We start from the raw sequence: 60,948 nt of genomic DNA on the forward strand, positions 1-60,948 counted from the left end.
ACATTTCAATATGAAATTTGGAGGGGACAAATAATTAAACCATATCATTCTGCCCCCAGTCCCCCAAATCTCATGTCCTTCTCATATTGGAAAATACAATCATCTCTTCCAAACAGACCCCCAAAGTCTTAACTCATTCCAGCATCAAATCCAAAGTCCTAAGTTTCATCTGAGACTCATCTCCTTCCACCTATGAACCGGTAAAATCAAAACAAGTTATTTACTTCCAAGTTACAATAATGATACAGGCATTAGTAAACATTCCTGTTCCAAAAGGGGAGACATTGTCCAAAAGAAAGGAATAATAGACCCCACAGAAGTCTGAAACCCAGCAGAGCAGGCATTAAATTCTAAAGTTCCAACATAATCCTTGACTCCATATCCCACACCCTGGTGTGAAGAGTGGGCTCCCAAGGCCTTGGGCAGCCCCACCCCTGTGGCTTTGCAGGGTGCAGCCCATGTAGCTACTCTTACAAGTTGGAATTGAGTCCTTGAAGCCTTTCCAGGCTTCAGATGAAAGCTACCAATGGCTCTACTGTTCTGGGGTCTGGAGGGCAGTGGCCTTCTTCCCATTGCTCCACTAGGTAGTGCCCCGATGGGGACTCAATGTGGGAGATCCAGCCCACATTTTCCATTAGCATTGCTCTAGCTGAGTTTCTCTGTGGGGCCTCTACCCCTGTGGTAGTCTTCTGCTTAGGCAACAGGCTTTTTCTTTCTTTTCTTTTTCTTTTTCTTTCTTTCTTTCTTTCTTTCTTTCTTTCTTTCTTTCTTTCTTTCTTTCTTTCTTTCTCTTTCTTTCTTTCTTTCCTTTTCTTTCTTTCTCTCTTTCTCTCTCTCTCTCTTTCTCTCTCTCTCTTTCCTTCCCTCCCTCCCTTCCTTCCTTTCTTCCTTCCTTCCTTCCCTCCCTCCCTCCCTCTCTCTCTCTCTTTCTTTCTTTAGTTCTTTCTTTCTGACAGAGTCTTGCTCTGTCACCTAGGCTGGAGTTGCAATGCTGCAATCTTGGCTCACTGCAACCTCCACCTCCCGGGTCCAAGCCACTCTTCTGCCTCAGCCTCCAAAGTATCTGGGACTACAGACAAGCACCATCACATCCCGCTAAATTTTGTGTGTGTATGTGTGTTTTTAGTAGAGACAGGGTTTCACCGTGTTGGTCAGGCTGGTACCAAACTCCTGATCACAAATGATCCACCCACCTCAGCCTCCCAGAGTACTGGGATTACAGGCATGAGCCTCTGTGCCCAGCCCAGGCTTTCTGATACATTCTCTGAAATCTAGGTGGAAGCCACCAAGCCTTCATCACTCCTAAATTATGTGGGCCCACAGGCTTACAACCACATGTAAGCCACCAAGGCTTATAACATTTGTGCCCTCTGAAGCAATATCCCAAGCTGTATCTGGGGACCTTTGATCTGAGGCTGGGGTTGGAGCAGCCTGAATACAGGGAGCACTGTCCTGAGGCTGCACAGGGTGGCAGAACCCTAGGAAACCAGGGTTCCTAAGAAATTATTCTTTCCTCTTAGGCCTATTGGCCTCTGATGAAAAAAGCTACCTCATTGGTCTCTGAAAAGTCTTCCAGGCTTTTTTCCAATTGTCTTGGCCATCAGCATCTGGCTCCCTTTTAGTCATGCTAATCTCTCTAGCAGGTGAATACTCCACAACTCACTTGGATTGTTCCCCAGAAAATGGGCTTTTCTTTTCTATCACATAACTAGGCTTCAAATTTTCCAAACTTTTATGCTCTGCTTCCCTTTTAAATGTAAGTTCCAATTTTAAGTCATTTCTTTGCTCCCACATATGAATATAGCATTTTAGAAGCAGCCAGTCCAAACCTTGAATGCCTTTGAATGCTTTGCTGCTTAGAAATTTCTTCAACCATATGTCCTAAGTTATCACTGTTAAGTTCAAACTTCTAAAGATCCCTAGGATATAAACACAATGCAGCCAAGTTCTTTGCTAAGGCCTAACACAGGTGATCTTTACTATAGTTCCCAGTAAGTTTCCAATTTTTATCTGAGATCTCATCAGCCTGGCCTTCACTGTTCATATCCCTATCAGCATGTTGGTCACAACTACTTAACAAGTCTCTAAAAAGTTCCAAACTTTCTCTCATCCTCCTGTCTTCTTCTGAGCCCTCCAAACTCTATGAACCTCTGTCCATTACCCAGTTCCACAGCTGCTTCCACATTTTCAGGTATCTGCAATGCAATGTCCCACTCCTCAATACCAGTTTTCTGTATTAGGCCATTGACTTTACTATAAAGGAATACCTGAGACTGGGTAATTTATAAAGAAGAGAAGTGTAGTTAGCTCACAGTTTTGCAGGGTGTACAGTAAGCATGGTGCCAGCATCTGTTTCTACTGAGGGCCTGAGGAAGCTTACAATCATGTCAGAAGGCAAAGGAAGAAGAGGTGCATCACATAGTAAGACCTGGAGAAAGAGAGAGGGAGGGAGGAGGTGCCACACACTTTTTAATCAGATCTCACATGAACTAACTGAGCAAGAACTAGCTTATCACCAAGGGATGGGAATTCATTAGGGATCTGCCTCAATGATCCAATTACCTCCCACGAGGCTCCATTTCTAACACTGAGAATTACATTTTAACATGAGAATTAGAGGGGACAAATATCCAAACCATATCAGTGAGTTTGGCAAAGTTGCAAGATACAAGATCAATATACAAATATTTATTTCTATACATTTGCAGTGAACAAACAAAATAAAATTAAACTCTATTTGCAATATCATCAAAAGAAATAGAGTACTTGTGAATAAATGTAACAAAGTAATTGCAAAACTTTAGATCGAAACAACAAAATATTGTCTGAAGAAATTAAAGAGGACCTAAATAACTCGGGGAAAAACCTCATAATCATGGATTGAAAGACTTAACATTCTTAAAATGGCAATACTTCCCGAGCTTATCTATATATTCAATTCAATTCCTATCAAAATTCCAGGTTTCTTTTGTACAGAAATGGATGAGCTAATCCTAAATACTGTATGAAATCATAGGGTAATACAAATAACTAAAATAATCTTTAAAAATAAGAATAAAGTTGGAGGGGCTGGGCGCGGTTGCTCACACCTGTAATCCCAGAACTTTGGGAGGCCGAGGCGGGTGGATCACGAGGTCAGGAGATCGAGACTATCCTGGCTGACACGACGAAACCCCATCTCTACTAAAATTATAAAAAATTAGCCGGGTGTGGTGATATGCGTCTGTAGTCCCAGCTACTTGGGAGGCTGAGGCAGGAGAGTCACTTGAACCCAGGAGGTGGAAGTTGCAGTGAGCCAAGATCATGCCACTGCACTCCAGCTTAGGCAACAGAGCGAGAATCCATCTCAAAAAAAAAAAAAAAAAAGAATAAAGTTGGAGGACTCAAACTTCCTGGCTTCAAAACTTACTAGAAAGATACAGTAAATGAAAATGTGTTACTGGCATAAATATAAATATATGTATCAATGGGATAAAATTCAGAATCCAGAAATAAACCCATATATCATTTGATTTTCCAACAAGGATACAAAAGTCATTTCATGAGGAAAGGCTGTTGTTTTCTTTTTTTTTTTTTTTTTTTTTTTTTTTGAGACGGAGTCTCGCTCTGTCACCCAGGCTGGAGTGCAGTGGCGCGATCTCGGCTCACTGCAAGCTCCGCCTCCCGGGTTCACGCCATTCTCCGGCCTCAGCCTCCGAGTAGCTGGGACTACAGGCGCCCGCCACTGCGCCCGGCTAATTTTTTTCTATTTTTAGTAGAGACGGGGTTTCACCATGGTCTCGATCTCCTGACCTTGTGATCCGCCCGCCTCGGCCTTCCAAAGTGCTGGGATTACAGGCGTGAGCCACCGCGCCCGGCCGGCTGTTGTTTTCAACAATGGTTCTAGGACAGCTAAATATCCACATGCAAAAGAATGAATTTGAGCCCCTACCTCAACATCATATAAAAAAATTAACTAAAATGAATCAAAGACCTCAATGTAAGTGATAAAACTCTTGGAAGGAAAAATAGATGCAAATCTTTATGACCTTGGATTAGGCCATGGTTTCTTAACTACAAAACCAAAGCACAAGCAATAACAAAGAAAAGAGATAAATTTGACTCATTAAAACTAAAATGTCTTGTGCATCAAAGAACACTACTAAGAGGTCTAAAGACAATCCACATAATGGGAGAAAATATTTGCAAACCATGTATCTCATAAGGGTCTAGTAACCAGAATATATAAAGAACTCTTACAAAAAGACAAACAACTTCATTAAGACATGAGCATGGGACTTGAATAAACATTTGTCCCAAGAAAATATACAAATGAGCAACAAGCACATGAAAAGATGCTGAACATTGTTAGTCAGTAGGGAAATGCAAATCAAAGTCACAATGAAATGCCTCTTACATCCACTAGAATGGCTATAAGACAAAATAATAAGTATTGGAAAGGATCTGGGGAAACTGGAACCCTTATACATTGCTGAAGAGGGTGTAAAATAGTATAGTCACTAGAAAATGTTCTGGCAGCTTCTCAAAAAGTTAAACATAGTATTATCATATGACTCAGCAATTTCACTCCTATGTATATATCCAAGAGAAGTGAAAACATGTCTACATAAAAATTGTACATAAATGTTTACATAGGTATTACTCATAATAGCCAAAAAGTAGAAACAGCCAATGCCCAGTAACTTATCAATGGATAAACAAAATGTGTCATATCCATACAATGGAATATTATAAAGCCATAAGAAGAAATGAAGTACTAATATATACTAAAACATAAACTTTAAAATATTATGCTAAGTTAAAAAAAAGTCAGGCTAAGAAGGTCACATGTTATATAATTCCATTATCAGAAAATGTACAGAATACGCAAATCCATAGAGACATAAAGTATACTAAGTTTACCAGAGGCTAAGGGAAAGGTAGAATGGGGAGTTTCTATTTGATGGGCACAGCGTTTTCTTTTGGGTGATATTCTTTGGAATTAGATGTTAGCAATGATTGAAAAATATTACGAATTTTAAGAGTATAACCATTGAGCTATACTCTTAAAATGGTTAAAATGGTGAATTTTCAGTTATAAGAATTTTATTCCTAATTTCAATTAGAAAAAGAGAGAGTAAAAATGAATATAACATAGAGGAGAAACAGTTAGAAGACCATCAGTGTCTGTTAAGAATAAAAATTTCTTAAGTCCCAAATTCCAAATTTCAGATTTTTCAGGAAATAACATAAAAGAATTTAAACTTTGAGCCACAGTTGTCTCAAAATATGATTGTTATGATAGTGAGCTTCCAGCCAGATTATCCAAAGTCAAATCCTAGTTTGACGTTGTTGTTAAGTTACTTAACCTCTCTATGCCTCAATACTCTCATCTGTAAAATGGGAATAATAAAATTGCTCATCTCATCAGATCAATTTGAGATTCAATGAAGCAAGGCAGTACTGACACTTAGCAAGTATGCTGTGTTTTTAATTATGATTTTAAAAGGATTAAAAATGAATCCATTATTTTCACATGACAAAAACAATAGAACCCCATTCAACTAATTAGCTTTTTCCAACTCCTTATTGAAAAGGAACCACCCTTGGGCCAGACATGGTGTCTCACGCCTCTAATTCCAGGACTTTGGGAGGCCGAGATGGGCAGATCACAAGGTCAGGAGATCGAGACCATCCTGGCTAATATGGTGAAACCCCATCTCTAGTAAAAATATAAAAAATCAGCTGGGTGTGGTAGCGGGCGCCTGTAGTCCCAGCTACTTGGGAGGCTGAGGCAGGAGAAAGGTATGAACCCAGGAGGTGGAGCTTGCAGTGAATGGAGATCACGCCACTGCACTCCAGCCTGGGTGATAGAGCAAGACTCCATCTCAAAAAAAAAAAAAAAAAAGAAAAGAAAGAAAGAAAAGGAACCACTTTTGAGATGGAAATTTCTGAGCAATCCAAACTAGGAACACAGAGTGAATATCATCTTTTGATATTTAAGTCTTGGTTCATGTCTTGTGGCCCTGTCTGCAACATTTTCAAAACATATTCCACCTTTAAAAAAATAACTTTTCTTTCCCCAAACTTGTTTCCAAGATTAAAATCTATCCAATGACAGTTTCATTTTCAGTGTAGGGATCCTAAGCTGAGATTCTTGATGGATTTAATACAGACACAAAATAAGCCTTCTTGAAATTAAGCTGAGTGAGTGTGCCTCTGTGCCTATGGACAAGGTAAGCATTTCATGAAAAGCAAGAAACCATCTTTATTTTCTCTTTGGCTTGTCTCTTCTCACATTACGCAGACATTACAAACCACACAAACATTAGAGCAAGCAGAGTCAAGCAAGAGGCTCCTAATTACATGACCGATTAGCAAGTCCCTGAGGTGCCACATGGCCCTATCATCACGTGCTCCTCATCCCTAACCTTGGGCCCTCCACCTGTATCTGTTTCTGGAGGAACTGCATGAAGTTCAAGTCTTCAGAAAGTTACTTCACCAACAATGAGTTGTCAAATTGTCTTCTCAACAATAGCAGCACGGTTGCAATTAAGGCATTCTTCTGATTTGATTCGAGAGCCCAGGTTCTTGCCTTGGTCTCCAAATCATTCACACTTTGGTGCACCTAGGCTCAAGTGTGGGAATTAACCATTTTTATTTATCACGAAGTGCTTAGATATTTTATTAAGAGTATATATAACATTATTTTTATGATTTAACATTATGCTATGGTTTAGATGTGGCTTGTCCCCAACAAAACTCATGTTGAAATTTGATTCCAATGTGGCTGTGTTGGAAGGTGGGACCTAGTGGGAGGTGGATCCCTCATGAATACAGTAATGCCCTCCTGCAAGGGTAAGTGAGTTCTAGTTCTCATAAGAATGAATTAGATCCTGAAAGAGCAGATTGTTAAAAAGGGTCTGGCTTCCTTGGTTTGTCTCTCTTGCTTCCCGTCTCACTGTGTGATCTCTTTGCACATGCCCACTCTCCTTCCACTTTCTTCCATGAGGGGAAGCAGCCTGAGGCCCTCAGCAGATGCAGCTGCCCAATCTTGAACTTCCCAGTCTACAGAATCATAAACTAAATAAATCTCTTATCTTTATAAATTACCCAAGCTTAAGTATTCTATTGCAGTAACACAAAGCAGACTATTACAATCTATCAGGCACTTTTCCCATTACTTTACATATGTTTCCTTACTTAGCACCCACAACAAGATTACTATTATCATCATTATGTGCATATGTGTGTGTGTATATGTATATATATATATAGAAATATATATATAACAAATATATATATATAACAAATGAAGAAACTGAGACACAGCAAGATTAAGCTGCCATCCAAAGATTGTACAGCTGACAAGTGGCTGAGCCAGGATTTGAACCCTAGAAGTCTGGCTCTAGGGTTCTGAAGTTCAAAATCTTAACTGCTACACTAAGCAAGTTGAGACAACAGGCCATATTCTAGCACTGTTGACTAAGGGGAACAAAAGATTCATCACAATTTATAGAGTAGCAGCACAGGGAAGCAGAAGAGCGTTTCATGGTGACATCTGGCTGCAAGAAAAGCTGGGAAACGTAATTGTGTTAGTTGGGGTTTCCTCAAAAGTAGACCCTGAAATAAGAACTTGGGCACAAGTACTTTACCTAGGAGGTGCTTCCAGAATATAGAAGTGGCTGAGTAATAAAAGTGAGTCAAGGGAAGAAGAAAAGCCAGTAGACGGAGTGTCACTGAGCTTCTTGCTGCTCTGGGTATCTGGGGTTCAATCCCACAGGAAGCCTTTGGGGAACCTTGTAGAGCACAGCTCAGAATTAGTCCATCCAAGGAAGGGGAGGTGGCAGCCTCCATCACCCACTTCCATCCCTCATTGACTGAGGGCAGTTGTCCCTGCAGGTCCAGATCGTGCCCATACTTGTCCTTTCACAGCTTCAGAGAAGAAAGAATAGAAAGACTCCATGTGTACTTGATGCCTGAACCTGTCGTCCAGGGCTGCCATGAGGTTACCTGGACTGCAGGGCAGCAGCATGAAGCATCACAAGCACCTGAAATAGGAATCTTGATTCTGAGTGGTCTGTGCACTGCTAAAATTCAGGAACTTACTACTACTAAAGGAAGAAGGAGAAAATGAATTTGGGAATTCAATTGGTAGTCTCTGTCAAATACCCTTTGACTTTTATCTTTAATTTTTTTCTCAAAAAAAGTCACGCACAGGGACCTTAAAACCAGTACCATTTAAAGATTGGGGCCAGAACTGCCTTTATATTTCTGCCAATCATCTCCACAAGGAAAGATCTCATGCCAGATCTAGAAAGAGGCTTTATTAAGCCAGAACTTTGCCTTTAATATTTGTTGGAGCAGCTAATGTTCCTGATACACTGTATGTCTCTCCAGGTTCTTTCTCTGTCTTAAGTGATATCTGAGCAACTCTCATAAGCATTACACTCAGATATAGGGAAGAGGAGTTAGCTGTTGCTGCATGAAAAACCACTCCTAAACTAAGTTTAAGTGGTTTAAAGCATGTATTTTCCCTATGAATCTGAAAAAGGAGTTTTTCAATGGGGACAGCTCATCCCAGCTCCACGTGGCATGCTCAAAGAATGGGGCAGGAATCTCCTTAAGTCTCACTCACATGGCTGCTGCAGATGATACAGATGATGAGTGGCCAATGTGGGCTGTCATCTAGGACCTCAGATAAGGCCTATAGCCAGAACAGCCTACAATGGCCTTTCCATGTGGTTGGGGGCAGGATCCAAGGTCAAGAGTTCCAAGAGGGCCACTGAAAGTTGTATGACTCCTGGGACTTATCCTTAGAAGTCACACAGCATCCTGTTCACCTAGTCACAGGCCCACCCAGTGCCAAGAAAAGGAACATGGGGGATGGGGCATGCTGATGGGGCCATATCTGGAAAATTCAATGTGTCACAGAAGGCATGAGATTTCGACAGGCTATTCCTACCAACTACCTGTGTGTGTGCGCGTGCATGAGCGTTTTAACTGTGTGTCTCCTTTAATCCACTTATACCCATGCCTAACATCTGACCTTGGAAAAGCCCTTTCTCTCTCCATATCGCAGGCTGTGGGACACCTTGGGAGGTGTCAGGCTTTATTTAATACTCTTTAATAAAATCTGCAGAGCTCTGAGTGTTATAAATCATGTGCCAAGAAGTTTCAGCTTTGAGCTTAATGGCAAAGCTAAAACAAAATGACTTCCTCTTGAGTTTCAGTAATTTATTAACCTAGAACTATTACCATTCAGCAGTTTCCAAACCTTTCTCTCTAATAACCGTTTTATCCTGTTAGTATACTTTATGAATCTCTTCGCCTTTTGCTTCTGAATGAAGAAATCCAAATTCTCTTTCTCTGATTACCCTAAGTATTTACTTTGTTCTGGAGTCTGCTTGTTATAGTTCTCTTCTCTGATCAAGGCAGCTTGCCCAGTCTCCTTCCTTTAGACCACACACCCAAGTATAGCAGAGATCCACATCAACATAGCATAGATCCACACCTAGCACAGTCCTGGCCGTAACAAGCTTATCAGTTAAGAATTCATTTGGCTGCAAGTAATCAAACTCTTAACCCAAGGGACACATCTGTTTCACATAATACACTGATGGTTCCTGCTACTAGTGGTGATAGACTGGCTTATGACTTACCAACTCTCTCACTAAGAGAAAACAGAAAAGCTGCACCAAATATATGAATATGTTTGTGCTTTCAGAGAGCTACCAAACCAGTGAGGTCTTAAAGAACCAGATCCCAGAGAGAAGGAAGTACAGTCTCACTGAATTAGTACAACAGAGAGAGAGCAGGCACCAGCCCATCAGAATGGAGCAGAGTCCTGGAGGACAGACGGTCTTCCGGACGTTCACCCTGTAACTGTTTGAGGTACTGGTGATACCAGGGAAGGGGCTTATAAGGCAGGTGTGGCAGTGAAGGAACACTCTTGGGGGCTTCAGAGAAATAACTGTGTACCAACTAGTAAAGAAGTGTTTCCAACTATATGGGTACAACTGGAACCCATGTATCTAGACGAACTGATCTACCTTCCATACATCTCACAGAGGCAACAACACCTATCAAATCCAGGTATTCAAAGTGCCGCTTCTACACAATATAACAAGTCCAAAGAAGTTCCTGAGAAGGTTTGATTAAATCAGATTTGGATGAGAAAATTCGCTGGAATTTAGAGAGCGTGGTTAAGAGCTTGGGAAAAAAAAAAAAAAGAGCATCCCCAAGTCTTCATCTGGCCATGAAACAAGTATGTATTGCCTGGTGCTTGCTCGAATTCTTGGTGGCCTCCTACATGTGTGTCTCCCAGAAAATTGAGAAGCTTCTCAGACCTGGGTGTTGTACCCAGCTCCCTGCCAGCCCCACAATTCCTCCCTATGGCAGAAAGGCACTGGGCTAGCTGCACCTGTGAAGTGTAATGTTTCTGACCCCAGAACAAGTTCAAGAGTTGCTGCTGCATTTCCCAACCCAGATGTGCCCTTGGGAAATGGGATCTGATGGAAACGGTGAAATGGCAGCAAGCAGGACACAGTCTGGCAATCTGGAACATGGAGCTGCCTGGAGAAGCCAGGTGCTGCAAAGGAGCTGGTTAGGTCTTGCTGGGAAAGAGGGCGGCTGGCGTCTCCAAATGCTTGAGAACTTGCCTCCTGTTTAAATTGAAGGCTGCGCTGAGGGCCAATGTACTGGCACTGCTTCAATTATACATTTGTTTTTGAGAATAATTGTGTTTTAAAACTGACCTATGAATTTTTGAAACTTTGAAAGAAGAAGCAGCAGCAAATCTCCTCTTAGAACCACCAGTCTCCCTTAAAAAAAAAAAAAAAAAAAAACTATTTTAAACTATTTTTCTTTCCCATTATATTTTGGCTTGACCTTTAAGTAAAGACCTTTCTCAACCTAGCAGCCATTTTATTCAGCTGCCTGACTTGAGAAAATGTTCCCTCTTTGTCGAGTTCTAAGGCATTAAGCAAATGTTTGCCTAACCTTTGCTTCGAGCACAATCTTACCTTTTAATAAAATGCACCCAAAAGGTTGTACGACAAGGTTTTCATAGCTCTGAGTCATGTTCCTACCAGAAAGTGGAGGAATTAAAGAACTGTCTTGTTTGAATAGTCAGTCCTAGCTTGATGAATTTGAAAGTGACAGGTGGCTGGGAATGGTAAAAAGCTTTGAATATGAAATAGAGACAAATAGTATTTCTTCTTCCTGCAGGGATGTGAGCTTTCAGAGAGTTCTGACCGAGGGCGGCTTGAAACGTCTGCTACTCTGAAGCGGAAGTAGTCTGGGATAAACCTGAACTATAGTGAGGAGAAATATTTGTTTCAGCTTTGTTCTTTTATTTGGAGTGTGGAGTGTGAAATGGGAACCTGAAAATAAATTTTTCAATTATTTTGCTACTGTGCTTTCCACTGTCACTTCCCCAGTGAAGAAAGAATTGGAAACCGAGTTGGTCAGAATCTGAGAAACTCATGGGCCACGTTCTACTAGTGGGTAGTGTCTCACTTGTTTACTGTTCCTATATAGGAATACTTGAGGCTAGGTTATAAAGAAAAAGGGTTTGTTTGGCTCACGATTCTGATGACTAGAAAGTTCAAGGTTGGGCGTCTGCATCTGGTGAGAGCCTCAGGCTGCTTCCACTTATGGCAGAAGGTGAAGGGGAGTCACTACGTGCAGAGAAATCACATGGTGAGAGAGAAAGAAAGAGGAAGAGGGGAGGTGCCAGGCTCTTTTCATCAACCAGTTCTTTCAGAAACTCATAGAATAAAACCTCACTTCCTCCCCCAGCCAAAGGAGGGGATTAGTCTATTCAAGTACGACCCGCCCCCATGACCAAAACACCTCCCTTTAAGCCCCACCTCCAACACTGGGGATCAAATTTCAACTTGAGGTTTTGTGAGAACATCTAAAACATAGCAGGTGGACACTACAGGGCCAAGAGGGCATGCAGCTATGTCGACACCTTTTCTTTCACCTTCTGTGCTTTTGAGTGCCAGATGTTCTTCCCAGGTCCTTCCCATGCTCCATGCTTTCAGCAGCTTTGGACAGGATCTGCCTATTAAGGACAGAATCAGTCATACATTTGGTCTTAGTACTGGCTTCCCCAAGAAGCAGATGCTGAACTAAGGATCTGAGTACAAATAATTTATTTGGGAGATGATTCCAAGAAACATCAGTAAGAGAGTGGCAAAGTGAGGCAGGGAAGAAACAAAAGCCACAAAGGGTGGGTGTGTTATCAGCAAAGCCATTTCTGTGGGTCCCCGAAGCTCATTCACTCCAGACCTCTGGGAGACAGTGGAGACTGCACACCTAAGAGGTATGCCCTCACAGGGTGGAGCGTACTGATATATTATTATCCATCAACCCCTATCAGTTGTGCTTAACGGCCCTCCCAGGGGGGCTGTTCATTACCTGCACTTCCAAACTGCCATGAAAGTATAGAGCAAACTCCGGTGACCATAAATGCCATCCGACAAAGAGATGTGGGAGGTGTGGACCAGGTGTCAGTAGCACCTAATCTTCTTCCTCTCTATTGCTTTAGTTTCTCCATCTGTAGTTGACAGCATCAGCCATTGTTCTAAATGGCTAGGTGAATCCTGTTTTACAGACCAGGTGACTTAGATTCAAGGAAGCAGGAAGTAGAAAATCCCATGTTACTTCCCAGGCTGAGCCCCATCATCGAGTCCACCCTATGCCACAGAAGCCCTTTTTTGGGAGATGCTGGCATCTTTGGGTGCTTATCTAATGGTTAATTAAGGTGACAGTTTGCAGCCCACTGGGTTCTTTCACCTTGTGGGTGCCCCTCCCTGGGCAGGTCTCAGGAGCAGAGAAGGCACAGAGTGCAGGGTTTGGGGTGATCAAACCGACCTCCAATCCCCAGTATGTATTTTAGCCATCTTTTACTTTCTTAGTTCAGATCGTCTATTTTGAAAAATGCAGGGCAGGAGGTTTTTGGGAGAAGAGTGGGGAATGTTTTATTTATTGTAAACTTAAATTTGATAGCAACATCAAAAAAGGTCATGCAAGCCCTATTCAAACTCAAAAGCAATAACGGGCTGGCCTAGAACTGGGATTAAGTTTAGGATTCATTCAAAAGCTATGTTCACAGATGCTTGGAATATGAGATAAAGTAACACGTTTCAAATGAGGCTTTGGGTCTCCAATTACACATATATTTCAAACAAACTCACAATTCTAATAGATGAGAACTGCATGATCTCTTTCTCCCTGTCTTAAAATTGATGCACTGAAAAGTACTTCGCGCATCTAGTTATTAATGTTCAAATAAATTTTTCTCTACAAAATGAATAGTGTCAACATTAGACTAAATGTGCAGTGTTTAAATTTTAATTGTATCCACAGATGCATAGAGACTCTATAAATATAATTTTGTGCCGAGGAAGCTCTTCTGAGAAAGGTTAAACAGGATGACAATAGCAAAGGAGGGAAAATAAAGGAAAAAAGAGATCCATGTTGGGAAGACACAGCTGGTGCTATTGAAACCGACACTGCACACATTACAGAGGGGTAAGGAAGCACCATTTTTACTTGAAAAATGATAAGATGCTGTAATCATCTTTGGGAAGAAGCTGTAAAGCTAGGAGGACATGATAGCTGTTTGAAAAGCAATTAAGCAATCTCCTAGAGGAGACGGAAAACAGACCCAAGAAGAAATGCAAATAAGCCTTCAGACCCCATCATGTGTCAACCCTTCACACCGGGAGGCTTGCTGGAGCACATGAAGGGCATTTGGTGAAATGCTAAATCAGGAGCCAGGATGTGCACAACTCGAGCATGAAGCAAAAGGAACGTGCTTACAATCATGGAGAAGGGGAATCGCCAGTGCTCATTTGCAACAAGCAGAATGAAGGTTCTGTCTTGACAGCTCTGGCCAATGTGATGAGATGTGTGCCAGGATTAGCCTGCACAAATCTATTTTTCAGGTACCCAATGGCTTGTTACTGAGCAAATGTGCCCCAGAATGAACTTAGAAAACAAATGTACACCCAGATAATTGCTTAGGCCTTTCAGCATTTATCATTCTTTCAAAATTCACTGATTGATTAATATCATCTCTTAGAGTAGGGTTTCTTAACCTTGGCACATTGTCATTTGGGTCCTGATTATTCTTTGTGAGGAGCTGTATTGTGCTTGTAGGATGTTTAGCAGCATCCCTGGCCTTTACCCACTAGATACTCCCTTCAGTTGGAACAAGCAAAAATGTCTTTGGACATCACCAAATGTCCCTGGGGGAAGGGGAAGAGGGGAGGAATGAGAGGTCGAAATAGCCCTGAGTTGAGAATCACCCTGTTAGATGACGTAGAAATCCAGATTTACGTTTGTTTAATCATATTCTGGCAGGGTGTTGTGGACAGCTTGTGGGTCTTGCAGCCAGGTGATCTGGCTTCAAATCCCTGCTTCCAGAGTGAATGACTTGAGACACCAGGTTCTGTGCCTTCCAACCACCCACTGGTGCCCCTGGAGGGAACTACAGGTTGTGTTCATTGTTTTCTAGGAAGTTTCTACTCTTTGAGCTCAAGGTGCTATTGCTGCTTTTCTATAAATGGAATAAATCAACTAAAACTATCTAAGAACTCGGCAGGGCTCCATATCAAAACAAACATACAAATAGGTTTGAAAGTGAAATATCAGCTTTCCCCTAATATGTGAATTTTCAAAATCAATCAAATTTACTATAAGGTTAGCAAGCAAGGCATGTTAATACCCATATCTATGCCATGTGTCAAGCAGATTTTAAATTCATGTGTGCTAAGAGCGAGGGGAAGTCTGGAGAGTGCCTGAGAAGGCAGCCCTGACAGTGAGAATTCCAAATGCTGCTGAGAACCGCTCACACCCTGGGTTGTTGATTCTGGTCCAGAAATGTCTCTCTGGATGCCAGATCTCAAACTAACCACTGGAGGTCATCCTTGTCCCAACAAAGCTTCTCACTTAAGGCTGACGTGCACAGCAGAAAGTTTCAGCAGAAGCAAACCAAGGAGGAAATGTGAGGCTGTATTAGCGACTCGACCCACAGAGGATGTGGCAGGGACTAGATTGTGAAAGGATGAAATGAAATGAAAAGCCACCTTGGGCGGAGCCAGTAAAGTCAATGCAACACCCAAATGCCCTTGAATGCCATTGTAGTGTGTTTTCACACACCTCCTGGCTTCGGTGGTTTTTATTGCCAATGCCAGAACTTCCAGCTGCCTTGAGGCCTCTTTATCTATATGCAAAACTGCCTAAAAATTTTGCTTTCTCACCAAAACCCTGAATCCATAACTGACAGGCCACAAGAAAGCTCAGCTTCCTCTCCTTAGGTCCAGGCAACTCTGAGATGTAACTTTCCAGCTCCCAGAGGTCCCTGTGGGATCAGGCACAAACCAGCCACTATAGGATCCTGCCTGAGATTGCAGCTTGTCTGAGATTCCTCCCCTTCTGTGTCCTGCAGTCCCTCTCTGCCTTACCTATTTTCCCTGGGAGTCATTATTTGATAAATCATTGTATATAAATCCTCATTCCAGGGTCTACTTCTGGGGAATCTGACCCAAGACCCTGGTTTAAAACTTGATGCTCAAAACTTTTGATTTCTTCCCCCATGATTGTCTACCTGGCTGCTTCAGGTAACCGTGGGATTTGGGAACACATATTACCTAGAGTAGGCTCTGTACCCCTTGGCCTTTTCCTGCAGGACAGACCAGCATTGCAAGTCTATTCCCGGGCCTCAGCAGGCTCCGTTGACCTCTCCGTGTCTACTGTCCATCACAGCATTGGCTAAAGTGGTTCCCAGAAACCAATGTGTCTGCTTGCGGTTCCTGGGAATTCAGGCTTGAACTTTGTCTGCTAATCCATTTGTGGCAGCACTAAAAGTAGTAATTTGAAGCCCAGGGAAAGATCTAAGAGCAGATAAAAAAGATCCTTAAGTTAGTTCAGAGTCATGAGGGGCAAGGCAGGTGAAGGAGCTGGAAGAGATCTGACAAGCCATGAATGGATCCAGTGAGAGGGGAGGGTGCACACCTGGGTGGGTGTTTCAACTGCGTAAAAACCTGGCTGTGACTCGGGATTTCTGCCTTTGGTTTGTAGAAACCTAAACACCAGCATTGCCTTTTTTTTTTTTTTTTTCCCCAGTTCAACATAGCATTGCTCAAACAAATCAGTGTTCTCGTCTCAACTGATTCACTTGGCCAGAATAAATTCACAAGCTGAAGTGAATAGAGAAAAGGGAGGGAGAGCTGGAAGGGATGGAAGGAGGCAGAAGTGGTGAGATATTAGCAGCACCACCTATTTTATTACCCCCACAACATGCTGACTTTAGCATAGCGTGCACTTGAGAAAAATGATTAAAACAATTGCTCACGTGTGACAGAAAAGTAATTTCCATTTAGAAAAATATTTAAATCAAAAGATGGGGAGCATTCTCTTTGTTAATGATGGGCTAGTTTACACAGAGGGTAGATTATACAAAGTATGTGGATCAATATATCATTCTTCTGATTAAGTTACTGATATACTATGATATTTGCAGGGGATGCAGCCGAGAAGATCTTTACGTGGTGAAATTGTGTTTCAATGGTATAACAAGGAATATTATTAGCTTTTTTCTTATTGTTTTCACCATTTTCAGATAGATGAGGATGAGTGTTGAAGAAATGAGATTTTTTTTTCCTAGTGCATTTGATCTTATTTCTTCTCTTCACTCATAGCAGAAATACCCACCTCCTCCAGAGATTAGTTTAAATACTACATGAATAAGCTGAATATTTCCCTGTACTAAACCTGATCCCTGAGGATATTCACATCCCCTCAGCCAATAAACATGAGAAGCAGTGATGGGCCCCGTTTATCTGAGGTCAGAAGTGGGTGATGCTAGAGAGAATGACACTCTCATCTTCTAAGCTTAGGAAATATACCATGGTTTTCTAAAACTTTACTGCACAAAAACTGCTGCTGAATTTAGTCACAATGTTCATTGTGAACAAAGAACTAAGTCATCTGTGACTCAGATATTTTTCACACAGACTATGTCTTCACAAAAGCAATTCAGGAGTGGGAAGGAGGGATTGTAGGGCGATGGCGACTACAATAACCCACATGTTTCTTCTGGTAAAACTCTACTGACAATTCCGACAATTACTTCAGTTATTCCATTTCACTTTGCCATTTCACATAGCAATTCTGAAAAAAAGCCCTTGCTAGGCCTGCTTCAGAAAGGGTCTTATGAATTCCTGGCCGGGCATTTAAAGGACTGATTTCTAATCTTAACATCTGATGGGAATTCTGATTCCCGGCTTACCTCTTACAGTTTTGCAGAAAGCAAAAGTAGCAGTTTCAACCACATGCTCCTTGAAAAAGAGGCATAACTTTTAACAAAAGGAGTCTATTACAACAGCAATATGCCACCTAGTCTTCAGGGAGGAGCTTATGGTGCTTTCAGCAGATAATTGAAGCCCTGCGTTAAATTGCTCTTTCTTGCCATTTCCTGAATGTTTGTTCCCATGAAGTAGCCAAGAAAAGGAACTCAAAAGCCCATCCACTGAAAATGAGGTGTCCTGCAGATGTAAAAACCCATTAACTAGGTCATTATTAATAGTTGCTACAGCACTATAAATGTTTTATTCAAAAGGATCACTAGCTGCTTATGTATTAGTCATCCCAAGGAGAAGAGCTCACAGAATTGGCTACAGTTGAGTGAAGTCACCATTGGCTGAGTGTCGGACAGCAGGGAGAGTAGAATGGCCTCCTGCCATTTGCAACGTTATTCATTCCAGGATCCAAGAGACTGAGGGAGAGAAGGACTGAAGGTAGGAACATGGGAATGTATAAGAGAACAAGACCTTCCTGGTTTGTTCTCTTTTCCTAGTACCCATCCAGACATTAAGAATAACGTTTCTCAAGAGACAGAGAGAGAGAGAAAGAGAGTTTTCATCATTATGCAAAGTATTAATAACATGCCTTGCAGACCATTTGAGAAAAAACTGTGGAGAAAAACAAGAGTGTTCTAGAAAGAAAACATGCTCAAGATACACTTTTAATTCGCTAGAAAGTAGTCTAGTTCTTCAAACGTTTCAAAATGTTTTAAAACCCTCTCATTTTAAAATTTAATTTTACTACCATTTATTACATAAAACCGTGTACTGCGTACACGGTTATTTTACATGCAGTATCTAACTTAATCCTCACAATTATCCCAAAGTTGGTTACCCCCCAAAGGCATTACCCACTTTTTAGATAAGTGAATTGGGAAGTAAGTGGTTAGATGAACACGGTCCCACAAACAAAAGAAGCCTGAGCCATCATTCCTCACAATGTGGAATAATTCCTGAGGTTCTGAGACCTATAATGAACCCCACTTCATGTCTTCCACTGACATTTGCATAATATGAGGAAACCAGTCAAACATAGCCTATTCAAATCACTCGTATTTATTATAGGATTACTTTAAAAAGTTATATTCAAAATAAAATCATGCAATCTCATAATCTATCCAGAATAAACTTCTCATTGGCATGCATCCCACACCCATGTATACATTTTTGGAGGATGATATGGTTCGGCTGTGTCCCCACCCAAAATCTCACCTTGAATTGTAATAATCCCCATGTATCAAGGGCGGGACTAGGTGGAGATAATTGAATCACGGAGGCAGTTTCCCTCATATTGTTCTTGTGATAGTAAGTTCTCACTATCTCACTAGATCTGATGGTTTTAAAATAAGGCTTTTAGAAGGGACTTCCCCCTTTGTTTGGCTCTCATTCTCTCTCCTGCTGCCATGTGAAAAAGGATGTGTTCGCTTCCCCTTCCATCATGATTGTAGATTTCCTGAGGCCTTCCCAGTCATGTGAAACTGTGAGTCAATTAAACTTCTTTTCTTTATATATTACCCAGCCTCAGGTATGCCTTTATTAACAGCGTGAGAACAGACTAATACAAAGGAGTAAAAGCCACAGTACCTCAGTCTCCAGATGGGCACCTGTTGTGGTCTATGGAGGCATTCTCTCTTCATTTTGCTTTGGATCTTGCACAAGACTCTTTTCAGAGTGAGGTTCAAAATTTCTAACCAGAGACTTGGACTTCTAGCATCAAGAAAACAGAGGGACAGAATACACGTCTATCCTCATAGCAAGTGTCATCAAGCTATGGAAACTCAAGGTGCTTACACTGTAGTGAGAAACTCTCTTTTTGAGATTGGTTCCCCCAGAAGTGTTGTTACATGAGCTATGGAGAAGACAAACATCCAAACCATATCACCATCCTTGCTAAGATGGTGATCCTTGCTAAGATGGTGATCCTTGCTAAGATGGTGATCCTTGCTAAGATGGTGATCCTTGCTAGGATGGTGATCCTTGCTAAGATGGTGATCCTTGCTAGGATGGTGATCCTTGCTAAGATGGTGATCCTTGCTAAGATGGTGATCCTTGCTAAGATGGTGTTATGGTTTGGATGTTTGCCCCCTCCAAATCTCATATTTAAATGTAATCCACAATGTTGGAGGTGGGGCCTGGTGGGAAGTGTTTGGGTCATGGGGGTGGATTATTCACGAATGGTTTGGTGCCCTCCCCAAGGTAATGAGTGAGTTCTGGCTCTATTCGTTTGTGTGAGAGCTGGTTGTTTTAGAAAGCCTGGCACCTCCTCCCCTCTCTTGCTCCCTCTCTGGCTGTATGACATGCTTGCCCTCCTTCACTTTCCACCTGAGTACCAGCTTCTTGAGGCCTCACCAGAAGCCAAGCAGATGCCAATGCTCTGCTTCCTATACAGTCTGCAGAGCCAGGAGCCAAATAAACCTCTTGTCTTTATACATTATCCAGTCCCAGATATTTCTTTATAGCAATGCAAAATGGACTAACACAGAAAATTGGTACCAAGGAGTCTGGCATTGCTATAAAGACACCTGAAAATGTGGAAGTGGCTTTGGAACTGGGTAACAGGCAGAGGTTGGTAGAGTTTGGAGGGCTCAGATAAAGACAGGAAGATGAGAGAAAGTTTAGAACTTCTTAGCTACTGTTTAAATAGTTGTGACCAAAATGCAGATAGAAATATGGATGGAGAAGGCCAAACTGACAAGGTCTTAGATGGAAATTAGGAACTTAGTGGGAACTGGAGCAAAGGTCATCTCTGTTACATCCCAGCAAAGAGGTTGGCTGCATTGTCTCCATGTCCTAGGGATTTGTGGAAGACTAAACTTAAAAATGATGACCTAGGGTATACCTGGCAGAAGACATTTCTAAGCAGCAAAGCATTCAAAATATGGTATGGCTGCCATAACTACCAACCTACAATCAGGGATGGAAGCAAAATAATTACTTAAAATTGGAACTTATAATTAAAAGGAAAGTAGAACATAGAAATTTGGAAAAATTTGCAGCCTGGCCATGTCTTAAAGAAGGAACAAGCATTTTCAGGAAAGGAATCCAAGCAGGCTGGGAAGCAACACTTGCTAGAGTGAATTGCATGACTAAAACGAAGTCAAATGCTAATAGTCAAGACAATGGGCAAAAAGACTTGAAGGCATTTCAGGAACCTTTGAGGCAGCCCTTCCCATCACAGGCCCAGAGGCCTAGGAGGAAAAAAGAATGGTTTCAGAGGCCAGGCCCAGGGCACTGCTGCCTTGTGCCACCTCAGGATGCTACTGCCTGCACCTTGGCAACTCCAGTTCCAGCTGCAGCTCAGAAGGCTCCAGACCACAGCTTGGGCTGTTGCTCCAGAAGGCAAAAGCTGTAAGCCATGGTGGCTTCTATGTGGTGTTAAGCTTACAGGTTCACAGAGCAAAAGAGTGAAGGAAGCTTGGCAGCTTCTACCTGGATTTTAAAGGATTTACTAGAAAGCCTGGGTGGTCACGTAGAAGCCTGCTGCAGGAGTACCAGAGCCCCACAGAGAAACTCTACTAGGGCAGTGCTAATGGGAAATATGGGGTTGGAGCTCCCACACAGAGTCCTCACTGGAGCACTGCCTAGTGGAGCTGTGGGAATAAAGCCACCACCCTCCAGACCCCAGAGTGATACAGCCAACAGCAGCTTGCACCCTGAGCCTGAAAAACCACAGGCACTCAACTTCATCCATGAAAGCATCCATGGGGGCTCACCTACAAAACCACAGGGGTGGAGCTGCCAAGGCCCTGAGAGCCCACCCCTGGCACCAGTGTGCCTTGGATACAGGACGTGGAGTCAAGGATTATTTTGGAGCTTTAAGGTTTAATGTCTGCCCTACTGAGTTTTAAAGTCATGTAAGGTCTGCTGCCCTCTTCTTTTGGCCTATTTCTCCCTCTTAGAATGGAAATTTTTACCAAATGGCTGTACCACCATTGTATCTTGGGAGTAAATAATTTGTTTTATGTTACAGGCTCATAGATGGGAGGTATGTGGCCTGAGTCTCAGATGAGAGTTTAGGCTTTGGACTTTGAGTTAATATTGGGATGAGTTAAAATTTGGGGAGACTATTGAGAAGGGATTATCATATTTTGCAATGTGAGAAGAACATGAGATTCTAGGGGCCAGTGGGTATATTAGTCAGGGTTCTCTAAAACGACAGAACTAATAGGGTATATGTGTATATGAAGGGAAGTTTACTAGGAGAATTGGCACACGTGATCACAAAGCAAAGTCCCACAATAGGCCATCTACAAGCTGAGAAGCGAGAAAGCCAGTTTGAGTCCCAAAACCTTAAAAGTAGAGAAGCCAACAGTGCAGTCTTCAGTCTGTGGCCAAAGGCCCGAGAGCCCCTGGCAAACCATTGGTGTAAGTCCAAGAGTTCAAAAGCTGAAAATCTTGGAGCCCAACATTCGAGGGCAGGAAGCATCTGGCACAGGAGAAAGCTGAAAGCCGGAAGATTCAGCCAGTCTAGTCCTTCCATGTTCCTCTGCCTGTTTTTATCCTAGCCACACTGGCAGCTGATTAGATGGTGCCCACCCCTATTGAAGGTGAGTCTGCCTCTCCCAGTCCACTGACTCAAGTGTTCATCTTCTTTGGCAACACCCTCACAGACACACCCAGAAACAATACTTTGCACTCTTCAAACCGATAGAGTTGACACTCAATATTAACCATCACCGTGGGCAAGAGAAAGGATTTGGGAATGTTGGCTTGGCAGGGTCTGATCGGAGGGCTTTAAATTTGACCATTTACAGAAAGGTATGTTAAGGAGGATTTTAGCCCCAGATCTTTAGGGCCAACAGACCCCTCACTTCCAAAAGTGTTCTCGCATTCAGGTTCCAGTCCTGTCCTGGTCTTCTCGGTTCCAAAGGGAGGATTTGTTGGTTTTGGGTATCATTAGGGGTCAAAGCTTTTTGTATTGTGCATGCCTGGGCAATAGGACTTGCAGGTTTGGGCTCTGTTATACTTAAAAGGCAACTCAACATTTTGTTATCGACAGAGTTAGGTCTGGTTTGGGCTGGTCCTGCAGTTACAGTCAGAACCTTATCTAAGTATGCACAGCTAGAAAATGGCAGCCCAGTTATTTCAAAGCTCCAAGGTGCCCTGGGATCTTTTATCATCACCTAACTTTTCGGAGCAACGAGTGCCACCCAACACACTTCCTTTCAACATGATTTCATTTTGTTGCCAACTATCATGTGCCATGCCCTGACTCCTCTCACCTCTGATCAGTTTCTTTACTTGCCTCATCCTGCCCTGGTAATACCTTGCAAGGGCTCTGCTCTAGGCAAAGTCTACCACTTGCCCTAAGCTGACTCATGAAACCTACCTGCCTTCCCTCCCCACATCCACTGCCCTGCATTGGTTCTTTATTCTTCCGTAGGTAGGAGTCTTACTTCCCGTACTCTGTGAGGTCAGAGATGGAGGATTAAACATCTTCTTTTTCTCTCACAAGGAGGCAGTACAAGCTGCATAGTAAAACTTAAAGCCCTTCCTAAATGAAATTAACTATATTCAGACTAAAAGACAAACAGTAGCAGCGCCCTTGTTCTGTTTAATCTTGGCTAAAACAGAATGTGTCTGGGTAGCTGGGGACTCACCAGAATGGAGCTGGGTCACAGGTACTCAAGCAGCCAGGCCCAACTACCTGGTACATGATTAATAAACTAGAGCAAAGACTTGGGCTGCCTAAAATATATATGTATTTAATATAGATACATAGAGAGATATATAGATATACATCGTTTAGCTTGGGGTATCAAGAAGCCTACAAGTTAGGGTTCCCTCAAGGATCGTTAGACTAAAATTCTTATGTTAACAGTTGACAACCTTTTAGAGGTGCTAAGATGCCCTTTCTCTTAGTGGGAAGGGGAGAGAAACGATTCATCAACTGGAAAGGGGTCCCAAAAGGCCTCATTGCCCACAAACTCTCACCCTGGTACCACTCTGCCTCCTTTTCTCTGGGTAGACATCAGTGGAGAATCAAGACAGTGCTGTGGTAGGGTTGGGAAAGTACTGATAATAATGTTCAATCCTGTTGTTTAACTTGGAGAGAGTTGCTCTATCTCCTATGTACTCTAGCCTTTTGTTTATTTCTTTTTCTGTAAGATGAGTAGAGGGAACTAAAATCAGTGTTTCTCAATCTTTAATGTGCATAGGAATCCCCTGAGTTATTGTTAAAAATGCATATTTTGACACAGAAGGCATGCAGTGGGCAGAGACTCTGCCTCCTAACCAGCTCCCAGGTGAGGCCCAGCTGCTGCTGCTGCTGCTGCTGGTCCACGGTTGGCCATTTGCATTTTTAGAGGACAGATGTGTGTTTAAAGTCCTGCAAGTGCTTGCTTTCATTTAATGCAGATAGGCCCCAGGAGATATAAATCAATCAATGGCCTTCCAACTCCTGGAAGAGCTCAGTTTTCATGGGTTGGAGCTGACTGAGTTAAGCAGGGAGTTCTGCCCTGGAAGCCCCATGCATGGGGAGTGAAGCTGCGTAGCTAAGGCCCGGTGGGAGCAATGGGGGTGCTGGGCATCTCAGGGGTTCTTGGTGTTTCCGGAATGGAAAGGCCAGGAAGCGAGAGGCAAATAGAAGCAGAAATAGGATAAATACCTCTTACTCTAAAATTCTATCGAGAGCCCTAGATGCTACTTGAAACCTCTTTGGAATAAAGTAAAATAGAAACAAATAAACATTGGTATTTTGTTTTATTGTGTTTTGTATTTGGTACCACTTTATTTGACTGACCTACATAAGAATTTGGTAAAAAGATATTCACCCAAAATCACAGTTGACAGAGCTAAAAGATGACCCTGGGCCAAGTCTGTGGCTAACCCTAAACGCCCTCTTCTGCTCTCTTCTTCACGCTTAGGGGATGTCCAGATCACAGAGAACTGAAAACCAAGCTTCATTCCCAAGTCCCCCACACTTTTATTCTCTAAGGTGAAAAATGTTTAAGAAAAAACTCAGAAATTTTGACATTAAGTAGAGTACAGGCATTTTAATTATATGCAAACAAAGAAAAAAATCATGACTACATCAAAAGAATTATATTAATAACACAAAATCAAAGCATATTTCCAGTTAAATATAGAAAAACTTGTGGGCCCATCAGAACCACAAAACCTGCATCAGATTTCTTGATATATCACACTTGACTAGAGGAATTTGCACAGGAAGAGGAAATTCAAAGTTGGAATAGAAGTAGAGAAAATAACCTACAGACCTTTTGTGTTTGTTTGTTTTGTTGGGTCTTTTGATGACTTGAAGCTTGAATAATATCCAGCAAGGATACATATTAAGGGAAAACTATTCCATTAAAAATATTTTGATAAACTACCTTCCCCTGTTAAATATACACATACTTCTTTAAAATTGGGGGAGAAGTAAATTGATCATTTAGAAGGCAAGTTACTAAACTGAAATGACTTTTGAGATTTTTCTAAATGACAAATTAGAGACATCATCCAAACATCTATGGGTCCAAAAACTCTTCTTCCCCCCAAACAGCTTTACCTCCAAAAGGCATCAAATATTAAAGGTAACAAAAATACTAGAATACTCCTTGATAAAACAGCCCCTTTATTAATAATCCAATTGGCCAGAAAGACAAATGAGTAGAAAATGTCATGTCTAAAGGGAACATGACCCACCTATGACCCACCTATTTTATATACGGGAAATCAAAGAGCTGGGAAGAATCACTACTTAGAAATAACTACACATACATGATCTTTTATATGCATCCCCCTGTAAGAGGAGATTCTCTAGGTTGAAAAAATAATTTTCGGGTCTCAATTTACCCATTTGAGCTCAACATTTCCCCGCTTTAGCTCGTGGGAAGACCAGGCCAGCAGGAAACAAGTTTTGAGTTGAAAATCCTCTTTTATCTGCCACCTCCAACCCCTAAGCCCTTGCTCTTCTATAAGGTAACAGATCCTTAAAATGTCAGTGAGAAATTACAGACACGCATTTTTTGGTCACTTTTGCTCTTTTCTTTATTTTTGGTGTTTTCTTTCTATTTGCAGTTTTAACCAATGTATTACTCGCAGAAGAAGTCAATATCCTGGAAAAAAACAAAAACAAAAAAGATTGAACTGAATAGGCTAGGCTAAAAAACAGATGCAGATTCTGTATTTAAAACCATATCTAATCAGAGAAATTTGAATTTCAAGTAAGTAAAGGTTGACCCCCCAAAAATATGAAATAATTACCACTTTAAGTCAAAAACTACTTACAATGAAGGTCCTCAAATGAACCTTTAATTTATGGTTATCTGACAGATTTCAGCTTAACGCTAAGAAGTGACGACAACTGAGTCCCATTTGTGTAGGATGGGCAGTGTTTGAAGCACAGCAATTAGCTCCAGGAGAATCACTTCAAAACAAGCATCTTGCAAAGTAGCTCAGAAAGCATCTTTTATTTCTGTCCTGAGTTTACAGGACCCCAGGGCATTCGGAAGAGTATAATTTTATTTCATACATAAATAGAATCTATTTACCACAAAAATAAGACATTCAAAGATTGTTTTAGAATATTTTGATTTGATCAAAAACATGTGATAATTTTTTTCTCAGTCTATCTTTAGTGAAAACCGTCAGTAAGAGTCAGTTAGTACTGACTTTGGTTTGTTTCTTTGTTACATAGACTGCTTTGCAAGATAACTCGCATCTAAAACAAAAGAGGTACTGTATTGTATACTTGAAATTTGCTAAAAGGGTAGATCTTAATGTTTTCACACACACACACACACACACACACACACACACACACAAAGGTAACTGTGAGATGATGTATCTGTTAACTAGCTTGATTGTGATGATCATTTCACAAGGTATATCAAAACATAATGTATGCATTAAATGTATGCAATTTTTATCTGTCAATTATAACCCAATGAAGCTGAAAAAATAAAGAAAAAAGATGAGACAAAAAAATAGTAAACTGAAATAAGACAAAAGGCGGTGGTATACAGAAAGTTTACTCATCTTTCAACGTTGACAATAGTTATACATAGTCCCCCAAACCTCACTCTCTCAGAAAAATCGTCATTGAAAGTTGGGGGCTTTGTTCTATACATCTTGTAGGTTGCATGATTCATTTTTGACACCAGTCTATGTTGCCCCAAGATCTGAGTCCTTGTCTAGTCACTTTTGAGATGCTTACCGTGGTGGGAACTTCCTTGGTAGCTTCCTGGTACACACGCTGCTCCTTGACCAAGTTGCTGGGGAAATAACCCACGACTCCCATCTCGTCCTGGCCATCGCCATAAACCTAAGTGCCCAGAAGAATAGCAATCAGGAAAAAGCTGATGCTGAGTGTCTTCTGAGAAACCCGCAGGCATCCTCTTTGCTGACGGTGAAAATCATAGCTGCCAATACCTCTCTTTCACCCTGGGGTCCAGGGGGCTCTGCGGAAAATCCGAAGTTTACTTGGAGCACTAAGTTAACCCGCAGGAGTTGTGCATCTACTCTTTAGTGGCCCAGCCTTATTTCACTACTTTAGCATGACTTTATTTTATGCAGTCTTGTGAGTTGCCTGAAATCTTTTTTGAACTTATAAATATATAAAGACAGTACATTTTTTAAAGTACTGTAGACACTTATTTTAAATGATGCAAATTTCTCAGTTTTCAACAATTCAAATGAACAGACTTAAAAGGATTTAAATGTAATCCTTCATTAATTTAGAATTCACCTTTAGGGTTGCAGATGAGGACAGAAAATCAACCCTGCTTCATCCCTCCCCAGAGACCACCCCTGTATATTTTAACTGAAAAACGCTGATTCTTTGGAATTAATGAGGGTGCAACGTTTCCTGAAAGAGTATTGATACTTAGACTCACTGCCAACACACATGCCTTCTACTTGGCAAATCTCAGACGTTTTCGGATAAGATTCAAATTCTTTCGGATGTTCAAGCCCCCATGTATTTGACTCTTTTTTTGCCAAAATATCATATTAACCTACATTTGGTTTTGTTATGAAATTGATCTTTCTTTCTTTAAAGTGCAATAATAGCAACTATACCTGAATTTTTGCATTTCCATCTATAATCGCTACATGGTTCTTAACAACTAGTATTAAGCATTAAAATAGGTTGAAGGTGTTCATTTTAAATGATCTCATCTTACACTGCCAGCCCAAAATTCTCCAGCTTCGTTTTCTTTTACCAGCTTTGAGTACACATAGATCTGCTGCCCTTTTTTAACATTAATGAATCTACAGTCCGGGGCATTATAATCTTCTTGAGCTCTAGCCAGAGAAATAGTATCTGGAAGAAAAAATAAATGAATGATTACATTTTAGGCTCCTGAATTTTATAACAGTAAAAGGCAGTGTGTATTAGAAAAACTAGGAAATCAGAGTGACTGATAATTTCCAGTTTACAGCTGGTGTCTATCCAAGAGAAAGAAGATAGCCAAGATATTAAAGCTGCAACAAAACTCAGCCAAGTGAATTCTCCATAGTAAGACACCAAAATGCAGACCAGAAGAAACAAAGTTGATAATATACACATTGGAGAAGACTCACTTCAAAGTACAATTCAATTTTATGCTATTAGTGGATATATTTTCCATTATGTAATAGAAAGATAATGAAAAGCATAAAAAAATCCTTACAGACACACTCATCATCTGCACAGAGCTTCTTGGAAGCTAGACGGTCCATAAATATTCCATGCACAGCACACACAGCCACAAGACCCGGGAGGAAAAGTAACAATATTCTTGCCATCTTCCTTTTTTCTGTTTTACCTTAACCTCTTACTGGAAGCGGGGACTGACTCCAGTGGTTCCTCCTGCCTTTTATGTGAAAGCCAGACCTCTGGGTAAATACTCTGGCCAATTAGAAGGGCCTACCACCCCTCTGTTTTCATAACAAGCTACCCGGTTTCAGGAGCTATTTAGCATCTGATTTTCTAAACAGAGTCAAACTCTGTGTCTTTCTACACACAGATAATATCCAAAATGGTCCACTATTGTTAATGCTGCTTTAGCAGTGGTTTATTGTATCAATCAGCAGGGCTTTGCTGAGAGGACTATGAGAATTTCAAACCATTTTTCATTTTAACTCACTCCTAATTCTCTTTCAGCTTATGAGCAAAAACAGACCAGCTGTAGGATCTGTTGACAATGTGAGATCTATAGCACAAATAATTTTGATTTAAACAAATCCAGTTAATAAATCTGGATTTACATAACAGATAAATTAAGGATTCTTATGTTTATAAATCTTTCATGGTAGGATTCTTAGAAGGCATGCCTGTCCCAGGCCAAAGATGAATTCTAACATACTAGTTGATGCCACATTCAGACCCTACCAGTGGGGAAAGAGACAGGTGGGTTGGGAGAAATGGGCCAATCTTTCCCCTACCTGTTCTCTCTAAGACTTTCGCAATTCAGTCTCAAATGCTCAAGGGTGACAAGTCAAAGAGAAGAGAATGAAGTTACAAGTTTATGTTACCCCGAACTTCCTACCTCTGAGCATGTTTCCTATGGCGAGAGGAGCACTCCTAGAGGCACCAAAGTGGACCAGTACCTAGCTCCATCTATTCAGCAAATACTTACTGAGCACTTACTGTGCCAGGTATTGCTCTGGGCACTCAAGATATAGCAGTACATTTTTTAAAAGATTTTGGCCCCAAGGGTTGCTTTCTATTAGAAGAGAGAGACAATAAGTTACCGCTTTTTATAGGGTGTTTGAGGCTGGCATCTCTCCCATCATGTGGCCCTTCCCCTGTTGTTATCCATTGCTTCTAGAATAGAGATCCCTGTCAGGATGCCCTCTCCACCTTGGTTGATCATATGACTTCAGAGCAATGGCTTCTCCCCCAACCCCAAACTCGTAACCTCATAAAATGAGGGACAAGAACTTAACTTACTAAATAACTTGGTGCAAAACAATTTTCCAAGGGATAAATTGGTAAAGCAAAATATAATAAAAACTTTTTTTTGTCTTGGGTATATGTGTGTGTGTGTGATAGAGTTTTATTGCTTTGTTTGAGTGTGTCTGTGTGTGTATGTAGAAGAGTTTTGGTGTGGCTATGGGTGTGGGTATGTGTGGCTGTGTGTGTGTGTGTGTGTGTGTGTGACTTTCAAGGGAGGATCTTTTATATAGCTGGCCCTGATTGGAAAGTTTGCTTTATTCAATACCTTCATTATAGACAAGGAAACAGGCACAGCAAATGCCAGAGTGGTCTTTTTGGTTTTTGTTGCTTTTTTTTTTTTTTTTTTTTTTTTTGAGATAGAGTCTAGCTCTGTCTCCCAGGCTGGAGTGCACTGGTATGATCTCAGCTCACTGCACCCTCCGCCTCCAGGGTTCAAGCAATTCTCCTGCCTCAGCCTCCCGAATAGCTGGGATGGCAGGTGTGCACCATCATGCCCAGCTAATTTTTGTATTCTTAGTAGAGGCAGGGTTTCACCACGTTGGTCAGCCTGGTCTCAAACTCCTGACCTCAAGTGACCCGCCCTCCTCAGCCTCCCAAAATGCTGGGATTATAGGCATGAGCCACCGCGCCTGTCCTGGAGTGGTCTTTTTGAACCATCCTATCTAAAGGTTACCAGAGGGATCATGGTTCGGTGCTGTTTCAGTTCATCACTGTCAACTTAGAATTGACAAATTAGAATAAATCATTTATTTCCTGTTTCACATCAAGGAAAGATTGAATTCGAAGTTATTTTTGAAAGCAGAATGCCTCTGCGATTTTTCCGCTATAGTCAAGCTAAAGGTCTAAATTTCTGGGAAAACTAAAGCATTGATTAAATCTTCTTAATCCTGATTGTGCAGCTGTTTTATGGACTGTTCCAGTCTCAAACCAGCCCTCAGCATAGGACAGTTAAAAGACAATTGTCATTTAAGAGGCACTTGAAGAAATGGGGACTGCAAAAACTCCCCATTGGGGAGCATATAGAGACCCTCCAAAGCAAAATAAAATGATTAAAAACAAAAAGCAAAATGTGACATTCAAACTATCACGACTTAGAAAATCAGGCTAATGCTAATGTGAAGCCATTATTGGACATTTGAAGGTGAAGAAATAAAGTAACGATTTAACGAAGCCTTCTGAGTGCAGCCTGCGAAAGCTTGTGATGTTCTGGCATTCTAAAGTGGCAGAGACAGGACAGAAGTTAGAGGCTTCTTGGTAAAATTGCAGGCAAATAGGAATTTGAACTTGCAATAATTCAGCAAGTAGCTGTGTCTGGCAGTTATGCCGAAGACACTGGGGCCAATGGGGGTTCAGTAAGGGTTCTGGCCCCAGTTTGCATACTTGTTCCTCTAGATTTTCAGATGTATTCTCCAAACATTTAATCCCTAAATGACATTTTTCCCCTTCAGTTCCTAAATTAGATTCTCTGTCTGGAGTTCTTAAATGGAGGCCATGGTTCCTTTAGGATCTAAGCATGGACTCGGTGAAGTGCAGGCAACCTCCTTGTCATGGCCTACAAGCTCCTGTAGGATCAGGCGCCTCTACCTCTGGGATTTCACCTCTTGCTCTCTCCTCTACTCGCTCTGTTCCTCCCATACCAGTTCTCTCTGTCTTTTGAAAACACTAAACTCATTTCTGCTTCAGGCACTCTGAACTTACTGCCTAGGATGCTTTTCCCCAGATACTAGCATTGAGGTCCCTGGCCAAGATGCCTCCATAGACACAACAATTTAAAAGAGCCACTTCAAACCTTCCTCCACCCAATCCCTGTATCACGTGGCTGCAGTACACTGTCCTAAGGCACGTATCATAGCTGACATGCCTGCTTTATTTACTTGGTGGCGGTTTGTCTTCCAACACTATAATGAAAGCTCCACAAGGCAGGGATCTTTGCTATCTTGTTCCTCACTTGTCATTAGCACCCAGAAAAGATACTTGGTGTGCATTAAATAGGTATTCACTGAATGAATGCACAATTGCTCTGAAATTGTATGCATAGGTGTGTGTGTGTGTGTGTGTGTATATATATATATGTATGTATGTATGTATTTTTCCCCTGGGCAAAGTCCCTGGCTTTAAAAAGAGATTGATAACACCTCTAAGAGTCATTTAATAAATCACCAGGGTAGAAATTCTGGGGTCTTGCAACTTGCCACCAAAACATGGTCCCCAGAGCAGTAACTCTGACATCACTTTATAGAAATGAAGTTTCTCAGACCTCACCCCGAGACACAATCTTAAATCTACATTTTAACGAGATACTCAAGTCACTTGTATTCACATTAACATTTGAGAAGTACTGTTCCCAGGCAAGTAAAATACCGTAATTTTAGCTCACATTCTTCATAAGGTCTTGGCTGGATATATTTTCAAGGGAAAACAAATGCCTGTTAAATACTCAAACAGAAGATACTATAAGGCTTAAAGTTTAAAATGGAGTTTTGAGTCTCCTGCAACTGAGGTAGGAGACCAGCAGAACTTGTTTTCTGGTCACAACCCTGCTGACCAGAATAGGATCTGGTCCAGGCAGTATAAAGTGAAGAAACCAGCAGGGACAAGGAGATGTCAGGGGAAGCAATCCTCAGCTGTCTTCATCGTTCATTAGCATAACCCACTCCCATAGTGCCATGACAGTTACAAATGCCATGGCAACAACCTGGAAGTTACTGTCGCTTTCCATGGCAATGACCCAGAAGTTACCACCCCTTTCCTAGAAAGTTCTAAATAATCTGCCCCTCAATTTGTATTGAGCCTCCCCTTAATTTGCATGTAACTAAAAGTGAGTTTAACTGGGTGTAAATGCAGTTGCCAAGAGCCAATACTTTGCCAACTCTGGGCACACTGTGTATGAATTAGCCCTGCTCTGCAAGAGGCAGTACTATTTACCCAAAGACTGTTGTTTAACACCACCAGCTCACCCTTGAATTCTTTCCTGGGCGAAGCCAAGAACCCTCCTGGGCTAAGCCCCAAGCTTGAGGCCTGCCTGCCCTGCATCACAACCATTTCCAGATCTAACATTATCCTCTATTTATCAATATACTGCTTTTGAAAAACACCATTTGAGCCAATGATCTATTATACCCTACTTCATGAAAGTAGAAACCTGCTTTGTTAGTTCTTAACCTTGGGTGACAATGGAATCACCCTGGTGGGTTGGGTTATAAAAATATTGATGACTAGGCTTCATCCCTGGAGACTAATTGATCTGGGGTGTAGATTGAGCATAGGTATTTGAAAATGGCTACCAGATGATTCTAATATGCAGCCAAACTTAAGAACCACTATATTAAATAACATCTACTCCCTTCAATCATTCCTCAAAACTCACATTCCCAAAGATGGGTGAGATAGGGAAGGTCAAAAGATCTTAGTTTGATCAAATCTTCTTTAAAGCATCGCTAACTCCTTTTTCCTTTCCCCTGCTCCTTATTGAAGGATTACTTTATAGAGTTTGATTGCATAGGAAAGATTTGGGAAAATAAGTGAATAGAATATATTGAAGTTAATGGGACTGGTGGAGAAGTGAGTTACACACAGGGGAAGGGGGAAAGCCAGGATGAACTCAACGCTGTTAAGACTGCAGAGACATTCTTATACATTCATAGTTTTTAACATAACTGTGTAGATATATCCAAAGGTAGACAGACTATATAAAATTCACATGATGAAAGATGAGAAGCTGAGGAATCAGCAGGAGGCTAAAGAAACATGACAACTACATGCAACACAATCCTGGATTGGATTATTGAGCCATTATTGGAATACAAACAAAACTTGGATTGGATGATAACATGGGATTATTTCCTGTTTTGTTTGAGACAGGGTTTCACTCTGTTGCCCAGACTGGAGTACAGTGGCATGATCACACATAATTGTAACCTCAACCTCCTGGACTCAAGCAATCCTCCTGCCTCAGCCTCCCCAGTAGTTGGGACTTTAGGCACACGCAACCACATCGAGCTTATTTACTTTTTGTAGAGACAAGGTCTCACTGTTGCCCCAGCTGGTCTTACATGACCCTCCCACTTCAGCCTCCCAAACTGCTGTGATTACAGGCATGAGCCATCGCGCCCAGCCACAGTTCCTGGTTTTGATGGTCATATTGTGGTTATGTGGGAGGGTGGTTTTGTACTTAAGACACACATTGAAGTATCATGGAATAATGGGGTCAACGTAACCACAACCTCAAATAGCCCAGAAGCCTAGAAACATTGGTGATTAATTTGAAGTGTTTATGAGAGTTCTGTGTACTATTTCTGCAACTTTTATATAAATCAGAAATTGTATCAAACTAACTTATTACTCTTCTGCTTGAAATCTAACAGAACATATGCCCAGACTTGTATGTAAATGTTCATAGCCACTTTCTTAATAGCCTCAAATTGGAGAACCCAAATGCCCATTCATTGGTGGAACTGCTGGTATAGGCAACAATAGATACATTTCCAAAGCATTCCAGACATGGCAAAACTGTTGGGACAGAAAGCAGATCAGTAGTTGACTAGTGCCAGGAGTAGGGGGAAATAGACTGACTGCAAAGGGGTACAAGGGAACTTTTGGGGGTGATGGAATGCTCTGTACTTATGATTATTACATGACTATATACAATAGCCCAAACTCATCAAAGGGAACACTAACATAGGTGAACTTTATTGTATGTAAATTATAAACCACATTAAAAAATTCTCTAAAATTGTTCCCCATGTCACTCGGATTATAAGCAAATCCTTAAGAAGACCTACACGACCCCTCTTACTATTCACCCCCCTCATTCTCACCCCAGGTGAGCCACCCTGACCTTTCTGCTCCAATACAGCCACTCAAAGCATGGCCAGGCCTGGGCACGGGATCAGTCTGTGAATTACATTCAGTTCTTAGAAAAGTACAGTATAGAAAATTTATCAGCAATTGACATCACTGTAATACACAAGAGCATGGCCCATTTTCTAGTAATTCACTATTAATATATTTTACAAAAGTACAGGAGCTTGACAACTGGGTTAAAAAAGTTATTCAGGAGAGTCAGACTAAATGTGGCAAAGTTATAGGAAAAAATTTTTCCCCTTTATGTATGCATAAGAGTGATGTGATAATCTGTCTACATAAGTCTAAAAGTGGTCTTTCCATAAGTAGACAATAAAAATTCCAAGTGATAAAAGTTTTGTTCAAGGAATAGTAACACAGGAATACCAAAAAAAAAGTACTGTTTTCTTGTTGTTGTTACTATCAATATGTACTATACTTGTAAAAACAAATTGTCCACTTCTGGAGATACTCATGGTTTATTCAGCAGAGGACTGAATCAACAGGCTTAAATATAAATCAAAAGCTAAAGAAAATGGGCTTTGGAAATATTTGAACATTGGTGTCTAAGAATTACAAAGAAGTAGCAAGCTTAGCACTGGCAACTCTTTATTAATCAGCCTATTTGTCTTAAGGGGGAAAAAAAAAAAAAGACTATAGATAGTAACATTTTTACCCTGGAGGTCTTTCACTAAAGAGGTTGGGCATTAACTTCAAAACAGTCCTGCCTCACGAAGGAAAGAGCATTAAATGCAGTTTGAAGACAGCATTCCCGTTCCGTTTTCTCAGTAAACAGTAAGCACAGCCTTTATTTAATACTGAATGAAGAAAACCTGTGGAATCCCTACTACCAGCAAAATAATATATTCATTTCTTAAAAGGATACAAAGATCAAATTTAGATCCCACCTGGATCTCATTTTCTTCTAATACCCAGAACAATCATTGTTACCATTAATACAACAGTCACCTACTAACTTCTGTGATCTAATTCTACTTAACTTTTATTAAAATGGTTCAATGATGTTGTATCATTAGCTCCATCAAAATAACACTAGAAAAGCATCCTATTACACAATTTTATAAACCTTAAGTGTGTTCTAGACCAGAACAGTCATTTGATGATAGGGCAATGAGTCAATAAAGAAAGCATTATATACACAGAATACAAAGTTTATTGTACAAAATTAAGGTCTTCGTATTTCATAGTTCACCAAGGCTAAAGAAACACTGGATAATTTAAGTCCTTCACAAAAATTTCACTTTTACTCCCCCTAATCTCTAACTATTAAAATGACCCAGCCAAATGTTATCAAAACAAACACTATAAATAACACCAAGTCCTTTAAAGACGACTGTCCCAAATGTTATTTCTTGGCATAGGTGATCTTCATAGCATGGGACGGTGTGATCTTAAATCCCTGTAAAGCATCCCTGGCAGCTCCAGCCTGCCCATCATTTTCAAATTCAACAAAAGCAATGTCATGCCTCCCTGGTACCAGACGCACTTCCTTGAAGCCAGGGAACCTATAAAGAAGGAAAACAATTCACGTATACAGCAAGTACATAAATGTTGGCTTTGTGTTAAAATTTGTTAAGCAACTTCCTAATATTAGTCCAAGAAAAATAACCACACCTTACCCAAGAATACTGAGTAGATGGAAGAGCCTAAACTATAATTAACACCATGGAGGAACTGCAAGAATAAACTAATTCTATTTTATATTATATCAAAGCTTTGTTATATCAATCAGAGTTAAGAATTCAAACATTAGAGGAAATTTAGCTCTTTATTTGCTAAATCGGCAAATTGGCTCCAATTCATGATTCATCCCAGACCAAATCAATGAACCTGTAAGGAATTACTGCTGTGTGATCAATGGATTCAACCCATGGAAGTGCTACTTGTCCTGTGAGGAAGCTCTCAGAAAACAGACTTATTTATGAAAAAACTTACTGATTAAACAGCATGGATAACATCATCTCATTAGTCTCTTCTGGTAAGTTATTAAGGAATAAAATATAGTTTGGAGGGTAATCAGGGACCTATTAAAAAGTAAAAAGGCAAAGTTAGCTTGTAAGTTTAAACAGCATCGTAAGCTAGGCACGTGAAATCTTACTATATCAAACAATAAAGCTGAAAAACAATGACACTGGAGAAATAAATCAAAACCTTACAGTAACTAAGCAAGGCAGACATTCAAGTCAAGACATTAAAGGTTTGGAAAATTGCAAATCTCTTAAGTGTTTAACAGTATATGAAACAATTATATTTTACACATCTGGAGGTGAGTCGTGATTGGAGAATTTTGTCACCTGGATAACATAATCAAAGATCTTAACAAAATTACAGATGGCCAGCAATGTCACCCCTCCATAGCTGGTCACCAAACTCAGTATCAGCTACTTGATTCCTCTTTACTATTACTACTTCCCAGCATATTAAACCCAAAAAAAGAAAAAAAAAGGAACTAGAACGATTACCACTGAGAACCACTGCTTAGGGACTTTTAATGTACTTATTTTTGGCAAGTAAATGAGATATGCATAGCATCTAGTTACATACACACAAGCAGTAACAAACACTTAGTTTATTAGATATTACTCATTTGATATCCCACCCAGAGGTTATGGGGAACCAGAGAAAGGGTCTTGTATATAAGAAAAGAGCTCTGTCTTCAGGCTACTTTCATTAAAGAGAAAAGAGCAAGTGTAAAAAACAATTAGTGAACAACTCAAGGCTTAGAGGATTAAGTGCTGGCATTTGTGAACTGGACTATAAATGCTGAGGAGATGAAAAATCCAAGTAACTCAAAACAAGAGGAGAAAAACCTCAGTGGTACAGAGAATTCTATGGATTTAAGGATCTTGCCAGACTCCAGCATCTGAAAACAAAAGTATGAAACCATCAGCACATTACTGAGGCTTTCTCTTTGAGGTACATCGTGGGGAGATTTAATACGGAGTTTCCAAAACATTTGTACAAGGAGGCTTTAAAAAAAAAAAAAAAAAAAAAAAGGCTGAAATTTATTTGTGTTCAGGAAGTGCAAAGGTAACTATAAAACTATATGCCCAAAGAGTGTATGAGTCTCCAGAAAACACTAGCGTTTCAACCAAATGGAATGGAAGAGAGCCCCTGACCCTTCCAGTTAACCCTCACCCATGCAACTGTGGAAAGCTTTAGGTACTGCAGGGAAAACAAAAATGTTTGCTCCCAGCCCTCGCAGAGTTTAAAGTCTATCATTTTGATTCTGTCACTGATTCATTATGGAAAACAAGAAATAAAGTCAGGTGTTGTTTTCTCCCTCTAAAAAGGAATTAAAATGTTCTTCAGGAGTGAGTTTGTACATTACAGTGGGGACAATTTAACGCACTATGTCTTGCAGATGAAATCATTTTGTTTTTGGAGACATGCAAATTGTTGTATACTACCGTTGTAATTTTTACAATCTTATTTTAAGGTAAGCACGACATGGAAAAAAAATTACCTGAGGATTTGGTGTTGTATTTCCTTGGGTATTAGCTGAATTTGGAGTTCCCTAAGCAAAAGAAATAGGGAGAGTTTAAATATCCAATCCCTCCAAAAAGGCAGCAGGTATTTATATTTATAAATACTGCATTAAAAATAACATTAATTCCAACAGATATCCTTCTTATTCCATCTAATTTTACTTTAAGAATTTATATCTTAACATTGACTCAAACATTCATGTTCTTAATTTGTTGGTTATTTTTGTTAAGGCTAGCCCTAAACTTTAAATAGTATATTATAAAATTTAACCTCTTAGCTTTAAAATTATGAAGAAATATAACAGAAAACCAAGGTCTAGTCTTACTTTTAAAAACAGCTGGACATAAGTCATTTAGTAAAACTGACTTTTAATCACTTTCAATCCAGAAGTAATTACTTTTTGGTAAATTTCACTTTTTTTTTTTTTTTTTTGAGATGGAGTCTTGCTCTTGTCGCCCAGGCTGGAGTGCAACAGCGTAATCTTGCCTCACTGCCACCTCTGCCTCCTGGGTTCAAGCGATTCTCCTGCTTCAGCCTCCTGAGTAGCTGGGATTACAGGCATCCACCACCACAGTCGGCTAATTTTTTGTATTTTTAGTACAGATGGGGTTTCACCATGTTGACCAAGCTGGTCTCGAACTCCTGACCTCAGGTGATCCACCCACCTCAGCCTCCCAAAGTGCTGGGATTATAGGCATGAGCCACCATGAGGCCCAGCAGTTAATTTCACTTTTATCTGGTATTTCAAATTATATTTTGTATTACTGAATTGTTCAAAGAAAGACACTTTGAGTGAAGTACTCATGATTAAAAACAATAACTACGGTATTATTTATAGGCAGCAAAACTTGAGAAATAAACCAAAAAGTATTAACATATTTTAGAGAATGATGGAATTAAATGCCATGCAAATTTAAAGTTGCTTAATATAAATCTGCATATGTTAAGGTTTACATTTTGTTTCTTAATACTGAATTTTAGAAGTCAACCATTCTAGCTTCTTAAAACCACCTTTTAAACACACATTTATGCACATATACAGACAAGCCTAAGATCATTCCTCACCTGTAAGACAAGCATCTATCAAGTTTTTAACACTAAGACAAACAGGAACTTTTTTGGTCTATCTTACCTGGCCAGGTTTTTTGTTTGTGGTTGTTGCAGTCTGTTCCACAGCTTTGGCTTTTTTCTTTTCTTTCTTCTTTTCTTTGTCAGCAAAAGTTCCACGCATTTTAGATATTATATCCGAATCTGTTTTTGCATACTGTATTCGCTGTTTTAATTATTTGAAAACAGGTTACTTCTCATGCTGAAGGATGTTTACACTAGTCATTAATATTTCAAATTTCATTACGCAAATACACTACAAGCTAATTTTAAACACATCCTTAAGGAAATCTGTCAAAATATACTGAGTGCCAAATGGAAATAAACTGTGGGATATAATTCATAATTTAGACAAAGTAAGATTCAAGTGTGTTTATTAGATTAAAAAACCCATACATTTTCGTGTGAGAAACATAGGACTTTGACATATCTGTGCCACAGCTTCTCTCCATGTAATCGAAGAACAGAGAAAAGTGCATTGAAGTGTTAAAGGGACAAATGAGTGGGCTCCACCAGCGGGCTTTGGAATCCAGAACTGTTCAAATCTCCTCGGTGCCTGGGAAACCGGCTCAAGACCAGCTATTCTAATCCAGAGGTTTTCAACAAACAACATATAAAACAAACAAAAGCAAAACTGCTCAGCCTGATTAGAACTGTGGCTCCAGAGCCCAGTGGAGGCCAAATGCCCTTTTCCCTCCAAACTTACCCGCACCCCACAATCACAGAGGGAGCACCTGGGGATGCGATTTGAGGGAGCTTGGGAAAAAGAAAGAAAATCACTGTTCTAGACTAATGCTGTTTTACAGATAGAATAGGCCCACAGAACACTAGGGCTAGTGTGGCAGAGCCCCCACAGAACAACTTTTCTGGCAGAAAATTAGATGGAAAATTTCTTTTAAACCATTTTTAATAAGTTTATTTGAATTTTTTTTTCATTTTTCAGAATTCTAAACATCATAAATTTGGGGCCTTAAATATAACTTTTTTGCCTGGTAACTTTTTGGATGTACTGCTCTGAGTTGTAACACTTGTATAGATTAATGTATCTACCACCACAAACAGGACACAGGGCAGTTCTATCACCTAAAAATCCCCTCATGCTTCCCCTTTGTTACCCCATCCCTCCTCTTCCAAACACTCATCTGTTCTCTGTCCCTGCTGCCCTTTCCAGAATGTCACACAGATAGGATCATACATCACGTAACCCAGAGGCTGCCTTCCTTCACTTGGCATAATGCCTTTGACATTCATCTATGCCGTTGCATTTAACGGCAAGTAGTATTTCATCGTATTGATGTACCAATTTGTTTTACATCATCCAATGAAGGATATTTGGTTTCTAGTTTTTGGCGATTATGAATAAAGCTGCTATAAGCACGTATGTTTAAAAAAACAGATGCACAAAGAACAAAAACAACAACAACAAAAAATGCATTAGAGAGTTGCCTTCCCGTTACCAGTGACTCTCAATAGAAGCAACGACGTGTCAATCAGCTGTGGGATGTGTCATATGGAATGTTACTTCCAATAGTTAAAGTACAGAAGAAGACTGGGAATGACTTTCCTTTGAATCTATCACCTTTACGTGAAATGACTTTAACAGCGGAAACAACTTACCAAATTTTAAAATGTTTTAAAAGAAAACAAAAGAATGGAATCACAGATAGTGTGACGGGACCACCTGCATATTCCTTCCATGCTGGCACCAAGAGGCACCTGTTACAACAGGGAAAGGTTCAAAAACTTGTCCAGGATAGCATTTCATCAATTATAGTTTGCATTCCAAATGCCTGGAAAGCAGGTAAAAGCTCTGATGTAGTAGGTCTGGGCGAACCTGGGATTCTGCACTTTTAACAAGCACAAAGGTGGTAATGTTATTGGCTTGGGGACCACACTTTGAGTAGCCCTGGCCTAAAGCATTATCACATAACTACACTCAGCGCCAATGAACTGTCTGAATATTTCTGCCATGAGTTAAACTGTTATCTAGATATGACTATCTGTAATCTCCAACCTCCATTTCAAGCAAACTCTTCCTCCCCGGAGCTGAAAGAATTACTGCCTCTCTGATCAAAATGCAATAATCCTACAAATTACTGCTCTGTAGTAATCTGTACAAATTACTTTGTATAAAATAGGTATGCAAAATTTTATTGCCTTTTATTGTATAACAAGAATTTGATCTTGATCTGAAGAGAACAAGAAACAATTTAAAGTAGTGTGGATTAACAAAGCAGAGAATTTGTCAAAACCAAGATCAATTCTTCCTCTTCTTTTACTTCAGCTAGAGATGACTACACTGGGGAAACAAGAGGGGAAGGAGTAAGCCTAAACCCACACCTCAGAATCCCAGGCTCTTTCTGGCTGGTCTGGGCTGCTGTACCACAGTGGCTCTAAGTGTGCTTATCCCTGCATGCAACTCTGCTAGTCTTGCCATCATCATCTAACCAAAAGGAGACAGCTTGAAGGGTTAGACTAACTTCTGACTTCGTCGTAAGGGTTCCCTCACAACTCTCTTGGATCTACAACCTTGTGCCTGACCTGAATAGATCTTGGGTGACCTGATTTGTCTGTCCTTATGACCGAGTCACCTGTGAAAATATCTGATCTCAACAATAGCTCTTAGCTGGTTCATTTAAACCAGTGGTTCTCAACCAGAGGTGATTTTGTCTGCCAGGGCACAACTGGCACTAGCTGGACACATTACTCGTTGTTATGCTACTGGCACCCTGTGGGTAGAGGCCAGGGATGCTGTTAAACAGCCTGTAATGAACAAGACAGCCCCTGCAACAAAGAATCATTCATTTCAAAACGTCCAAAGTGACAGGGTTGAGAAACCCTAGTCTAGACTAAATATCTGTTAGAGATAAAAGTCTAACCACAACTTAGAGAAGGGCAAGATTTACTTATGCCAAAGTTTTCATGACGAAGCCCTTAGGAAGACGGTTCTACTTTACTAAGGTACTTTTGGCATTAACTAAATGTCCTTGAATCAGAGAGAGTAATTCTGTTCTGAGTTCCAAGTCATAGCAAATTTTGTTCATTTCTGATCTGGTATGTTGGAGTTAAAACAGAAGAGCAACTAAAACCACAATAAGACATAAACAAGACAGCCCAAAAAACTCTATTTCCCCTCTTCTAAGATGCTGGAGATTTGGCAGTATCTGTTATCTTTCCGTAGGAAAAGAATGGACCTCCCAAAATGCTTCAATACAATAATCAATCTAATACACATTTCCCACTAATTTTAAAAAATAATTAGTTGGCAAGGTGAAGCTGGTGCCCAACACAGCAAACATTTCCTTTCCTGTATCTGAGTAACAGACACATGCAAACTTGTCATCTCCACTTAGCAAAATAGCTCTAAACCCTCTATGGGAAGAAACTGTACTTTCAAGTTAAGGTAATTTTAGATGTAAGCTAAAACCCAGACCCCGTGCCACTGCCAACTGAGATCTCAATTATGGTGTTTCTTCATACTACCATGCGAGACCCACTGGTTTCAGGCAACACCAATTTACTAAAAATTAGATTACACAGATACTATCCCACAGTTTCCTGGGATAAGCCTTTCCACAAAAATGGTGTCTAGTCAGCTGGGAAGTGATGGGAAAAGAAGGGCTGGATAGAGGATGAGAAGAACTTGCTCTAGTAACAGAAAAAAAGGTGCTCAGTCCTGAATTAAACATCGTGGTATAAAACAGCAGTCCTCAATCCTGACTAACATGGTGAAACCCCATCTCTACTAAAAATACAAAAAATTAGCCAGGCATGGTGGCAGGCGTCTGTAGTCCCAGCTACTTGGAAGGCTGAGGTAGGAGACTGGCGTGAACCCGAAAGGTGGAGCTTGCAGTGAGCTGAGATCGCGCCACTGCACTCCAGCCTGGGCGGCAGAGCAAGACTCCGTCTCAAAAAAATAATAATAATAAATAAATAAATAAACCAACCAACCAACCAACCAAACAGGGGTCCTCAAACTACTGTCTGTAGCGAACACTGTCTGTTCTTATCTGTGACTGCTCTTCCTGCTATAAAAGCAGAGTTAAGTGGTAGTTGCAACACAGATTATCTGGCTTGCAAAGCGTAACATATTTACTATCTGGTCCTTTATGGAAAGTTTGCTGACCTGTAATACAGGAAAAAAAAAAATCACAATACTAGTTGTTAGATTAGTTGTCAACTCCTGATGCTGCCGCTGGTTATATTACTTTAACCTAGATGAACAATTAAACTTTCTGTGCCTGGTTATTCATCTGTAAAATGAAGGGATTAGATCAGTGGTCTGTACCACAGTCTGAGCCAAACCCTGCCCATGGCCTGCATGAACTTTTTTTGATAATGTTAAAGGGTTGTTAAAAAACATAAGCACATAAAAGAATAGGTAACAGAAACCACATATGGCCTACAAAGCCTAAAGTATTAGGTACTTCTTTACAGTTTTTGCTGATGCCTGCATTAGACCAAAGAACCACTTTGTTTACACTTCAGAGGTGGTAAAACTGACCCATGCACAGAGCCAGTTAACAGTACAACCAGAATGAAGACCCAGCTCCTCTAAACCCTGGCCTTTGGTTTTTTGTCCAACACTCCTTCACATCACATTCTAATCGCAGAAAAAAAGCAGTTTGGAATCCACACCCAAGGTACGGTATATTCCCTCAGACATAGAGAATCCCTTGCTTCACACTCTGTGGTCACCCTTATCTAATCCTCTACATCTCTGATTTACATCAAGGGCCTCCTGAGTTTCCCACTTCCTTTCTGTCCCTCCCACAATGCGACCTTCATCCAGCAGCTAGATGTGAATCTCATTATGTCATTCCTGAGTTTAAAACTCTCCAAACAATTTCATTTCCATTGTTATTCCTAAAACCTATGAGTTTGAACCTATCATTTTTCTTTAGATCACTGTTTCATCTAGACTGTGTAGCTTCTGACATATAGTATTTCACTATAGCATTTTCTAAAACTTCAGACTGAATTTCCCCTTTAGCTTCTGACTTTTGTAATGTTTTACAAGTTTACAAACAGGTTTCTTTTCAAGTCTTCCAGGTTATTATTAATTTCTAACTTTTTGAGATAAGACTATTGCCTAGACTGCCATTATTTTTTTAAATATTCTACATCTCAATGTATTTTGTTTTCAGCCATCTTAACCGTCATAAATTAAACTCTACTGCTATTGTTTTTCTATAAAAACACATAAACCCAAACACACGTAATTAAAAGCAGAAAGCAACAGCCACAGTTTCAAGCATATTTACAAATCTACTGTACCATCAATATCATTAATTTCTTGATTAAAGTGAAATAATAGAATTGGCTTACCATTGGTTTACCATAAAATGGAAATCCTTGTAACTGTCTCAAAGCATTCGTGGATGAGCCCAGTTCCTTAAATATGACAAAGGCCTGCCCCCTCATCTTCATGGTCTTTAAAGCCACAATGTCCACCACATGACCGAATTGAGAAAACAGGGCATACAGGGATCTCTTCAATTCTGTCCAAATTAGAAAAGAAACAAGTCATTGGTAATAAGATAATGACAAAAGTCTTCATAAAATGATACTGCATTGAGTTGCCTCCCCACCATTCACTTATTTATAGTTATATATATTTAATGTTTATAAAAACATATACTATTCCCATTGGCTATATGTAATTTTATAAGTCAGATGAAACCATTATATCTATGAGTAGAAACAGACTGTACACACTGTCAATTCCTACCTATTTTTGTTTTTTAAAAGTCTTCAAATCCCTATAGGTAATGGAATAAACCATTATTTCAGGCACTAAGACGACGAGGTAAGAGGTTTTGAGGCAATACAATTTTTAAGACAGTAGTAAATAAACACATTTTAGTAGTGAACAAGTATTTTTAAAAGCACTTACCTTCCTTTTTAATTTTGTCATTCATATTGTTGATATAAATTGTATGATTTGGTCTGATATCCATGTTTGTGTTAAATTCTTCAGAAGGAGACAGTAAAAAATCTGTTATAAAAAGGAAGGAGTAAATTATACTGGACTGTGGCATAAGGACACAACACACGAATTATTAACCTTTCACTTCTCTTTCAATCCCAATTGTTAGATGATGTCAGTTTGGCTGAAGCCTTTAGTGTACCTCCAGCACCTACTAGCCCTCCTTTTCATACAAAAGGAGAAGAGTTTCTCATGCTCAAAACTTGGAGCACCAATACCTAGCCAGATTTTAGTAACATCATTTAATTCAACACATTTATTTTCACACTTACTTTTCACTTATGACAAGTGATATTTTCTTTCCACCTCCTCAATAATTTAAAATGTAGATTTGAAGAAAAATGACCAAGTAGCAAATGTACATCCAGTGAAAATCATAAGGTTAGACATTAATGGAGTTTGCCAACTACTTCTTGGGTGCACTTACAAAGTCCTTCCATACCTATTACTTAATTTGTATACAGTATCACCAAGCTGTCTGGACTCCAAGGTTACCTCTAACCGACTTGAAAGAAGGGAGCTCAATGACAACAGTGTGGCATGACCGTTAAACTCAGATTCTAGTACCAACCATATGTGAATTCAAATCCTATTTATGCTTCTTATTAGCTGTTTGCCTGAGGGAAGTTCCTTAATCTGTCAGGTCCTCATCAGTAAAATGAGAATGGTAACAGAACCTACCCAACCGAACTCAGAAGACTAAATGAGTTCTAGCACAGTTTTGCATCAACGGTAAGCACTTAAAGTAGCTATTATTAACAGCTATTACCAGTTAAGGAACGTGCCTAAGGTCACACAGCTAATAAGCATCAAGCCTGGAAATTCAGCCCTTGCTTTCTCCTCTACACTTCTCTTCCTCGTCCACCACACTATTGCATTTTTTTAACGTGGTTTTTACTTGCAAACTGTGAAGCTGCTTGATTTCCTTGTGTGCCCCACATATTTCTTTATCTCACAAATATTTACGGAGCATCCACTGTACGTGAATAGCATTGGATGATTGACAAGGGAAGAGCCTACAAGCAGGGGCTGCACTTGTGCAGGTAACAGGTAAAACATAACGCTTCTCCAAGCCTTGGGACCCCCTAAATCGAAATCTGGAGAAGCGGCAAGGGTCACAAAGGAGACGACGAAAGGGAAGTGACTGAGGCAGAGGTCAAACTGAAGGTAGGGGGACAAAGGGGAGGCTCTTGCGGGGTTTCATGCGAGGTTTGATCGTGGGCTGGACTGTTACAGGGGCACCCTGAATTACCCGCCACTACCAAAAGGAAACCGCTGGAAGACACCTGAAAGCGCAGTGAACTGTCAGCGCCTCGCACAAGCAGACGGACATTATCCTTTACTTCGTAAGCGCAAGCCTCCCGCCTCTCCAGACACAAGCACCTTCGCCCGAGGCCCCCTAACGAAGTCCGAGGGAGCTGCCACGCGATGCCCGGCCCCTGAGTCAGTCTCCCATCTCTTCCTCGCCCCCAGCCTACTCGGGTACTCCGAGATCCAAATCCGGGCCAAACGCGTCCCCACCCCAGCTTCGCGCTTCGTCCGCTCCCAGCTGCAACAGGGGAGAGAAGGGCCGAGGAGCCAGGAAAACCGAAACAGCGAGGTAAAAGGTGCACGAACCCACCTAAGGCCTACGCAGTCTCCCGTAAGAACCAAAAGCAGGAAACGGAGCCAGGCACCGGAAGTAACGTTGCCACGCTCCTCAATCGAGCGCCCACAAGTCTACAAGCCGAGCGCAGAGCAGATCGATGCTTCCTGGTCTCTGGCGGCCCGTAGGTAATCTCTTTGCGCGTGCGTATGCCCTGCGGGCAGGAGAAGAGTCCGGAAATGGAAATGGGGAAAGGGACGGGGTTTGTGGGGACAATGCTGCGAGGGAATAGGGAAGAAGAGTGAATCATTTCCCTTACCACGACCTTGCGAAGCTTTGCCCCGCGCAAGAGTGCCTTCCACCTTTACAAATCCTATGTAATTTTACAGGCTCTGCCTCTCATGCTACGGGGCAGTTAGTCCTGGTTTCGCCCTTCTTTGGGCTCTGGCTGCCCCGGTTTAAAATCACCTTTAGGATAGCCGGTTCCTCCGGCCTCCAAGTCTCCTCTGATTCCTGGGGCTCTGCAGGAACTGTCCTCCAACACTCTGCTGATGAACTTGAATCTCAGAGGCTACCCAGTTTGAGGGCCCAGGGCAAACAGAACTGGTGTCTGCCCAATTCTCATCTCTCACCAGATAAGGCAACCATGCTGAGTAGAACCCAATCATCTGTAAGATCATCTGCCTCAACTCACTCGAAAAAATAATTCCCTACCACCCTTCCCACTCTTTTCTTCCCACAAAAAGTCTAGATTTTTCTAGGGTAGTCTAACGAGTTAGTATTTATGCCAAGCTGAATGGGAATTCCCAAAAAAATTCCCATGCTTTCATTCATTCATCCATTCATCAGATGTCTGTAAAGCATCACCTGGAATATGAAATGGTTGTTAAGAGTCAAGTGGAACCTAATCTTGTACCCTCTGCTTAACTAATCTCTCTGATCTTCACTCTTTTCGTCTGTAAAATAGGGATCCTAATAGTATCTCCTTCTAGTTGTTGTAGGCATTAAATGAGCTAAAATAAATGTAAAGTGGTTGGCACATTACCAGACACAAAATAAATGCTCAAAAATGTTATTTCTGAATTCTGGCTATAACTTGGTTATATTGGTGAGGCTCAAAAATGTTATTTCTGAGTTCTGGCTATAACTTGGTTATATTGGTGAGGCAGGTAGCTGTCAAATAAGTTAGTTTTATCAGCTGGGAATTTTTATTTTTTAAAAAACACCTAAAGTTGCAACAACTTGAAAATAATATAAGCTTCTTAAGGGTGGGGATTTTGTCTGCTCTGTTCACTCAAGTACCCTTAGTAATGAGAATAGTGACTGATAATTAATATGTATTGGATAAATGAATGACTGACATGGAAAACTAGGCAACAGTAAACAAATATGCTTTGAACATGCAGATGAGTGTAGAAAATGTTAAGGGATCACAGAAAAACATCCTTTTATTATATAGATCTAATACTACAAGAAATGGCTGAGTGTAGTAGCTCACACCTGTAATCCCAGCATTTGCGGAGGCTGAGATAGGACTGGTTGAGGCCAGGAGTTTGAAATCATCCTGGGCAACACAGTGAGATCTCATCTCTGAAATAAATAAATAAATAAATAAGAAGAAATAAATGAGAAATTCCTATCTCAGTCAAAGAATTATATCTTTAACAAATTAAAAGAGAATATAAACTTAATGTAAACAATTTCTAAATAACAAAGGACAAGCTATTCTGCGTATTAGTATGAGCATCTCAACAGTTAGTTCTATTTGTTGATAATGAGGATGGCTAAACTACTGAGAATAAACTATACTCTTTATTATATAAGGGGATCTAGCCAAGAGTTGATAACTGTTAAAAGAGAATAAGATGTGATTATGCAAAGACACTCCAACCTAGAAGAAAATACCACAGGAAACACAGAGGCCTGAAGACAGACTGCATATCATGTTCTATTAACAATTAAATTACAGCTATTGTACATTACACTGTGAGAAGCAAATCATCCATTGCCAACTCAGCTGCAATGGTCTGCATGCACTTTTCCAGGTTCTTCTGAAAAGAGCCAGTGCACTGTCCTTGGGAAGTCACTCTGTGCATTCCAGTAACCCGTTAATGATTCTCAGTGGTTTCCTGAATGATCTGAGAAGCCAGTAATTGAAAACAGTGCAGGAAGGGAATGATAGGGATCGAGTAGCTTTTCTGGTTTTGTGAGAAACCTTGCATAGCCTGGTTATATAACTATATTAAGGATATTATAGCAGCTAAACTATGGTCACATGTACTGTAAAACATCATCACTTTATAACCAGATCCACTTCTTGAGGGTCAGATCAGGAATCAGATGTCCAAAACTCACATTTTTTAAAACTAGAAGGGCAAATGAGTTTTGTTAGTTCTGCTCAGTCTGTTCTTTCATATTTGGGTTAGGCATCATGATTTACTTTCCTGTGAAACAGGTTTTTTTTAATCGAGAGAAACAAGAAGGCAGTGCCATAACCACCCTATCCAAGTGTCATGCATCTGCAGATGATAAAACTCGCTTATTTTCGGAGTAGCAGAAAAATTACTACAAACAGTAGGGAATAAAACTGTGCCAAGATGTCTAAATTGTAAGGATGATAACTGAGGTGTCTCTTAGTGACTCCGAATACACATATATTTTCTACCTTATCTGCACCTGTTTTATATTTCTCATTAAATGTTTTTGGTATCCTGCTGCAGTAGTTTTGAGGAGCCATGTATAAAGGAAAATGCATCATAAAACTGGTGGATAAATTTTGTCTTATTTATGTTAGATAGAGCCACAAAATGTATGGCAATTCATCTGTATCTTCTTTCTCTCCCTAGATGGTGATTACATTAAGAAATTTATCTAGAGTGGAATTATTTTCACAACAAGCATTAAACAAATCTAGGCGTTATTGTTGAGCATCAAATCAGGTTTATGTTTTCCTGGGAGGTTGGGACAATATTGGCTGAAACTTCCTAAAAAGCACCACTCTCCCTCCCCCAGTTCAGGGAGGAAATAATTTTGTGCAATTAATTTTCTTTCATTTTATTTCTTACTATTTTATTCTTTGTGGATACAGTCTTGTTTTTAGGAATGAAAAAACCCGAATATGACTATTGCCTCTGATGTGTACTACTGTATTAATGTTAAGAATAGTGTGTCTTTCACATGCACCAGAATACCCTCTCCCCAGAATGGGTGATATCTCAGATAGGTTATGAGAATGTGTGCATTCCATAAAGTTTGGAAATGGTAGTTTTTCTTTGAGGACCTGATCATTAATCCAAAGAAGTGTGGGGAAAACTTGAACTTTTTTGGTGAACTTTTTGTGAGACGTGTAGGTTGTGCTCAGTATTGTATCAACTGCCCTCCCCTAAAGCCAGCTAAAGTAGCATCATACAACTGCCGTTCTCTTTGAGACTAGAAAATTAAGATTTCAGTCCCATGAGATGCCCCCATGAAACAAAATATTATGCACACACAACTTTTAAATATAGTGGGTTTTGCTTCTCCTATAATTAATCACTGTAAATTTTTTTGTGTCTTAAGCCTTAGGACAGTTTGGAAATACAAATTTTAAAAAGAACAGCTTAAAAAAAAAAAAAAAAAGATTGCCAGGCCCTGACTGTAATTTCAAAAGTGATATGTCGTTGATTTCATGGGCATTCCCCAGATATCTTAATCCAGTGCTGAGAAGCTGCATTTGTAGCAAACTTCCAGATGCTGCTGATGCTGCTGGTCCCAGACCACATTTTGGGTAGCAAGAACCTAAACATTTCTTTTTTAAGAATGGTTGGGGCCAGGCGTGGTGGCTCAGTTTGTAATCTCAGCACTTTGAGAGGCCGAGGTGGGTGGATCACGAGGTCAGGAGTTCGAGACCAGCCTGGCCAACACGGTAAAACCGTGTCTCTACTATAAATACAAAAATTAGCTGGGCGTCGGTGTAATCCCAGCTAGTCTAGAGCCTGAGGCAGGAGAATCACTTGAACCCAGGAGGCGGAGGTTGCAGTGAGCCGAGATCACGCCACTGCACTCCAGCCTGGGTGACAGAGCTAGACTCTATCTCGAAAAAAAAAAAGGAAAAAAAAAAATGAATGGTTGGTAGGCCAGCCGTGGTGACTCATGCCTGTGGTCCTAGAGCTTTGGGAGGCTGAGGTGGGTGGATCACTTGAGGTCAGGAGCTTGAGACCAGCCTGGCCAATATGGTGAAACCCCGTCTCTACTAAAAAAAAAAAAATTAAAAAAAAAAAAAAGCCAGGTACAGTAGTGCATGCCTGTAGTCCCAGCTACTCGGGAGGGTGAGGTGGGAGAATTGCTTGAACCCGGGAGGCAGAGGTTGCAGTGAGCCAGGATCACACCACTGCACTCCAGCCTGGGTGACAGACCAAGACTCCACCTCAAAAAAAAAAAAAAAAAAAAAAAAAAAAAAAAAGAATGGTTCTAGTATCAAACTGTAGTTATCTTTGGAGCCACAGAGATTCTATCAGATACAGAATCCTATCTTCTTATCCAAACACAAATCGACTTATTTCTTTCAACGGAGCTTGTATTTCTTTGAAACTTTATTTTAACTGCCTTCTACTGGGCATTTGGAAATAAACCTGAAATGAGAGAAAGAAAGTCTGGAATATGTATTCTTTTTAACAGGCGATTGCTTGTTTGGGGAGCCCTGGGTCACTTTCTAATTTGTGATAGTCATTTCAGCTGTTCACAAATATTGTGATTCTTATTCCTTCCAGGCTCATGGAGGGCTTGCACTACTCTACATCCTTTGAAAATGGGCATGGCCATGTCACTGCTTTGGCTAATGAATTGTGAGAGCATAAGACATGCATCACTTCCAGGTAGGAACATCACAGGCCAGTGCACAATTTGCCAGGTGCCCTTTTTCCTGTCCTTGTGATCTTGGAAATGTATCCCAAGATGGAACCTCTGTCAAGTGTAGGCCTTAATGATTAAAGGACACCCTCCTCCTGCCCAACACACACATACACACAAACACACACAAGTTCAAATTGGTCATGTAATATAAGCAAGAAATAATTAACTGATATTTAGGGGATATTTGTTAATGCAGCATAGCCTAGCCCCTCCTGACTTTATACATTGATCAAAATCACCTCTGAGAAATAATTCTTGGCTGGGCGTGGTGGTTCACACCTGGCCTGTAATCGTAGCACTTTGGGAAGCTGAAGCAGGCAGATTGCTTGAAGTCAGTAGTTCAAGACCAGCCTGGCCAACATGGTGAAACCCCATCTCTACTGAACATACAAAAACTAGCCAGGCATGGTTGCATGTGCCTGTAATCCCAGCTACTCAGGAGCCTGAGGGAGGAGAATTGCTTCAACCCAGGAGGCGGAGGTTGCAGTGAGCTGAGATCCTACCGCTTCACTCCAGCCTGGGCGACAGCACAAGACTCTGTCTCAAAAGAAAAAAAGAATTCTCACAAAGTTCAAAAGAATTTTGAACTATTTCACGACTACAAACTATTTTTGGTACATAAGAGATTATATGTCTGAGGTGACTCATACCTTTTAAAGGGGAAGTCAAAGTAATCAATGTTCTTCTGCATAACTGACATTCCAAAAAAAAAAAAAACAAAGTAATCAATGTATAGCTATACGATCCATCTTCCGAATGACCTTTATTGAGTAATTTAATCCCACATTTATTAAGCACCTATGTAAGATGACTATATGTGAGAAAATATGTTAGGGCCAAGCTTAGAGAAGAATTCATGGTTGGCAGCATTTTCACAAACCTTTAGAGAAGGATTCTGAAGACATAAAGAGATACCATGCTCACGGTCTAATTTTAGGTTGGTAGAATCATCTTGCAACACAAGATCAGGTATGTATAAAACGTATCAGGCAAGATTTAACCTCAGGAGACAGGTTGGATTCTTATCACAAAGAAGTTGAAAGAAAAAATTCTGAAGCCTCTAGTTTGAATTGCAGATTATGCATGGACATGACAACCCTGAAAATTATTTCTGTCTAGGGAATCCAAAATAATTATGTAAATGAGGCTGATACTTCCTATTCTATTTTAAGGTGAATGTGGGTCAGTTCAAGTATTGTAAATTTCTCTATCATTCACTGGCAGAAACATCATCACAAGGGTTAATGAGTTTATTAAAATTGGTGGTGAAAAAATAAGAAATTGTGTTTGTCTCATTGATACTGGATGGTCGCTCTTTAATCATAGTCTTTCTTCAGCTTTAATATGAAGCTACTTTCTGACATTTAATGTTACCAAATTACTTCAGCTTTCCAAAGATATTAATATAACTTATAATACATTTTGTCATCTCAGTAGAGGATTATAAATAAGACTGGTCAGTTTAGAAGCCTGAAAGAAATTAGTTCTAACTTATTTCCTTGTGGCTGAAATTGCAAATGTCAGATTCCATTACAAGAGGCTGATATGGGAAGAGCTCATTCCTTCCTTCGGTTAACATAGGATATCCCAGAAGTCTTTGTACAGTGTCAAGCTTTAAATGCTTTAAGTAGCCTAAAACCATACTAAGACTTTGGGACTGTCTTACCTTTATTTGGCACCTACAACACAGAAAATTCTATGTCTTACCTTTATTGGGCACCTTCACTGTCTTACCTTTATTGGGCACCTACAACATAGCAAATCCTATGTTAGCTATTGGAGATACAGTAGTGAGGAAGACAGGCATGGTCCCTGCTGTCACAGAGCTTCCCATCTCACAGATGTCAGATCAACATGTCAGCGTTTGGGAGTTGTGAATAACTACTATGGAGGTGCTCCCATTACTGTTGCTGCATGACAAACTACCTCAAAAAGTTAGTATTTAAAACAACAACTGTTAGATTATGCTTCATGAACCCAGTAGATCAGGAATTCAGTCAAACTGTGGCAGTTGAATGGCCTGGTCTAAAGGATCCAAACAGTTTCACTCCCATGTTTGATGGTAGCAGTGGCTAAAAGGCTAAGCTCAGATGAGACTGTCAACTGGAGCAGCTACACAAGTTGTTTTCAGCCTGGTGGTCTCAGGGTTGTTGGATTTCTTATATGGGTGCCAGGTTCCCCCAGACCAAGCATTCCAAGGAAATTAGGTGGAAGCTTCATGATGCTTTGGACCTTGCCTGGAAAGTCACACAACAAAACTTCTAGCAATTTCTGTTGGCTGCAAGTGAGCTATGAGGCCAGCCAGCTTATATTCAAGGGGAAGGGAATTGGACTCCATTACTTGGTGTGAGAATGGAAAATTTACATTGTAGACCACTTCTGGGAAGGAAGAGACTATTCTGGTGGAGGGACAGCCTTTCTAGACTTAAAGGTAAGAAGGAGCTGGTAGTTAGAAAAGTAGTAAGTAGGAGGAAGGCAATAGAGAGTTCCTCAGGCAGAATACTTCTTGCAAAGGTCTGAGATGGAAAGGATTTTGCCAAATTTGAGGAAGTAATTTAACAATGGTACAAAAAGTTTTGAAAATCAGGCAGAGCCGGGCGCGGTGGCTCACACCTGTAATCCCAGCACTTTGGGAGGCCGAGGCGGGCAGATCATGAGGTCAGTATCTCCTCTGCTATATTCTATTAATTGAGATAGTCACAAAGACCTTCCTAGATTGAAAGAGAGAGGACGTAGATTCTAGTCTTGATGAGGGAAGTAGAACATTTCTGGAAGTTTGTGTGGGACCAGAGATATTCTTATAGCCAGTTTTAGAAAATATCGTCTGTTTCATGGGCTTTCTAGAGGAATGGCTTTTGCACACTTCTTCATGGGTGGGGGTCACCATGAATTTCCTCAAGGTGCCTCAAGCCTTTGTTCCACGGATGCCTCTGATATAGAGGCCATAACAGAGTCTGCAGTTTTTATGTGAAGAGAGATATTAATACTTCTTATTTTCCCCACAGTCTTGCGATCAACCCAGAACTGAAGGGAAGGGGAATAAACTGGACAAGCCTGATAGTGACATTCACAAACAGTGGAGGAAGTCAAGTACCAAGGTAGATTGCATATCCCTCGCCACTGGGGATCCTGTGAAAAAGAAAACGCCATCAGAATACATAGACCTCTTAATCTTTAGATTGAGAAAGTATGGATTCTACATTTCTATCCATCTACATCACGGGGGAGCCGTGTTCAACTACTAACAACAGAGGCTCATTTGCAGTGGCTGAAACTCGTGAAGGATTATTGTGTAAAAGACACCTGAAGATCAGCAGTTCAAGGCTGTTCCACAGAGTCTTCACGGACTGAGAGAATTTCTATCTTTCCACTTTATTTTCTTGATCTATTTTTCTCCTTTCATTCAAAAGGTGACTTCACAGTTCCAAATGGCTGCTGAAGTTCCAGGTAGGAAGGAAGGAGAATGGCTTTGCCCACTGTCTTTTTTTTTTTTTTTTTTTTTCTTTTTTCTTTTTTCTTTTTTTAGAAAGAGGGTCTTGCTCTGTCACCCAGGCTGCAATCATGGCTCACTACAGCCTTGAACTCCTGGGCCCAAGTGATCCTCCTCAGCCTCCCAAGTAGCTAGGAGGCTTATGCCACCAGGTCCAGCTAATTTTTATATTTCTTTTTCTTTTTCGTAGAGAGGAGGTATCCTTCTGCTGCCCAGGCTGGTCTCAAACTCCTGGCCTCAAGCGATCCTCTCACCTCAGCCTCCCAAAATGTTGGAATTACAGGTGTGAGCCACTATGCCAGCCCCCATTGTCTTTCAGGTAGGCTTCAAAATTATACTTCCATCTGTATTACTTTGGATAGAACTCAGTTACATGGGCTCACCAAGTTAAAAAAAAAAAAAGGAGGGGGGGCAGAAAATGTAGTTTCTTGGCAGGAGATATTGCCCAAGATTTTGCTATTGGAAGGCAAAGAGTAAAAATTAATATTTAGAAGCAAGAAGCCCTCTCTGTCAAATGTACTACTTAAGAGATTTTAAAAAAAAATATTTACCCACCAAGTTACATGGATCATAAAGACCTTTCTAGTGATATATAATTGCAACAGTTCTCCTTTTTAATTGCCTACAAGAAATGTGAAATTTACTTCAATATTTTGAAATCAGAGGTGGGAAGCAGATTTTGTAGAACCCATTTCCTCACCCTAAACAGTTGACAGCATACAAACCATGTTTTCAACCTCCCTTAATTTCAAAGCACAATTCACTCTCTTGACATAATCACTAAAGTTACAGCTAATGTAAGAGGTAAGAGGATGATTAGAAACTTCAAGGAGTTCTGAAACATTCGAGAACAAACGAGATGTTCCATGTAACTTGTGTTTCTGATGCTAAGTGACAAAGTCAGCAGTTTAGGCCATTGTCAATATTAAAATATTTGCTCAGTGTCATATATGTAGTAATGTGCATGACAAAAAAATGTTTTGAAATATTTCAGTTTTCTTCATCTGCAAACATCTTACACTCAAAAGACTCAACAGAGTTCCATTTCTTTCCTGAGGCTTTTCCCAGCACCAGTGTTCTACCATCTCTCATTTCTTTGTACTCGGGGACTGATTCCACTGTTTGCATTTCACCAGTAGTATCAACATTTCAGAAACATTAAGCAAACATTTAACATTACTCCCAAACACTTCAGTACTTCATTGTGGCCTGCTAGTGTGTAGAGTTACTATCTTTCCAAGTTCAGTGTGAGCTCTTTTCAGTGGACTCTTCCAGAGTCCTTGCTTCATATTTTTTTATATCATTCCATTTTAGGCATTAAATATTTCCAGGCGGATAGAGTCCTACAGGTTGCCCTGGCAGCAGGCAGCAGAACAAGGGGGCGCATATATCAACCAGCTCATTGGATGTTTCCACTAAGGAAAAAAAGTACTCAGTTATTTGAATCTCAAAAGCAAACTATATCATGTCTTTCGGAATGGCTAAAATGAGGAAGACAATTGTTGATGGAAGAGCAAATTTTTACAACCACTGTGTAAAACTATTTGTGTTTATCTATAAAAGCTGAACTTACAGCTGGGCGTGGTGGCTCACACCTGTAATCCTAGCACTTTGGGAGGCCGAGACAGGTGGATCATTTGTGGTCAGGAGTTTGAGACCAGTCTGGCCAACATAGTGAAACCCTGACTCTACTAAAAATACAAAAATTAGCTGGGCATGGTGGTGGTTGCCTGTAATCTCAGCTACTGGGGAGGCTGAGGCAGGAGAATCGCCGGAACCCAGGAGGCAGAGGTTGCAGTGAGATCACGTTATTGCTCTCCAGCTGGGTCACAAGAGCAAAATTCCGCCAAAAAAAAAAAAAAAAGAGAGAGAGAGAGAAAGAAAAAAAGCTGAACATAGGTATATTTTATGTCTCAGAAACTACTTTAAGTTTAAATACTCATCAGGAATGCACAGGCACATGCAAAAACAACAAAAACAAGCACTAGAATGTTCTGAGCAGTATTCATAATAGCCCAAAAACTGGAAATTACTGGTAGGTCCACCAACAATATAATGGATAAACATTAAATGTAGATTGTTCATACAGTAGAGTGTAAGACAACAACAAAAAATGAACAGACTCTTTCTACACACAAACAGCCTGGATGAATCTCACAAGCATAACGTTGAGTGAAAGAAGCCAAAACTGACCTTACTGTATGGTTTCATTTATGTATATTTCAAAAACCAGTGAAACGAATCTATCTTATTAGAAATCAGGGTAGTGGTTACCCTTGCTGGGGAGGAAAAGGAGCAGTGTTCAATGAGGGCTTCTGGGCCGACGGGAGTGTGGAGTTCTTAATCTGGGTTCTGGTTGCAGGGATATGATGTGTTTGCTCTGTGGAAAAGACGCTAATCTGTATATTTATGATTTGTGCATTTTTTCTGAGTATGTTATACTTAATAAAAAGTTCACTAGAAAACAAACACCAACAATGGCAAGCTGTGGGATGCAGTAGGCAACCCCCATTCTCAGGTCTCCACACGCTACGGCACGCTATAAAATACCCAGACATGCTTTCACTCTAATATGATTCTAAGCGTCTATTAAAATCCCACTGAAAAAAGACTAGAAAAAAAATTATTTCATTTTAGGCCACCGTAGGAAATTCCAGTCACCAAGGAGGGGGCTTTGGGGCAAACCGCTCCGCTGGACTGGAGCTGACCATCCCCGATGTGTGTGGCAGAGCAGAGCATCCTTTACAGAAGAATGAGAGACTGGAAGGCTGCTGCTACAACCACATTTTCTAGATTTCTTCCTCATCTTCTCTTCCATGACCCCCCTTTTCTCTCTTTCTTTCCTTGTCAGAGGCCTTCTGGGCTGGCACCATTTGCTTTCAGGATGGACAGCTGGCTGAGAAAAGTGCCTGTATTTCTCTTCTCTCATTGGCATCTGTCTTAACCCTCCTTATGGCAGCTGCTGTGAGCTCACGTATCCTCTGTGTGCTGTGTTTTCCAGCCGCAAATTGCCGAACCTGCCCTGTTTGCTGTTTCTGGTGGTGCAGAGCATTTCAAAATTAAAAATTTAAGACATTCTCCCTCTCTGCCTGCTTTCTTGATGGCATACTTGTCAATCTCGAAGTGCTACACTACACAGCTCAGAAAAAACATAATCAAGGAGAGAAAATAAAAAAGAGGTGATACGGATGCGCAGACTGATGGAAGGTGAAAATGGACATGTGGCCAGCTGCTCCCATCCCATCAGCTCATTACGGGGCACGCTCTGCTCATGCAGGAGTACAGGCAACAAGAAGCACAAAGGACATCAGGCAGGCTGTCCACAGCTCCCCACCTATAGGGGTTCCAAGATGAGGACAAATGCATATGTAATCAACAATGAGAAGCCTCAAATTAATAATAACACAGTGATGAAATGGAAATGACGCAAGGGACACTGAAGGGCCATGGGGCCCTCTGGGGCAGTGTCAATTTCATAAACAAAGCCTCATGGAATGCAGACAGGTTAAAATTGGAAACACTTTCCTCGAAGCCCAAGTCTGAGGCTGGTTTGAGAGATTAATGGAGCATGCAGCAGATTGGCTCAATAATCATGAAATATAGAGAGCACAAAAGTTAGCTCTGTGCACTTTATTTAGGGGCTTTTACTGCGGAAGATTATTTCTGAAGAAAGGGGACTAACTGAAGGTAATTGAATAAAGCTAAGAAAATTTTCGCCCAGAGAAGTAAAATCTAGTCCGTAGTGGAAGACTTGTTAAGACACAAATTGTGAAAGTTCTGTCACTCATTACACTTGAGGAACGTAGCCTTCCTCCCTCCCTTCACCCTAAAGCACAGTTTAGGCTTAAGATCTGCCTGCTTTGAGTCCGATGTGTTTGCTGGGACATCAGAAGTGGGAAATTGAGAAAAGGGAAGAACATCAGTTTGTTCCTTCAACCCTCCATTCCCACCCCAGATATAAAATACCAAAGAGTCATCAAACCACCTAATCCAGCTATGAAAAGATAAGCCCAATGTGATGGCACCCATCTCATCCATTTCTGATTCCTATGATTTCCTGGTCCACAGACCAAATGCAGTACGTTAGAGAAAAACGGCCAAAGTTCTATTGAAACTGCAGGAAGTAAAATACCCATGATGCTCATGAATGTGTCCCACTGCCTAGCTTAAGAATCATTATAACACCACCAAAAGATAAAAATGAATACAATGCTTAACAGTAAAAATCATTGGAACAAACACTGTTATGGTGTTGACCGTGTGCCAGTGGATGTGCTAAGCATTTTACAGGTACTTACAGCTACAACCCTGTGATGGAGATATTACAATGAGGCCTGTTTCTGAAAATAAAGAAACTGTGAAAAGGAAGATCATCCATTTGTTCACTCAACACATACCACTGAATTGCCACTGCATGTCTGGACGTAGAAAGTCTGCTCAATTCCAGATGAGCGCTGAACAGCACATGGTCCAAAGCTGATCTAGTAGCTCACCAGGGCTGCCTTAACAAAATACCACAGACTGGGTGGCTCAAGAAACAAAAATTTATTTTCTCACAACTTTGGAAACTGGATAGACAGGATCCAGCTGTCGGCAGGTTTGGTTTCTTCTGAAGCCTCCTCCTGGGCTTGCAGACAGCTGCCATCTCATTGCGTCCTCATGGGGCCTTTCCTCCATGTGCACTCCTGGTCTTTCCAGGAGTGTCTTAATCTCCTGTTCTTACATGGACAGCAGCCTGGTTGCATCAGGGCCCACGCTGATGGCCTCGTTTTAACATAATTACATCTTTAAAGGCCCCATCTCCAAACACAGTCACATTCTGAAGCACTGGGGGTTAGGGCTTCCACATATGAGTTTGAAAGGGATACAATTTAGTCCATAACAGCTGGGAGGACAATTTGATTCATCCACCAGTATAATGGACTTGAACTTCATCCCTCTAAGTCGGAGCTGGAAGGCTTTTTTCCCCAAGCAATGTTCACAGAAAGGGGAAGCTCTCAAGGCCTAAACCCTGACTACCATTGCGTGCAGGGGAGGAACTCCACTGAAGCAATCTGCTCCTGTTGTTTGTCATCCAACAACCCACCACCTATAATACAATGATGGCTTTTATGGACCAACGGAAGCAACTATGTCCAGTCACCCAGAGTGCATGTTAAAAAAAACTAAAAAGGAAATATCCCTTATACTCTGTTTTTCTTCCTTTTTTACCCCTCTTAATGGCCTTCTGAATCAAAAGTAAATAAACTGGATTTTGGCAACCCTACCGCACAAAGTCAAATTCATGCCTCCAGTGAGCCCTTCTGTGCTTATCATGTTCATCCTTGCTCTGAGGCACTTCAAACACTGTTGATTTATTCTTCCATGAATTTGAATGAGGACCACATTGCAGAACCCTATTGTTCCTACTCTTCCAATGGGATTTCACAGTCTATCTGCCCACTTATTAAGAGCACCTACTCCTTCCAGTTTTCAGAATTTATTCTGATTATATTTTCTCTTAGTCTTCTTAATCTTGAAATAAGGTACTTTAGGACCCAGAAGTGTATTATAGCCACCAAAACATTCATTTAGTTCAATCCCTCAAGACTGTTTGGAAGAATCATTTTTAAAAGTTTCAAAAGGAATATTTGTGAGCAATCACAATGCATTGCCTATACCGTGCTTTGAAAATATGTTCCCAACTTAAAATTTCTGGATCCGTTTGGAAGACAGAAAAATAAACAGTTCAGATGCAGCCAGTCATAAGATAAAGATTATTGTATGTTTATATATAACCATGTTTTTCTCTTTTTCTGAAACTTTGTAAATATTCAAGATTTGGAAATGCAGGTTCTATATTGCATCATAGCTTCTTGTCTTGAAAGCCTGCAGATAACTGGGTGCAGAGTCTGACTTCCTCCTGCTTTAAATTAAGGAGGCTGACTCTGATGGAGAATCAAAAGCAGTAGTCTGCTTACTTGTGAGAAACCCCTCTTTGCACAGAAGAGGAAGATTCCCAGCTTTCTGCATTCTCTCCCGAGTTCAGTGTGGGCTCCCTCTGTGACTCCAGAGATCGTTTCACATCCCATTGCCTCGTGTTCCTTCTCATTAAGACAGCAGTAACTTCACCAGTTTCCTGCATCACAGAAGCATTATGTGGAATAATTAAGGGTTAATTAATTAATTGGAGAAAAACCACATTAGAGAGATAATAGAGGTTTCTACTGAATTTTCTTGGCTTTGGGCAAGGCCACCTCTAAGTCGGTTTTAATCAGAAACATAGGGCCTCAATTTTTCATTACCAGTCACACT

The 60,948-nt window shown here is 40.6% G+C and overlaps 3 protein-coding genes across 7 annotated transcripts; 1 reads left to right on the forward strand and 2 right to left on the reverse strand.

The window, feature by feature from the left end:
• Positions 1–24,327: 24,327 nt before the first annotated feature.
• On the reverse strand, positions 24,328–28,448 carry OTOR (otoraplin). Its single transcript, XM_001087418.5, has 4 exons — positions 27,974–28,448; positions 27,485–27,624; positions 26,518–26,625; positions 24,328–25,417 (listed from the first exon to the last, which is right to left on the reverse strand). The coding sequence occupies exons 1-4, from the start codon at positions 28,086–28,088 to the stop codon at positions 25,394–25,396; spliced, it is 387 nt and encodes a 128-aa protein (XP_001087418.1). The 5' UTR covers positions 28,089–28,448; the 3' UTR covers positions 24,328–25,393.
• Positions 28,449–34,863: 6,415 nt separating this feature from the next.
• SNRPB2 (small nuclear ribonucleoprotein polypeptide B2) lies at positions 34,864–46,407 on the reverse strand. 2 transcript variants are annotated; one of them, XM_015149346.3, is made up of 7 exons: positions 45,976–46,366; positions 44,597–44,698; positions 44,029–44,201; positions 38,726–38,866; positions 37,571–37,621; positions 36,040–36,128; positions 34,864–35,609 (listed from the first exon to the last, which is right to left on the reverse strand). In XM_015149346.3, exons 2-7 carry the CDS (start codon positions 44,658–44,660, stop codon positions 35,450–35,452), a joined length of 678 nt encoding a protein of 225 aa, XP_015004832.1. In that variant the 5' UTR covers positions 44,661–44,698; positions 45,976–46,366; the 3' UTR covers positions 34,864–35,449.
• Positions 46,408–51,000: 4,593 nt separating this feature from the next.
• Positions 51,001–59,935, forward strand: LOC114670316 (uncharacterized). 4 transcript variants are annotated; one of them, XM_077949113.1, is made up of 5 exons: positions 51,001–51,127; positions 54,170–54,262; positions 54,575–54,611; positions 54,845–54,973; positions 57,506–59,935. In XM_077949113.1, the coding sequence occupies exons 1-5, from the start codon at positions 51,113–51,115 to the stop codon at positions 57,715–57,717; spliced, it is 486 nt and encodes a 161-aa protein (XP_077805239.1). In that variant the 5' UTR covers positions 51,001–51,112; the 3' UTR covers positions 57,718–59,935. The 4 variants fall into 4 exon arrangements, 2 of the variants coding, with proteins under 2 accessions (XP_077805239.1, XP_077805240.1); XM_077949114.1 differs by having other exon boundaries at positions 51,002–51,127; positions 57,292–59,826; XR_013398829.1 differs by lacking the exon at positions 54,575–54,611 and having other exon boundaries at positions 51,019–51,127; positions 57,292–59,935.
• The last annotated feature ends 1,013 nt before the right edge of the window (positions 59,936–60,948 follow it).

This window comes from Macaca mulatta, chromosome 10 (assembly GCF_049350105.2).
Source record: "Macaca mulatta isolate MMU2019108-1 chromosome 10, T2T-MMU8v2.0, whole genome shotgun sequence".
NCBI lineage: Eukaryota > Metazoa > Chordata > Mammalia > Primates > Cercopithecidae > Macaca > Macaca mulatta.

What these genes read in the sequence shown, in the direction of transcription:
- LOC114670316 (XM_077949113.1), top strand. An exon ending in AATGGCTGCTGAAGTTCCAG is followed by an intron (nt 54,612 to 54,844) that starts GTAGGAAGGAAG and finishes TCTTTTTCGTAG; the next exon opens with AGAGGAGGTATCCTTCTGCT. An exon ending in CAGCCCCCATTGTCTTTCAG is followed by an intron (nt 54,974 to 57,505) that starts GTAGGCTTCAAA and finishes TTTCCTTGTCAG; the next exon opens with AGGCCTTCTGGGCTGGCACC.
- OTOR (XM_001087418.5), bottom strand. Translation starts at nt 28,088, where the DNA reads ATGGCAAGAATATTGTTACTTTTCCTCCCGGGTCTTGTGGCTGTGTGT. An exon ending in TGCAGATGATGAGTGTGTCT is followed by an intron (nt 27,625 to 27,973) that starts GTAAGGATTTTT and finishes TTTTTCTTCCAG; the next exon opens with ATACTATTTCTCTGGCTAGA. An exon ending in CCAAGGAAGTTCCCACCACG is followed by an intron (nt 25,418 to 26,517) that starts GTAAGCATCTCA and finishes GTTTTTTTCCAG; the next exon opens with GATATTGACTTCTTCTGCGA.
- SNRPB2 (XM_015149346.3), bottom strand. Translation starts at nt 44,660, where the DNA reads ATGGATATCAGACCAAATCATACAATTTATATCAACAATATGAATGAC. An exon ending in CAAACAAAAAACCTGGCCAG is followed by an intron (nt 37,622 to 38,725) that starts GTAAGATAGACC and finishes TCTTTTGCTTAG; the next exon opens with GGAACTCCAAATTCAGCTAA. An exon ending in ATACAACACCAAATCCTCAG is followed by an intron (nt 36,129 to 37,570) that starts GTAATTTTTTTT and finishes ACTTTTTAATAG; the next exon opens with GTCCCTGATTACCCTCCAAA.